Source organism: Fonsecaea monophora (assembly GCF_001642475.1).
Source record: "Fonsecaea monophora strain CBS 269.37 chromosome Unknown Scaff28, whole genome shotgun sequence".
NCBI lineage: Eukaryota > Fungi > Ascomycota > Eurotiomycetes > Chaetothyriales > Herpotrichiellaceae > Fonsecaea > Fonsecaea monophora.
In genome coordinates, this window is record NW_019173959.1 from 1 (window position 1) to 66,579 (window position 66,579).

The 66,579-nt window shown below is 52.0% G+C and overlaps 25 protein-coding genes across 25 annotated transcripts; 17 read left to right on the forward strand and 8 right to left on the reverse strand.

Moving 5' to 3' along the window:
- Positions 1–255: 255 nt before the first annotated feature.
- Positions 256–1,601, forward strand: AYO21_04747 (hypothetical protein; the record flags this gene model as incomplete). The annotated part of the gene is made up of 2 exons (XM_022654718.1): positions 256–1,500; positions 1,572–1,601. The coding sequence occupies 2 exons, from the start codon at positions 256–258 to the stop codon at positions 1,599–1,601; spliced, it is 1,275 nt and encodes a 424-aa protein (XP_022512857.1).
- A 1,049-nt stretch (positions 1,602–2,650) lies between these two features.
- Positions 2,651–4,267, forward strand: AYO21_04748 (hypothetical protein; the record flags this gene model as incomplete). The annotated part of the gene is made up of 2 exons (XM_022654719.1): positions 2,651–2,943; positions 3,016–4,267. 2 exons carry the CDS (start codon positions 2,651–2,653, stop codon positions 4,265–4,267), a joined length of 1,545 nt encoding a protein of 514 aa, XP_022512858.1.
- A 1,139-nt stretch (positions 4,268–5,406) lies between these two features.
- Positions 5,407–6,789, reverse strand: AYO21_04749 (hypothetical protein; the record flags this gene model as incomplete). Its single annotated transcript, XM_022654720.1, has 1 exon — positions 5,407–6,789. The coding sequence occupies one exon, from the start codon at positions 6,787–6,789 to the stop codon at positions 5,407–5,409; it is 1,383 nt and encodes a 460-aa protein (XP_022512859.1).
- An 801-nt stretch (positions 6,790–7,590) lies between these two features.
- AYO21_04750 (hypothetical protein) lies at positions 7,591–9,940 on the forward strand (the record flags this gene model as incomplete). Its single annotated transcript, XM_022654721.1, has 3 exons — positions 7,591–8,261; positions 8,317–9,027; positions 9,268–9,940. 3 exons carry the CDS (start codon positions 7,591–7,593, stop codon positions 9,938–9,940), a joined length of 2,055 nt encoding a protein of 684 aa, XP_022512860.1.
- Positions 9,941–10,541: 601 nt separating this feature from the next.
- On the reverse strand, positions 10,542–11,280 carry AYO21_04751 (hypothetical protein; the record flags this gene model as incomplete). The annotated part of the gene is made up of 2 exons (XM_022654722.1): positions 10,542–10,874; positions 10,948–11,280. The coding sequence occupies 2 exons, from the start codon at positions 11,278–11,280 to the stop codon at positions 10,542–10,544; spliced, it is 666 nt and encodes a 221-aa protein (XP_022512861.1).
- A 660-nt stretch (positions 11,281–11,940) lies between these two features.
- AYO21_04752 (hypothetical protein) lies at positions 11,941–13,604 on the forward strand (the record flags this gene model as incomplete). Its single annotated transcript, XM_022654723.1, has 3 exons — positions 11,941–12,043; positions 12,091–12,191; positions 12,246–13,604. The coding sequence occupies 3 exons, from the start codon at positions 11,941–11,943 to the stop codon at positions 13,602–13,604; spliced, it is 1,563 nt and encodes a 520-aa protein (XP_022512862.1).
- An 844-nt stretch (positions 13,605–14,448) lies between these two features.
- Positions 14,449–16,049, reverse strand: AYO21_04753 (hypothetical protein; the record flags this gene model as incomplete). The annotated part of the gene is made up of 2 exons (XM_022654724.1): positions 14,449–15,882; positions 15,951–16,049. The coding sequence occupies 2 exons, from the start codon at positions 16,047–16,049 to the stop codon at positions 14,449–14,451; spliced, it is 1,533 nt and encodes a 510-aa protein (XP_022512863.1).
- Positions 16,050–16,881: 832 nt separating this feature from the next.
- On the forward strand, positions 16,882–17,805 carry AYO21_04754 (hypothetical protein; the record flags this gene model as incomplete). Its single annotated transcript, XM_022654725.1, has 1 exon — positions 16,882–17,805. One exon carries the CDS (start codon positions 16,882–16,884, stop codon positions 17,803–17,805), a length of 924 nt encoding a protein of 307 aa, XP_022512864.1.
- A 560-nt stretch (positions 17,806–18,365) lies between these two features.
- Positions 18,366–19,457, reverse strand: AYO21_04755 (hypothetical protein; the record flags this gene model as incomplete). The annotated part of the gene is made up of 1 exon (XM_022654726.1): positions 18,366–19,457. One exon carries the CDS (start codon positions 19,455–19,457, stop codon positions 18,366–18,368), a length of 1,092 nt encoding a protein of 363 aa, XP_022512865.1.
- An 836-nt stretch (positions 19,458–20,293) lies between these two features.
- Positions 20,294–21,199, forward strand: AYO21_04756 (hypothetical protein; the record flags this gene model as incomplete). The annotated part of the gene is made up of 2 exons (XM_022654727.1): positions 20,294–20,732; positions 20,796–21,199. 2 exons carry the CDS (start codon positions 20,294–20,296, stop codon positions 21,197–21,199), a joined length of 843 nt encoding a protein of 280 aa, XP_022512866.1.
- A 238-nt stretch (positions 21,200–21,437) lies between these two features.
- On the forward strand, positions 21,438–23,001 carry AYO21_04757 (hypothetical protein; the record flags this gene model as incomplete). The annotated part of the gene is made up of 2 exons (XM_022654728.1): positions 21,438–21,503; positions 21,565–23,001. 2 exons carry the CDS (start codon positions 21,438–21,440, stop codon positions 22,999–23,001), a joined length of 1,503 nt encoding a protein of 500 aa, XP_022512867.1.
- Positions 23,002–23,487: 486 nt separating this feature from the next.
- Positions 23,488–24,652, forward strand: AYO21_04758 (hypothetical protein; the record flags this gene model as incomplete). Its single annotated transcript, XM_022654729.1, has 3 exons — positions 23,488–23,553; positions 23,677–23,740; positions 23,796–24,652. The coding sequence occupies 3 exons, from the start codon at positions 23,488–23,490 to the stop codon at positions 24,650–24,652; spliced, it is 987 nt and encodes a 328-aa protein (XP_022512868.1).
- Positions 24,653–25,651: 999 nt separating this feature from the next.
- On the forward strand, positions 25,652–26,362 carry AYO21_04759 (hypothetical protein; the record flags this gene model as incomplete). The annotated part of the gene is made up of 1 exon (XM_022654730.1): positions 25,652–26,362. The coding sequence occupies one exon, from the start codon at positions 25,652–25,654 to the stop codon at positions 26,360–26,362; it is 711 nt and encodes a 236-aa protein (XP_022512869.1).
- A 981-nt stretch (positions 26,363–27,343) lies between these two features.
- AYO21_04760 (hypothetical protein) lies at positions 27,344–28,225 on the reverse strand (the record flags this gene model as incomplete). Its single annotated transcript, XM_022654731.1, has 1 exon — positions 27,344–28,225. The coding sequence occupies one exon, from the start codon at positions 28,223–28,225 to the stop codon at positions 27,344–27,346; it is 882 nt and encodes a 293-aa protein (XP_022512870.1).
- Positions 28,226–28,989: 764 nt separating this feature from the next.
- On the reverse strand, positions 28,990–29,627 carry AYO21_04761 (hypothetical protein; the record flags this gene model as incomplete). Its single annotated transcript, XM_022654732.1, has 4 exons — positions 28,990–29,023; positions 29,077–29,196; positions 29,256–29,537; positions 29,602–29,627. The coding sequence occupies 4 exons, from the start codon at positions 29,625–29,627 to the stop codon at positions 28,990–28,992; spliced, it is 462 nt and encodes a 153-aa protein (XP_022512871.1).
- A 356-nt stretch (positions 29,628–29,983) lies between these two features.
- On the forward strand, positions 29,984–31,606 carry AYO21_04762 (hypothetical protein; the record flags this gene model as incomplete). Its single annotated transcript, XM_022654733.1, has 1 exon — positions 29,984–31,606. One exon carries the CDS (start codon positions 29,984–29,986, stop codon positions 31,604–31,606), a length of 1,623 nt encoding a protein of 540 aa, XP_022512872.1.
- Positions 31,607–33,872: 2,266 nt separating this feature from the next.
- Positions 33,873–39,360, forward strand: AYO21_04763 (hypothetical protein; the record flags this gene model as incomplete). The annotated part of the gene is made up of 6 exons (XM_022654734.1): positions 33,873–33,883; positions 33,940–34,223; positions 34,277–34,344; positions 36,593–36,638; positions 36,759–38,178; positions 38,739–39,360. The coding sequence occupies 6 exons, from the start codon at positions 33,873–33,875 to the stop codon at positions 39,358–39,360; spliced, it is 2,451 nt and encodes an 816-aa protein (XP_022512873.1).
- Positions 39,361–41,540: 2,180 nt separating this feature from the next.
- On the forward strand, positions 41,541–42,434 carry AYO21_04764 (hypothetical protein; the record flags this gene model as incomplete). The annotated part of the gene is made up of 1 exon (XM_022654735.1): positions 41,541–42,434. One exon carries the CDS (start codon positions 41,541–41,543, stop codon positions 42,432–42,434), a length of 894 nt encoding a protein of 297 aa, XP_022512874.1.
- A 1,382-nt stretch (positions 42,435–43,816) lies between these two features.
- AYO21_04765 (hypothetical protein) lies at positions 43,817–45,869 on the forward strand (the record flags this gene model as incomplete). Its single annotated transcript, XM_022654736.1, has 3 exons — positions 43,817–43,915; positions 43,975–44,103; positions 44,160–45,869. The coding sequence occupies 3 exons, from the start codon at positions 43,817–43,819 to the stop codon at positions 45,867–45,869; spliced, it is 1,938 nt and encodes a 645-aa protein (XP_022512875.1).
- Positions 45,870–48,852: 2,983 nt separating this feature from the next.
- Positions 48,853–50,490, forward strand: AYO21_04766 (hypothetical protein; the record flags this gene model as incomplete). The annotated part of the gene is made up of 1 exon (XM_022654737.1): positions 48,853–50,490. One exon carries the CDS (start codon positions 48,853–48,855, stop codon positions 50,488–50,490), a length of 1,638 nt encoding a protein of 545 aa, XP_022512876.1.
- A 1,632-nt stretch (positions 50,491–52,122) lies between these two features.
- AYO21_04767 (hypothetical protein) lies at positions 52,123–52,737 on the forward strand (the record flags this gene model as incomplete). Its single annotated transcript, XM_022654738.1, has 2 exons — positions 52,123–52,302; positions 52,393–52,737. 2 exons carry the CDS (start codon positions 52,123–52,125, stop codon positions 52,735–52,737), a joined length of 525 nt encoding a protein of 174 aa, XP_022512877.1.
- Positions 52,738–54,596: 1,859 nt separating this feature from the next.
- On the forward strand, positions 54,597–55,801 carry AYO21_04768 (hypothetical protein; the record flags this gene model as incomplete). The annotated part of the gene is made up of 2 exons (XM_022654739.1): positions 54,597–54,610; positions 54,658–55,801. The coding sequence occupies 2 exons, from the start codon at positions 54,597–54,599 to the stop codon at positions 55,799–55,801; spliced, it is 1,158 nt and encodes a 385-aa protein (XP_022512878.1).
- A 907-nt stretch (positions 55,802–56,708) lies between these two features.
- AYO21_04769 (hypothetical protein) lies at positions 56,709–57,573 on the forward strand (the record flags this gene model as incomplete). The annotated part of the gene is made up of 4 exons (XM_022654740.1): positions 56,709–56,723; positions 56,779–57,125; positions 57,187–57,447; positions 57,516–57,573. 4 exons carry the CDS (start codon positions 56,709–56,711, stop codon positions 57,571–57,573), a joined length of 681 nt encoding a protein of 226 aa, XP_022512879.1.
- Positions 57,574–60,137: 2,564 nt separating this feature from the next.
- AYO21_04770 (hypothetical protein) lies at positions 60,138–61,210 on the reverse strand (the record flags this gene model as incomplete). The annotated part of the gene is made up of 3 exons (XM_022654741.1): positions 60,138–61,038; positions 61,117–61,154; positions 61,208–61,210. The coding sequence occupies 3 exons, from the start codon at positions 61,208–61,210 to the stop codon at positions 60,138–60,140; spliced, it is 942 nt and encodes a 313-aa protein (XP_022512880.1).
- A 2,708-nt stretch (positions 61,211–63,918) lies between these two features.
- On the reverse strand, positions 63,919–64,443 carry AYO21_04771 (hypothetical protein; the record flags this gene model as incomplete). The annotated part of the gene is made up of 1 exon (XM_022654742.1): positions 63,919–64,443. The coding sequence occupies one exon, from the start codon at positions 64,441–64,443 to the stop codon at positions 63,919–63,921; it is 525 nt and encodes a 174-aa protein (XP_022512881.1).
- Positions 64,444–66,579: the final 2,136 nt, after the last annotated feature.

The following is a 66,579-nucleotide window of genomic DNA, read 5'->3' on the forward strand; positions in this document are numbered from 1 at the left end:
TCCTGGGGACCGTCTGACTATATACCTTCGAGTAATTTACAGGGCCCTACCGGCGCTAGTCCGAAGGCCTTCGGCCGAGGACTAGCGTGACGGTCATTACACGTCCTTGGCATTCCTGCCAGTCACATGTTGGGTGGCCGTGGCATCGGTGCCGTCTTTGTGTGAACCCTGGAGTTGTTGATGCATGCTTCAAGTTCCCCATTAGATCTTTGAGAAGTGGTCCCGGGCCCTTCTGAGGGCATTCGTATTACGACCATGGTCTCCCCAGATCTAGCTGCAGCCCTGCAGTCGATTGCGAACAGCCCTGCTGCGTCCAGAAACCACAAATACACTGACCTTCTTGCCCGACTGACGAGCGAGCATTCGACATCGCCTGAGCAATACGCTGCCGACTTGAATGCCTACTTCGACTCGTTGCTCTCTTCTTCCCTTGGGATTATCTCTATCCGCCCTCTCGTGGCTGGACTCATCGACCGGCTCGCCACTGCTCCATCTGAGGTCAAAATCAAAGTTGGGTCACATGTCACTGAAGCCTTGCAGCCTCAGTTGGCCTCGTACGAAGAGCAGGATGCAAGAGTCAGAGAGATACTAGCGGACGGATATGAGGCAGAAGAGGAATACACCGCGGCTGCAAAAGCACTACAAGGTGTCCATCTCGAAACCACTCAGCGTCAGGTTTCCGAGCGAGCCAAAGTCGAGATATGGATTCGCATCGTGCGATATTATTTGGAGGATGATGACACAGTATCGGCAGAAACGGCCTTGAACAAGATCAAGAACTCCGCCGCTACGGCTCACGTCTTGAAGGACGCTCCTGACCTGAGACTACACTACCAGCTATCCCAGGCTCGTATCTTGGATTCTCGACGAGACTTCCTCAATGCCTCGGCCGAGTATCTCAATGTGTCTTTCAACACAATGATAGACGACGAAGAAAAACGACGAGCTCTGTCTGCAGCAATTAAAACAGCTATTCTTGCGCCCGCCGGACCCCAGAGAAGCCGGACTCTTGCCAAGTTGTACAAGGATGAGCGGTCGCCAGAGACAGAGGAGTACGGCATCCTCGAGAACATGTTTTTAGATCGTCTCTTGTCAGCGACTGAAGTGGAGGCATTCGCAGCGACATTGTCACCTCACCAACTTGCTAAGACCGCAGACGGGAGCACGGTTCTGAGCAGGGCTGTCGTTGAGCACAATCTCCTTGCTACCAGCCGACTCTACATCAACATCACCACGGCAGCGCTTGCACAGTTACTCGGTCTCAAGGATGGCAAGGAAGAGACTGCCGCTGAAAAAGCCGAAGACTATGCCGCCAAAATGATGGAACAGGGTAGACTGAGGGGCGAAATCGATCAGATAGCTGGCATCATCCATTTTGAGTCAGTTCCTGGTGTTGCTCTGAGAGGTCCACTGCGTGATCTCCGAGAATGGGACCAGGGAGTGCAAGGTCTGGTCGAAGATGTGGAGCGTTGCGCTGCAGGTATCAGTGAGAGTTTCCCGGTAAGCCGATGCGAAGCATTTTGGGTAGGAGATTCACTTGCCGAGAGCAGCCGCTGACTCATATGATGCAGGATCTTGCAGCAGAACGTATGGTACATTGATACTGGAGGCTTAACACCTTACGTGCGTTGTTCTTTGTCAGATACACAACACCTTAAATGCACCTGACATAAGGACGCCTTGCAAGGCTCGACAGGGACAACAATAAGCCGTAGTGTCGAACATCGGCTCACCCGGGCTCGACGGGACTCAAGTGCCGAGGAGGTCGGTATGCTCGACAGGGTCCGTCAAAGACAGTCAAAGGATACGAAACACGGTATGCACTTATGGTGATCGAGGCAAGAGCGGGACATCCTTCTGAACGATACTGATGTCTCGCCCTCGCCCTCGCCCTCCTAATATCGCCGAATGAACCGTGGGGCGTCCGTCCAACATATTGGGGTAAAGATGGGCTGGTACAGAAGTAGCCTTTCCTGAAGTGGATGGACCGGGTGTTGTCATCGGATGAGGACTTTTAGGAGGGAACAACGGAATTGGGAAAGACGAATCGCCATAGCTTGCCGCTGTAGTGCATCTTTCTACGGCGCGAGATGGACAATACTTGGCGACCAACGAGGGTGAGGGGAATGGGCTTGACCACCCCCAGTTAGGTGACACAATGGCGGGGTACAGGCTGCTGGGGCCTCTGGGCACTGCTAGGCGTCGCAAGGATCCCTGGGTGCCGACCTGCTGAGAGCCTGCAAGGCCTGCTAAGCACTACCTAGTTTCTTTAGATGCGCCCTGCAGTTTCGTCCAATCAGTCGTCCGCAAATCTCAGCTCTCACTTCCCGACTTCAACTTCCGTTCTCTACACCTTCGACCCGTCTACCATCGCCGCTACCCAGGTTGGCCACCGACTCGCTACTTTGTGTGGGCACCAATACCCTCCCTTGATCTGACTGATTCTACTTGCAGTATGCATTTCGGCCCCGGGCATTGCCTCTAGACTCTTCGATCTCAACGGCACAACCTTGAGGTTATATAATCTTGTTCTCTCCTCTCTCTAGTCTACAGGATCAACATCAGTCACCCTTTGTCTTGTTTGAATCGGTATCTTTTCCCAGAACCCACACTCGGAACCGTTGTAAAACTGTCGGACAGCACCGCCAGAATGTTTGTGGCATCGCTCATCTCGCCTTGGGCCCTTCTTCTCCTACCAGTCCTATACTACATCCTTCCATATCTCCGAAACTGGGCTCTCTTAAAGGTCCCTGGCCCTCTCCCAGCCGCCCTCTCGAATCTATGGTTGATGTACCAATGTCGGCGAGGGCGAAGATATCAGGTTGTCGATGACCTGCACAAGAAATACGGCAAGGTCGTGCGTATCCAACCAAATCATGTCTCAATCGCCGACGACAGTGCCATTAATACCATTTACGGCCATGGTAATGGATTCCTTAAGAGGTAAGCTAAGAGCATCATCCTAAATGAACAGCCGCATTTGGTTTCAATACAGTCTAACATGACCAATTTAAGTGAATACTATGACGCTTTCGTATCCATTCGTCGTGGCCTGTTCAACACTCGCGACCGGGCAGAGCACACTCGCAAGCGCAAAGTCGTCTCTCACACCTTCTCTGCCAAGTCCATTGGCCAATTCGAACAGTACATCCACGCCAACATGGAGCTGTTTGTGCAAAAGTGGAAGAATCTTTCTAACAACAAGAAGAATCCGCAAACTGGCTATGCATCGATTGATTCTCTTCACTGGTTCAACTACCTCGCCTTTGACATTATTGGCGACCTTGCGTTTGGGCAGCCATTCGGCATGCTGGAGAAGGAGAAGGATATTGCAGAGATCCGCAAGTCCCCCGATGCTCCACCTACTACTGCCCCAGCAATCGAAGTCTTGAATCGTCGAGGTGAGGTGTCAGGCACACTGGGCTGCCTACCGCAATTGAAACCTTACGCCAAATACCTCCCTGACCCATTCTTCAGCCAAGGCGTCGAAGCGGTGGAAAATCTCGCAGGTATCGCCATTGCGCGAGTCAAGCAGCGACTGGAAAATCCCAATACTGATCGAGTGGACCTTCTCGCTCGTCTTATGGAAGGCAAGGACGCCAATGGCGAAAAGCTAGGACGCGAAGAACTGACCGCCGAGGCCCTGACGCAACTCATTGCGGGATCCGATACCACCTCCAATACCGCCTGTGCGATCTTGTACTATGTTGTACGCACCCCGGGTGTGCTCGAGAAATTGCAAAAAGAACTTGACGCAAACATTGGCCCGGGTGTCCCCCAGTACGAGCAAGTCAGGGACCTCGAGTATGTGCAATGGGTGATTAATGAGACCATGCGGATCCACTCCACCTCGTCGCTGGGTCTTCCACGTCTCACGCCCCTGCCGACACCTGACCACCCGAATCCCAAACCTGTCGAAATCCTAGGCTACACTTTCCCTCCCGGCACTGCTCTGTCCGTTCCCTCGTATACGATCCATCACTCCAAGGAAATCTGGGGTCCTGACGCCGACGAATTCGTCCCTGAGCGCTGGTCGGAAAAGCGACTAACGCCGCGACAAAAGGAGGCTTTTATCCCCTTCTCGGTCGGACCCAGGGCCTGTGTCGGCAGGAACGTCGCTGAAATGGAACTGAAATGCATGGTCGCAACAGTATTCAGGAACTTTGAGTTCCGAGACGAGCATGAGGGCCCGCTACAGACAAGGGAGGGCTTCCTCAGAAAACCTTTGGGATTTAACGTTGGCATTCGTGTGAGGGCTAATGCTTGAAGGAGTCCTGTCCAAGCTCTCCCTAATTGATGAGAAGGAAGGATGTCCCGTTGTGCGTGATATCACCTCGGATTCGAGTGTTTTCGGGGGTTGTATTCAATGGTTGACTTTTTTATGCATTGTCTCGGTGATTCCGGGGTCTTACATTACCTATTACTCTTTCACTGTGGAGAGTGGAGATTGCGAGTTGGTCGAGCTCGAGGGTGGAAATCTCAACACCACCCGCCCCTTGACTTGAAAAACGGATGTGATGACGACGATGACGACGAAGCATGAACCGGTACACGTCCTGGATTGAGATTGAGATTGATATTGAGACCCAAGTGGCAGGAATATCTACTACGATACGAGGTACATAACATATTGGCGATTGCGAAGCTGGGCTGCTGCATTTAGTTACGGCGGAAGTAAGCATCGCCTGGAACAAGGACGCATGGGCGCAGAGCAGCAACTGTTTTCGATACCTGCAATTGCTTTTGAATCTCGTTGAAAAAAAAAGCCTCAATCTTGGATATTGAACATTGACTGTTGTTTACCGAGTGCTTGTGGGAAAAATCAAAACAAACCTTTCTTTCCATTAACTCCCGTACATGTCATGTCATAAATGTCATACAAAATTGAGTATGTAGGTACATATGTGGGTATCATTCAATTTCTATCTCTAATCTTTTTTTAAAAAATAGAACATGAAAAAAATGTACATAACATATCAGATGCTGACTGGATCGTGCTCGCTTTCCTAATCCAAAACTCTGTATAACGACAAAAAAAGCGATGCCCGGATAAGATAAACTGCGCTGCTGGGCATATGACAGTTTTGAAACCCCCGTGGAGGGAAAAGAGACAAAGTTATAATATCGAAAGTGTTGTCCCAGTGCATTGCCTGTAGGAAAGGCCCTGGTCGTTGATATAGATTCATCGTCGTTGTCAGGTCAGGCCATCATGGGAAACGGGGGACAGTGGAGGTTGGCATGACTGTATTCGAGGGTCGGGCATAATCTCATGGTGGACGGGTAAGCTGGAACGTCTCCTGTCGACGGAGGAGAAGGAGAAGAGGAAGAAGACGGGGTGGAACAAGGTGATAAGTCGCTGAGGATCGAGCCTGTCAGAAAACAAGCCATTCGGGGAATTCGGACTCTTTATAGCTTGGCCTTCAGCTTCTGAGGATCTTCATTGACCTTGTTCTCGTCCACAGCCACAATGACCAAGACGGCAATGTCGTCCACCTTCCCGCCATGCCAGGGGTCGTAAGGAAACTGCTTCTGCATCTCCTTGGCAAACGGGCCATCTCGTTTAGCGTTAAGGCTGGCGTTCTTCGCTTCCCCGACAATCGCCGCGGCCAGCACGCTCTGCAAGGTGCCGGTCGCGAGAGGCAATTGTTGGACGGAACCGTCAACGGTATCCGAAATTCGAAGCTTATGCTTGTGGGGAGCGAGTTGCTGATCCACCAGCTCAGACAGGACGGGCGAGACCGTGTAGCCTTGGTCCCTGGTTCTCAGCCAGGCACCAGTAGTGCGCATGTGTAAGGAAACAATAGACAATATGTCTTGGGAGTTGAGATTGTCCCATACACCATCCGTCGCCAAAACAAGAACGTCACCGTGCCGAAGCATATGGTCCGCTAGGTCCGCGCGTTCCGGCTTGTCATTCAAAGGCAAGCCCCCAAAGATCATGGCTTGGGCCAAAATGTCGGGCGGAGTGAGGCTCATCTGATAAGGAGTATTGAAAGCATGAGTCTGTGGGATCGAATAATGTTGCACTGCCCCTAGCCGCAATTGCAGAAAGCCTGAGTCGCCCAGATTTGCGATTCGCATGCGGCCATCTCCTTCTGTCACCGCAACACAGGCTGTTGTCCCGCCAGCGTGGATTGTAGGATCCCTTATCGTTTTCTCATAGCCTATCTCGAGAAGTTGTTTAGGGCCAAGCCGCTCTTTTAATGACCAAGAGAGTGTGGTCTCCGCCATGTAGCTACACAAGCCGTGGGAGAAGTCAGCTGGGTCAATTCCGTGCTCGGACCAGCCACCGACGCCGTCCGCAATGGCGAATGCCGTCGTCGTGGGGTCTTTTCCAACACGAGCGACAAAGTATGCATCCTGCCCGCTGTCAGGCCGTCGGATCCTCTTCTCCTCGAGCGTGGAACCACGTTGAAGACCCAACCCATCATCGTCGCTCGGAATGTACTCGTATGTGCTCAGTTCTGGACGGAATTTTCTGCCTTTCCCGCTCGAAGACGCCGCGATGTGTAGTGAAATATGCGGGATGGCGGAATCAGCCATGCTGGGGGAGGTAGAAGGGACAGTGGCTGCACGGCGCGGCGATGAGTGCAGGTTCCTAGCGTTGAACCTGTAAGGATCGAGACTTCGACGGATATTTTGGTGGAGGTCTAAAAAGACACGGTAAGCAAGGGCTGGATCGTGGCGAGAGGATTTGCCCGCACGGTGACTTAGGTGTGAAGGAGTAAATATCAGAGACCGAGCAAGGAAGGTCGGTGCTGAGCGGATGGGACCAGCTGCAGTGGACATGATGCTTTGTTCGCAGGGTTATAGGAGCAGGCGAAGGATATCCCCGCGGGTTCGGGCATTCGAAATTGTAGACATGGGACGAATCTTCTGCTGGTATCGTGTAATATTCAAACGAAAGGAGTCTCAATCGATCAAAGAGCGGGATCAGAGTAGTGAGCGCGGGGTGGTTATCAAACTGTTCAAGATAAATTTCCTTTTTGATGTCGCGATGCATATCAAGCGGTTAAAGTTCGGAAATCGCGTCACAAAATATATTCCGACGTCCAATGGACCTCAGCAGGCACCATTAACCCAGTTCAAGCTGCTTCGCACTCCAGGATAGAGTGCCACAGATTGACACATGATAGCTGACCAAACGAGATCTTTGGTGACCTCGCCTCCGTATTTGTGTCTCCGGCAAGAATGGATCGGTTCAGGTTCCTCGTCGCTGCAGGCCGTGTGGGCGGCGTTGTGCGAGGTAGAAGTCGACGATTGAGAGCGCAGGCTGGGACTATGCACGGCTCATTTGACTGAGCAGTCAATCCAATGAAGGTGACTTGCTAAGAAGACCCAAGCATAGTCGTGATGTTTCCAGATGCGGACTGCCTCTATTGTTTGCTACGAAGAACGAATCGGCCAGGCAGAGTACTTGGCATTGCAGAGGTGAAAGCCACACGCGTTCTCTTGTGTAACCTTCCCAAATGCGCTTCTATTTATGCTATTTGGCTGCAGTTACTCTTTACTGAGATTCATCTACTCTCCACATGAACACAGTCAGCCAAGTCGGACTACGAAGACTGACTCCAGTCCTCATCAACCATCATGAACACTCACGATGTCTCAGATATTCCACAGTATTTCGAGTTCCTGCGTCGGCAGAGGCAGAGTCTCCAAGAGGCACAATCTCGTAAAGGACAACGCCCTCAAGAAAGACGATCCAGGGAAGAAATCATAATGAGATTCAGATTCATGGGGACGGCTGGACGGGGCTCCTACGACAAGTTCAACCTACGATCCGCATTCATCCCTCCAGCTTATCCTCCCTGCACCAGTGCCTTAGCCGAACTGAAGAAAACGATGATCAAAGATCTTCTCCTGGAAACTCACCACCGAGGCACTTATCTACTATTAAGGTCAATTACCCCGCCAGCCAAGTTGAATGCGGTTATGACCATTGTGGAAGACGAAAGCCAGGACGTTGTCATGTTGCAGCTGTACTATCAAGAGGGAGATAATGACAGCAAGATTGAGGACATCGCTGGAGAGGGCACGATCCTGATTGTGCGAGAACCATACTTCAAGTTGATGTCGGATGGAGAGTATGGACTCCGCGTTGACCATCTCTCGGATGTGACATATCTCCCAGCATATGATCAGAGAGTCCCAAATCATTGGCAGAAAGATATCATAGTGGGTAGCGCCTCGGTCGACGATTGGAAGATCAAGGGAAACGACTTCTACAAGGGTTCCAAGTATAGAGCTGCTATCGAATGGTAAATTTCCATCGGATCCTCTCCAGTGCTTCGGAATATGTTAACGTTTCAGCAGCTATACGAAAGCCCTCGATTGTTCTCCGACAGAAGACAAATCTCGCACCATCAAGATCAATCGAGCTCTCGCATACATCAAGACGAAGCAGTTCGAAGCCGCTCTCTTCGATCTGGAATACGATCCATCTCCTCAAAAGCCAAACGAGAAAGCTCTCTTCAGTAAAGCACTAGCATTGTACCACCTCCAGAGATATCGAGAATGTCGTGAGATTCTCAAAACTGTCCTTGTGAACTATCCTAGTAATGCACCGGCCAAAACAAAACTCACTCGAACCATACAACGGCTTGCAGAGCAAGAAGACGGAAAGTACAACCTCAAGGGTTTGCGCACGGAGGCCGCTAAACTGCGACCGCCGCAGCTAGACCATACTACATTTTCAGGTCCGGTTGCAATCAGAACGTCAAATGGTCGGGGGCGGGGTCTCTTTACCACAAGAGCAGTCAAGGCTGGCGAGCTTCTTTTGTGTGAGAAAGCATTCGCGTATGCCTTTGATGATTCTCAGAAGGCTACGGCCGGGGGCAATTCGACAATCTTGATCAACGCGGAAACTAACTCCATAACTATTGGGGCTCAGGCGGAACTCATCCAATTGATCGTCCAAAAGATGTATCGGAATCCGTCCTCGGCGACTACCATCACCAATCTTCATCACGGCTCGTATGAACCTGTCAAGGTTACCGAGGTCGATGGCACACCAGTGGTTGATACGTGAGAGAATCATCATTTTGTTATTGACTCACACGTGCTGACTTGCTATCCCAGATTCCTCGTTGCGCGCATCATAAGCCTGAATTGCTTCGGATGTTCACTCTCGTCTCGCGAGACCCATCTACATCTTTTGAAGGGCAAGGAAGGACAGAGCACTCATATCTATGACGATCGATTCCACTCTTGCGGGATTTGGGCGATGGCATCATACATAAATCACTGCTGCTACAGTAACTCCAGGCGGTCTTTTATCGGCGATATGATGCTGGTGCGTGCAACACAAGACCTTGCAGCTGACACAGAGATCACATTCTGGTACTACTCGCCTGGCGTCAATGACTACGACGAGCGACGGAAAAAGTTCCAACATTGGGGTTTCATGTGCGACTGCGCCATGTGCCAGGATGAAATGGCCACGAAGAAGAGCGTCTGGGCAAAAAGAACCAAGTTGAGGGCAGACGCTCTGAAGGTCTTCAAATCTGACAGCAAAGCGAATATAGCCCAGGTTGAGACCGTCCTCGTCGAGCTTGTTGCTACATATCCTCGACCAGCTTCTGATGTGCCTCGTCTCAGTGTGTGGGACGGCCAGCTGGCCCTAGCAAAGATGTGTCTCGCGCATCGGCAACCACTCAAAGCCGTCGAATGGGGGGTGAGCGCTCTGGAATCTCTCGGCTATGTGATAGAAGGAGGAAGACTGCCACGCACTATAGGCACGCCTCTGGTTGTCAAGAAATGGGGCTTGATGCAGGACCACCTTGTCGAGTGCTGGATGGTCCTCGCCAGGGCTTACAGCCTGGTGGCTCCCGATCTCGAGGTTCTAGCGATCGAGTACGCTAGGAATTCATACAAGATTTGCGTGGGCGAAGACGACAGTTTTGACGAGACATACGGCAGGATATTCAGGGGCGCCTAGCATCCGACAGAACTGGGTGGATGGCTCGCAACGATGCTGTCTGCTGATATGGAACTGATACTTGGAAAGAAAAACGTTCGAAGCAGTTGCTCGATAGTCGATGTGTAAGGAGTCACTTGGCTATCTCCTGTCAGAGTCAGTCAAGAATAAAGTCATGTTTTCAATAGAGTGTGATCTCCCAGGTAGTTCATCCTCGCTCTTTGAGAGCAACGCATCTCGCCAGAACTATTACATCCACCCTGACCACTCAGAAAGTTATCACATACACAGGCATCCTTGTTGATTGTTACACAGCGCGAAAAACGCTCCCGCTCAGCCAAAACGAAAACGCTGCATGTCCCAGCTTCAATATAGAAGTCGCCGCAAAATTTGGTGTTTCAATTTCATCTCCCATATTAACTCCCGTCCCACAAATCTTGATACAGTCTCGAGACAAATACCAGCCGTTGTTTCTTCGGGCCTTGCCTCTAGAATTACAGAACTCAGCTTTGTCGACTTTGTGGTCCCTTCTTCGGCGTCGGTGTGAGTCAAGATTTCCGGCAGACCAATCCGATCAAAATCGTCAAAAGTTCTTGCATCGTAAAAGGGCCGAAGTCCATCCCTAGATTCGCAACTTGATACTCTTTTCAATGTCGTGAAAGGTACTCATCGGCGGCTGATCGCATCCGTTGGTCGCCACGTGCTGGCACAGAGCACTCGCGAAGCGGAAGTCGGTTGCACAGTCGGGACACTGATATCGCTTGTCGTCGAGCCAGTGATTGACATAGGTGCCGCATCTCTCGTAAGTGTCGAAGATATAGTTGTCGACATCGTCCCTATCAATCCCACTCACACACTTGCCCGATTCCAGATGGATCATCATGGCAGCGAATTCCGAAAACATGCGGTCGCAGCCGAGGCACTCGATCTTCAAAGGGAGATGACTTCGCTTGTGCTATTCAATTGCATTTCGTGTCAGCTCATCCTCGACTAGGACAGCACACGCCGAAGGATCTCGGATAACAGACCTGTGTCAGATCATTGGGGTTGTTGAAGTATTTGCCACATTCCGCACACATGTTGTGGACTTCGACGTCGTGCGATCTGAGCAGTGCGGCGGTACCAAAGTCCAGGTCGCAAGGCACACAGACGTTATGCCGGTGGGAATTGTCCACATGATACTGGCATGCCTGAGGTGAGACGAATAACCACTTGCACCGCTCGCACCACTCTCCTCGGTGGGCATCGGCATTGCGGCAGTGATTCAGACCTCCATCGAGTGAAATGAACACCCGATCGCAGGGACGACAGTAACTGTCATTGTTTTCGGGTTTGGATACGAGCTGGTTTTCCCTAACCATGATGACGGCAACATTTACCAGGTGTCTCTTGAAGGAGAGTCGCTGTCCTTGATGAGAGTGAGGTCGGAGGAAGTGAAGCTCTCCCCTCTTCCAAAGGGGGTGGTGGCTCAGGCACACACTAGCTTGGAATGGTGGCTGCTGCAAACGCCGCAAACGCCGCAAACGAGGCTGGGCAGTTTTGTTGCTGTCTCGTCCTCCAACTCTCAGAGAGAGGAGTGGCCAAAGACCTTGAGAAGACAATGTTGTACTTTCTGGCGTATATTTCAGAAACTTATCATCTACGATTTAGAGCTAGGTTAAAAGTGGAGGTGTGTTATTGTATTGGACCAAACTCAAGTAATTCTGACTTTTTCAGCCTCGTTGCATGGAGTCGTAGCCTTGCGGGAGCTCGAGTGCGGGGAAATGCGCGTGGCTTACTTCATTCCTGGTCGCTTACTAGGCACACAGTCACCGCAGTCCACTGAGGGGCTCCCAAAGGAACGGAGGCTCCAGCTTTTTAGGTGCTCGGAACAACCTCAATCATCCACTCACTTCTCGAGCTATATCAAGCCTCAGAAAGACGTCATACGCGTTTTCAAAGTTTCCCTCACCACCCTCCCGACATAATAAACCTCTATACGTCCGATTTTGTCTGAGAGTAAACAGCTCCCATCTCCCACCATGGCCGCCCAAGTGCCAGCTGCGCTGAAGACAGCCGACATTACCCGCTTCGCCCACCGCGCAGCGCAGCTCGAGAAGCCCAAGCCTATCATGGCATACTGGTGTACGGCTCAGCCTTCAGGTCTCAAGCGAAGGTTAACCTGTTCATAGGCGAATACTGGATCGTCAACCAAATTTTGTCCAAAGGCCTACACAATGCGGACGAAGAGAGCCTAGTCTACACTACAACATTGATGGACAAGCTCGAAAAGGTGTGTGTCTTGCCCTGCCTTGATTGGGAACCCTTGCTTATACTGCTGCCGTAGTTCAAAGCTGAACATGTCCAAGAACCTGCGGTAACCGACGACGTTGTGGGAAAAACATACGTGGAACAGTTTGGACTGGAAACTTTCGAAAGAGCAGACAATGCGGTACGCGCAAACAAGGCCTCGAGGCAGACGGCAGACACCTTCCAAGCTTCGGCCACCTTTCTCGATCTGCTTCAGATTTGGGGACCTGTGGAACCCGAGATCGCCGCCAAAATCAAGTTCGCAAAGTACCATGCCTTGAGAATCGCGAAAGCTCTGAAAGCTGGAGAAGATCCAAATTTGTCCAACCCCAAACCACAAACTCCGAGTGAGGAGGCTCCCCCTGCGCTGGACCCGGACGATGCGGAAGTGAAGGCGATAGAAGGAGGTAGGGACGGCACCAGACCAAGACAGCCCTCTGTTGTTGAAATACCCGACGAGGCCGACAAGATTCAGAGAAGCTTGGCGCAGAAGTCGCTGCTCGATGAATCATTACATCCCTCCCGAGACACATCAATGCCACCTCCGGCCACCAAGCAACCGTCGATTACTGACGTTCCTGATGAGGCAGATCGAATACAAAGCGAGCTTGCTCGTCAATCGTCTATCGACCAGTCTCTGCACCCTTCGAGAGCACCTTCTGCTCCACTGGGAAGCGACGTGTCTCCTCTGCCAGAGCAAGATCCTGCTGCATTCTACACAAATCAGACCGATACGGCTGATATTTCGCCGCTAGAGCCGCCCTCTGAGCGAAAGCCTTCGATAGGAGGAAACTATTTCCCCGTGGTACCATCAGCTCCGGCAGAACCAGTGCTCCCGTCACCACCAACAACGGTAGGCGATGCTGCCCCAGACCTGCCCACCGCACCTTCAGGACTTGGAAAGGTCAACACCGATATTCCTCCAGCTCCGTCTGAGCCCTCTCTTACATCCGCACGAAGCGAGCTCGGCGCCGCTCTTAACCTGCCCGCCCGTCACCAATCTCCGCCCCTTCCGCCTCACCGCCACGGTACTCCTCTCCAACCAGCTCCAATCGACTCATCCCACCAGATTCCTCCCAATTTCCAACCACAAGTTCCTCCACCTCAACTTCCAGTCAATGCACCACAGATCCGACAAGCGCGTGGTCCCGTACCACCTATTCCCCATCAACAGCAAGCCCCAGCTTCCATAGCAGCGCCGTCGCCGATTCATCCTACCCGGATAGCGGCAGTCTCACCCCCACAGCCTCAACCGGTTAGCGTTGAGGTTGACGAGGAGGCGATCTTGAAGGCGCAGAAGCACGCCAGGTGGGCGATTTCTGCGTTGAACTTTGAGGATGTCCCAACTGCAATTCAGGAGTTGAGAGGAGCATTGGCCTCTCTGGGTGGTCTTTGATTTGCGGTGACGATGGAATCACTTTGTTATCATAAGCGGCATCCCGCCGCGAACGTCGGGGAAGTTGGAGGGCTGGAACATTTCTTTATACCCAGAGCACACAGCATGATGTATAAATAAGCGTCAAAGCGAGAGTGTCCTGTATCATGTATACCGTTGACACTGAAAAGGCATGAGAAATCACACCAACATTAAACCCGCGCCTACTTCCTTTCCTTTCCTTTCCTCCCTTTTATAGATGCACGCGACCACGAAATATACATGTACATGGTCCCACGCCGACCATGATAGGTGAACCAGAAAATTGAAAATAGACTTTTCAGAGGAAATGGTATTTTTTCGTAGTGAAGTAGGAAATGAGGAATATATCCTTGTCCCCCCCTCAGGGGATCTCTATCCCTTTCTCTATTTCGGGTCCTGTTCTACTTCTCCCTTCTATACTCTGTCCAATTTTTTGGTCTGTGGTTTAGTTTGGTTTGGTCCGGGTTGGTCAACTACGTAACTAACCTCTCTCCCAAAGCATTTTAGTGTTTTGTCTCGTCGTGATTTCGTTAAGAGGGTAGAAAAGTTCATACACAGGGGAAAGGGCGAAAAGATGTTGAAATGAATATGCCCGGATGAGAGAACCAGATTTCATGTCTGTTGCTCGATACTTGACCGATCTGATTGAGGTCATGTTTTCCACCCGTAGTGGGAGTAGATGTCAGCGCATTGCGAACGCTCCGGTTCGTGAGCGCAGTTGCAGGGCCTCGCGTCGCCCCTATGTGAAATTTCATATCCAGGTGGAAATAGGAAGGCTTGTGATGGTGATGGGATGGGACCCGAGCAACTCAACCACCAAAGCTCAGTCAAACAAATCTCCCGCTCGCCTTCTCACTCGCTTCTCCCTGACCGGTTCGTCGAAGAGCTCTTTTCCTTCGTTCCTCCCGCTGCTCCGATTGTACTGATTGGGGAATAATTCCTTCACTTCCAGAGCACGACCCTTGATACTCAGCCCTCCTGAGCCTTTGATACTGAACCCGCCTCCAGCACCTGAGCCCTCGGACGATCCCTTGATAGCGAGGCCGCTAGCATTCCCACCACTCGACGGGAATAATTCAACTCCTGCGTTTGAGGCCCCATTCCTCATTGATTTGGTGCTGTCGATCGAGATACTCTTTCTGGCAAATCTCTCGGCGAGATTCTCTTCATTTTTGGCGTCCATTGCGTGGCTCCTGCGGTGATTTGAGCGAGGGGAAGTTTGCGCGGCGGACAGAAGATCAGCCTTCAGGCGTTTCGCCGCGGCGGCATTGGCCCGATTTTGTGTGGCATCGATGGTCGGTCTAGGTGCTGCTGGAGCTGGATCGGTCGACATTGAGGTGTCTGCATCCGAAGTTTTGTTGGGAAACAGCTCGAGTTTATCGGATCGGAGACCACCACCCGTCTTGTTGTCTGAGGTGGATGCTCCGAATAGCTCTTTTCCTGCATTGGAGCGCACGCGGTCACCGCGATCACGATAGCCTCTCCGTCGAGTCCGTCCGTCATCATCCGAATCCGAGATTTCGATGTCGTCGCTGCCACGCATGCGCGTGCCTGGACTAGCGCTCCGTCGTCTCGCTTTCGTGGCGCGTGGAAAAAGGTCTCGACCTCTAGCTTTATTGATCTCTGTGTCCGTTGTAGGTGCATCGTCGTACATACTAGCCGAGAAACCTCCCGCATCATCACCATTTGCGCGGTCATTATCTCTCCTTCGCCTATAGAGTTCGCGATCGTCAAATTTTCTGCGCCGATAGTCTCCGCGACTATTCTCGAACTCTTTCCGCATTCGTTCCGTAGGATCTTGGTCCGGGTGCATGAGATAGTATCTGCTTGCATCTCTAGCACCTTTCTTCTTCCTGTCACCTTGCTGAGCGACGCGAACCACAAGCATACTTCCCGGCCTGCTGGCCAATTGTTTCGTGGCGCGCAATTCGAACGGGCTGTTCGTCAATTCTTCGACCGTGACCGAGTTCGCGACGAATGCCAGCTGCGCTCGTTTTGCGGTATCACTGTCATTGAAGCAAATGTTCGCAGAGGTATCGTCGATCCATTGGACATGTACGTTGTCGCCGACTTCACTAAAGTGGTCGTGTACAAAGGCAAGAATGTCACTTGTGTGCATTTCGTCAACACCGCGAATGTGGACTTTGTTCCATTGCGGTTCGAGGGCGGGGTCTTCGGTGTAGATGGCTGGGATGATATTCGAGGAGTCGGTGGCAGCGGGTGCGCCAGAGGGGACAAACGACGGTTCTTCGCCTTCCTGTATGGGTGATAAGTATGGGACCATGCATTCCAGCGTTGGTGAGGGAGATATGCGAATCATCGTACTTCAAGCTCAAACTCATCATCAAGAGGTGGGCCTTGATCATCCATATCCATGTCGATGTCGATGTCCATCAGATCGGCGTCCTGCGCCGACGTGGCCATTGTTGGTTGCATAGCCAAAGCCATGTCTCGAATGAAGGGCCTTCCGGGGGGGGGTTTGGAGGGTCAGAATCAGACGGTAGTCTGAGTAAATAGGGAGATTGATGTCTGAAGAAAGGCTTAAACGAGATCGAACATTCTTTATAGTGACGAAGCGAGGCTGTCGCATCCGAGAATCGTGAACAAGCTCCCAGCCGAATAAGTAGTGAAATCTGACCCGATGTGACTGTGGAAATGACGTAAATGGCGGAATCGGGATATGAGTGTCATATAATACAGATGGGAATCAAGGTCAGAGGAAGATGGCGGCAGGCGCAGAGACAGAGAGAGAAAAAGTGGTTGATATTACATGGTGGGAAAACGTGAGGCTCAGACCAGCTTCAAGGCTCAAAGTCACAGCGACATCATTTCTTGTCCCAACACCCGAGTTCGGTCGAATATGACGCTGCTTTAGTGGGTGTCTCCTCACTAGTATCACTCCGCATTTCCCTCCCCGCCGCCGAGCCGATGACCGGCGACTTGAGAGGAGCAAATGAGTTAGTCTGACACACATTTCTCGATTCACACGCAGCCAGTTCCCACGTTGTCACCTGTATTTATTTCCGTCAGACAGGTCGCCATATTCTCCATCAACGCCGTGTCTCGCTCTGAGCGCGCAAGGAGGATGGCGAACCTCGGGTGGTGTATCACTATATATATCTGGGCAAGATGGGTTTGCGACAAGGCTCTTCGAAGAAGATATCGCATGCCTGGTCGCACCTCAGGTAGGACTCGAACAATCCGCCTTTATCCAGATATCATCGCCCCAGCTTGCTTGCTTTGATCGTCTCGGACGATGAATGCCACTACAGCTTTGCGGCTGGTCCGCCCGTCTCGCCCTACTCTACGCAATGTCCTTCCTTCTTTTCTGAATGCACCAACCAAGAGAAACATCTCGATACAGCGAGTGGCCGGATCACTGGGCGCCGAGATCCACGACGTTGATCTCGCCAAACTCTCGGAAAACCCAGGTGTTGTCAAGGAGATCCGAGAGGCTCTTCTGGAACATCAAGTCATATTCTTTCGCAACCAGAACTTGGAACCCAAGGAATACCTCGATTTCACCGCTCACTTTGGCAAACCCGTCGAATATCCCTTTGTCCGCGGCATTGACGGCTACCCCGAAATCATCCAAGTCCTCAAACAAGAACACGAGGTCATCAACTTCGGAGGAATCTGGCATTCGGACACCTCCTACTTTGAAAACCCACCGATGGGGTCGGTGTTGATGGCGAAAGAAGTCCCCCCGTATGGTGGCGACACGTTGTTCGCGAATCAGTACGCTGCGTACGACTCTCTCTCGGAGGGACTCAAGCAGACGCTTTTGCCCTTGAAGGCCGTGAGCACCTCCGCCAAAGCCGACGCCAGCAAGACCCGCGAAGACCGCATCCGTGACTCGGGAAACGCAGCGGCAGCGTCCTCGCTGGAAGCACTTCACCCTGTCGTCCGAACACATCCCGAAACCGGCAGAAAGGCCCTCTACGTCAACGTCGCCCATACCTCCCATTTCGAGGGTTGGACAGAGGACGAGTCCGCGCCGCTCCTGCAGTTCCTGTTCCAACACCAGGTCAAGCCGGAGTTCACGTGCCGGTTCCGCTGGCAAGTGGGCAGCATAGCCTTTTGGGACAATCGATGCGCGCAGCATAACCCGATCAACGACTATCATGGATTCCGACGGAGGATGCTGAGGATCACTCTGGAGGGTGATCGACCTGTATAGGAGTGCAAAAAAGAGTTATTGCTGAGCGCTTTGAATTTTGCCAGAAGATACTTTGTTTCCCACCATTCCCAAGTGACCTCACATCTAATGAGTGCGCACAAGAAAGCCGCTGTTCGTGCATTAGATCGAGGTACATATATCCAAAGCATGTTCGTTAACCAAAGTATTCCGTTGCCCAATGATCCTGCAGAGCTTTCCAATGCAAACCGAGCCAACTGCAGCTGACGCCCACCAAACACGCCCAGTACGTAACTATTTGCGCCTATTCATTCCTTGAAACTCAAAGCCCACAATGTCTTTTCTCGCAGCTCAACATGCTGCCTTCTGATACCAATTGATACTTTTGTCGTTGGAATAAGAGATATGCAGCGCCAACTGGCCTTTCTCCAACTAATACAAACGTTGTGTGATGGCCTCACACCGCGGTCACGGTACCGGCTACCACAGAACCTGGCCTCCACTCATCATCACTGTCGTCTCGGCCTTTTCGTTTGCGCGGGGTACTTGAGTGAACCGGTCCCTCGTTGTCCCTGTCAAGGGTGTACTCCGATGCGTCTTCATCAGACTAGAAACTCTGGAGAGCGTCGACGTCTGGTGCTACGAGGTTTCTGGTGGGAAGAAGAGGCTCGAGTGGTCCTGCGGCGTTGTGACAGCAAGGAAGAAGACTCCGACTTGGATCTCCTGCCTTGCTTCGAAGTCGCCAATGGTGCTGACTTATTTCTCCGTTCGTCAAAGCTGGAGCGAGCACGGCCAACGCGATTCCAGAAGTTCTTAACAGCACTGTGACCAGTTCTCGTCACACCATCCTGGAGTTGCATACGACTCAAGGCCTCTCGAAATCGTGCTTCCCCTTTGAGTTGTCGCTCGCGGTGGATGTCGAGCATGTGGCGGATACACGCCTCCTCCTCCCACAAGGCCCAGGAACGGGTGGGTTGTTGAAGGCGAGAAGCAGCAACAAGATGTGCAGGAGCCGGATATGGCATCAGCCCCAGCTCCTGCCCCCCCTCACCGCCGTCATGATCGTCTTCACCTTCATCAGCGCTGTTGCTGGGGGCGGACGAAGCGGTGTTGATGTTGGAAGGCGTCACAGGACCAGCCTCTGACGACATCTCGTTGGAGGTGGTGGTGCCATTCTCCTCACTGTCGCTATCCTCGTTACTGCTGTCGTTGCCCTCATAACTAGGACCATCACCATCGCTGTCACTCTCCCAGTCACCGCCCTGCTCATCGTCATCTGCATCATACTCGTCCTCGTTTTCTTCTTCTCCGTCGTCGTCTTCTTCCTCATAGTCCAGGGACATAAACACATCGCCATCATCAGCAAGTGCCTGTCCAGCCACCACACCATGTCGCATTGCGTCATCTTGTATGGCGCCACTCGGTATTCCATTCACCACCTGTTCGTCTGCAAAAGGATCTGACACATCGCCAAAAGCAGGCCAGCCGCGGCTGTTTGCCTTGTCCGCGAGAATTGTGCTGAAGAATTCCGATATACCAAAGCGTTCCGCCAGGTATCTCGACAGGGCGTCTGGATGTGCATCGAGATAGTCGAACATCTCAGCGTCATTAAGAGGGAGTATTTGGACAATCGGCTGGCAGATGCTAGACACAGCATCCAGAAAGAAGGACTCGGTTGCATCGGTAAAGGACATTTTTACCAAATAACTGCTTGATAGACGAGAGAGATAAAGAACAATGAGGCAAAAGGGTGGATGAGAGATGAGGGCAAGGAGTAGAAAGAGAGCTCATGGCTTTATATAAATACATTTCGACAGCAAATCCTGAATGTATAGAGGCCATTTATATTGTACTTATTCGGACACAATATCATGCATTCAATGTTAGTGATGAGTTGAATTGACTGGAGTAGGCCGAGACACAATGGGCTTAATAGGAGCGATGTGACATGGACTTCGTCGAGCCGAGTATTCTCGACAATAGGAAATGAATGATAGGAGAGGATCAAAAATATGAGCGCTGTGCCTCACCCATCGGTCCATTCTCGAAGCATTCAATAGGACCCCGACATTGCGAAGGAGCAAGAATAGATGTCACCGAAGTCAATACCAATATTCACTGACCTCAAAACACTTTGCCCGTGTCAAAGGAAATGCTGCTCAGCCTTGCTGCCATTTGCCCCTTTACGACAAGGCTTTCATTTTCACTGGACGCGGACATGGCAGTAACACCTAGGGCGAGAGACGTGGGATGCGCATACAGAATGAGATCTTTGCGTCACAAGCGTGGAGATGTATGAAGAGGATATTCACTCCGTCGAATATCAAGACGACAATCGGCAGAAGGGATGTGTTGTCGGTTGGAAGACATCAGGATTAACGTCGTATAGTCCACCGTATATTTTTATCTCATGGCAATACGGAGGATCATACATTGGCCGTGGTCAACATCCTGCACATGCACTGCGCAACTGCTCAACTGATCTCATGCGCTTCGCTTTTGTTTATGCACAGAGTCAACCAAGCTAGCCATGCCATGGCCCAAGCTGTGGTCTTCTTCGACAAAGGATGAATCCGAACCCCAGAAGCCTCTCGCTGAGAAGGCCACAGATTCGTGGGGTTCAGGGCCTGCTGGGCACGATCAGCAACAACCTGCTACATCCATCCCTCCACAATTGAGAGCCTTCACTCAACCCGAAACTATCCTTGCCGCGGCTATACTGACGACAGTTTCCGTCGGCACGTACAAACTCTACAAGTCCTATCTGCGCAGGATCCCGCAGGCGATTAACATCAATCCGGGGTTCTTTCGGCGGAGAAGCATCGTAGGTCAAGTTACGAGCGTGGGAGATGGAGACAACTTCCGCATGTATCATACGCCGGGGGGCAGATTGGCTGGCTGGGGTTGGTTCCCGGGACGAAGAGTGCCAGTGAACAAAAAGGATCTGAAAGACCAGACGGTACATTGGTGTAGGTCACAAGCTCAAGGCCATGGGAACTAACGCGGCGAGTAGATACATGTCCGCCTCGCAGGGATCGACGCCCCCGAACTTGCTCATTTTGGACGGCCTGCACAACCTTACGCGCAAGAAGCGCTTGACTGGCTCACTGCCTACATCATGGGGAGGCGTGTTCGAACCTATGTCTACAAGGCAGACCAGTACAGCAGAGTGGTGGGCACCGTCTACGTCTGGAAGGGCCTCGTGCGTCGCGACGTCAGCCTTCAAATGCTTCGGGCAGGGCTTGCTACGATCTACGAAGCGAAGTCGGGTGTTGAGTTTGGGAGGGCCAAAGAAGAGAGGTACAGACGCGCGGAATGGTGGGCGAAGACCAGGAGAAAAGGCATGTGGGCGGCGAACAGGAAAGACTTTGAGAGTCCGCGAGAGTACAAGACCCGTCATGGGGTTGGAAGTCCCCAGGATGGAACGAAGCAATGATGTAAGGCCAAACCCGTACCAGCTTTCGGGCGAGGCATTGTGGGAGCTGGATGCGCATCCAAATGGTTCAGAAACAATTGATGGCATTCAACCTGGCCTTTGCTTTGCTTTGCTCCCCTCATATTCACGTTTACTGGAAGCCCGAAGCGGATCACGTGATCGTATGTGGTTGAATCTCGGGCTTAACCTCATGAACCTCAATCTTGGTTTCCTTCTGTTATCGAGACTTGTCCCAGAAATGCCCGCCACAGACTCGCCCGCAGTCATTGTAGCCCGCTTTCTGAAAGCAAACCATTACAACAAGGTTGGTCATGACCGCGGACTGCTTTGAGTCCGAACGTGGCGCTCTGAACTGATGACTGTAGACTCTCGAAGCATTCCTCATCGAAGCAGGACTCTCCGAGGACGTAGCGATCACTAATCCGGGTGACTGGACGATTGAAAAGATCATCGAGGAGAAGAAACAGTTCGATGCCAGTCTCGCCTTCGAAAAGGTCGGCGGCGATGCTGATGTCGGGTGGATAACGCCTGCTCCCTCGAAAGCGGTTGAGCCGGAGGGTGTCCCTACCACGTCAAATGTCCTCTGCGTCAGCGGATTGAGCAGCAAAGAGAACAACGACGCGGTAATCTTCGTCACCGCCGCCGACCGCTCATGGTGTAATGTCTCGGCTACACCGCCATTCACTCTGACAGGCTCGATCGAAAATGCTCACGGAAGTCCGGTTCTATCCCTCAGCTCTCTGGACGGAGGCTATGTCTTCTCGACATCCATGTCAGGACAGCTGATGCTACATGACTCGCAGGGTCGACTGATTGATAAAGTACGCGATCATCTCAAATACGCCGTGCAGGTGGTCTCAGGATATACTCGTCAGGGACGATGGATCGTAGCGACGGCCGGGTGGGATCAGAAAGTCCATATCTATGCTCCTGAGCATGAACTCGCAGGGAACTTCCAGCCCAGCACGGAGTCGGAGACAGCTGGCGATGAGCCCTTCATTCAGGGTCTACTTCGCGACCCGATCCACACCATTACACTGCCCACGAACCCAGAGTCCATGGTTCTCGTCCAAAACCCAGATACTCATGATCTCTACCTTGTCCTGTCTCGACGCGACTCTACCTTCCTTTACTACTACTGCATCACACCCACATCTGACGAGTCGTCTTCATCTCGGAGCAGCGAAGTTACATACTCGGTTCAAGAGACGGGGCGGCAGAATCTCGCACCTCACTCCAATGCTTGGGTCGCATTTACCCCTTCCTGTCTTGCTGTGTGTCCGACGGACCCTTCCCTCTTGGCCGTTGCAACGTCTCACCTTCCACACATGAAGCTCCTTATCGTCCGACTCCTCTTCCCCACGGCGACCTACAACTCGACCAACTCCATCGCCCTAGACAACGGGTCAGAACCGCAAAACCAAGTCTCGCAAGCCCGCGCGGCCCTAGCACTGCAAGACCGCGAAGATGCCGCCATAAAACTGCACGTGACGACCATGGCCCCTCAAACTCCTTACTCTACGCCGCAGGTCGTTTGGCGACCAGGTGGGAAGGGGGTGTTTGTGAATGCAGATGACGGGGTCATCCGTGGTTTGGACACGCATAGTGGCAAGGTCGTAGCCACCCTCAAGGGACATGAGGTCGGAAGTAAAGTGCGGACATTGTGGGCCGGCTGGGAAACCGCTGAGTCTGGCAGTCACGGGCATGGAAAGGAGAGAAAGGAGATTCTTGTCAGTGGTGGGTTTGATAAGAAGGTGCTTTTCTGGCGGGTTCACGCGGGAGAGATGGGCGTTTCTGACTGAGAGCGAGACATAGGTGAGACGGCGGCGTTGGGGTAAACCCCATCGATCATTTGAAGAAGGGATTTTGATACCTCGTACATGGTAGACAATATTGTAGCCGGCTTCAGGCCATATCTCATCCTTATCGCGCAACCTCGATAGTATTGTCCCCCTTGTACGAGGCTCTTGTACCTTGTGGAAGATTTCACATGGCCTTTTATGTGTTGACGCGCGTCGTTGTCGGAATCTGACCTTCCGATCTGGCTCACATAGGTGTCATTTGTGTCATTGCACGTCATTTGAAACCGGATCCAATTTTCTCCGACATCCTCGGCCATTTGCAAAGGGGGCGAGACGCGGTCCAGGCGCATGGCATGATCATCGACCCAACGCTCAGTGGGTGTAGACCACCATTCTTCATTTCTTTTCCATTGCCCGCAAGTTCCTGAGGCGTGGCATCGTGGTTGTCTGCACATCCTTTCCTGAATGCCCCTTAGCAACCCGATAATGGACACTGTCGAGGGCGAATTCACCACCAAGGATGGCACAAAGCTATATACCAAAACATGGAAGGTACGGACCCGGCCGGAAGCATCTCTCGCTACCACAGGCCAACCAGCACATCGCGATGCGTTGTTGATGAATCTCTGCACAGTCTCTCTCTCTCTCTGACGATTTGTCTTCTCTCAAATCTAGCCCCGAAGCGATGCAGTGCAGGCCGTCTTGATCTTCCTTCATGGGTTCTCTGACCACATTAATGGTATATTGACCCCCGGCAAGTGCATGCAGCTTACTGAGAGACTTACATCTTCTAGCCTACTACGATCTCTTCCCCACTCTGAGCTCGTCCCCGTTCAACATTGCCGTCTACGGATTCGATCAAAGGGGTTGGGGCCGATCATGCCGCAAGCCAGCAGACAATGGCAATACAGGCCCCACGGCACTGGTCCTATCCGATCTTCATGATTTTGTTCTCCATGTGGCATCGTTGCCCGAGACTCAGGGCAAGCCACTGTTCCTGATGGGCCACAGTATGGGTGGAGGTGAGGCTCTGTGCTACATGCTCTCCACATCTACGGAGTATTCCAATCGACCTACGATCTGTGGTCTGCTCCTCGAAGCGCCTTATGTGGAGATACATGCGTCCAATCAGCCATCCTACTTGAAAGTTCAGGCGGGCAAGTTGGCCGCCGCGCTTCTGCCCCGTACACAGCTCAAACAAAAGCTGAGTGCAACGTACATGTCCCGTTCGCAGACGGTCTGTCAAGACTGGATTGACGACCCACTGTGCCACGATACTGGCACGCTAGAAGGACTCAAGGGACTCTTGCAAAGAGAGGCAGAACTTTCGCATCTCTCCCATGGCCGCACCATACCTGGCTATACAACAAAAGCCCCGTGTCCCCTGTGGTTCTCCTTTGGTACCGGCGACCGGATCTTGTCGTACATCGCCGCGCAGCAACTATTCAATGTCTTGGAAGCGCCCAACAAAGACAAAACATTCAAGTCGTATCCCGACGCCTATCACAAGCTCCATGCTGAGCCCGACGGAGTAGGCGAACAGTTTGCAAAAGATGTGGGAGAATGGATCCTGGCACATGTTGAGAAGCAGGCAGATGTCGCTCAGGTTGGTCACTCGCCGTCCGATCAAAAGACAGACGGTGACTTATAGATCACAGAAGGCCAAGTTATGATAGAGGCCGCACACCAAGAAGATATCCATGCGACGACACAGACTCCGGATGACTGTTCCTGGAACCCTCAATCCCGCCCTGCTGCCTCGTAAAACTCACAAGGCTCGTTCCTGCAGCTGACATGGCCACATGGAACCAATGGGCGCATGATTCGCAGCATTGACCGGGCATGACGACACTGTCATTACATAATAATGCCGCCTTTCCATATTTGCACTAGCGTCGTTTGGTATCAACTTTGTTGTCTTCTGCAAGATTCCAGCTTCTCAATCGTTCCGTCTGCATGTATCCAAACAAATCCTCATTGTCCATGTCTTTCTTGCCCGGGACTGTCTGGTATTTTTCCGCTTTGTCTTTGTCTGCTGGCTTTCAGTTTCGGGACATTGCATTGCAAATATGCACATCTCAAAGAAAGCCCCGCGACACACCCAGCCAGCCTTGCCTGGCTTGCTTGTTACACCGGCCACCTGACTCCATCGCCGGTCCGGTGAGACTTCTAAGCACACAGCCATGATGTCCTGAGACCTTGACAAAGAACATGTCGGATGTCGTGAGTACATCACAATGCCCATCTAGAATACCCATACACTTAGTGCAGGATGACCCTTCCCAACAGGTAAGTGGACAAAGTAAATGCAGCGGTCCTGGGAACGCTGGCCGTTTGCCGTGTCTCAAAAGTTTCTTTATCCCCTCTGCTCGACGGGCCCAGATCTTGCAAACTGTAGGTGTTTGTGCTTGGCCTCTCTCCAGTCAGAATCTCCAGCCTATTTTAGAGCGAATGCGCATTGTCAAACGACATGACCTCCCACCATGATCGTCATTGCCATCGTTGTTCCACCGACCCCAGCAAACGCACCGACAGAGAGCAGCCACAGTCTTGTTCAGAGGAGCAAACGGTCAGAATCCTCAAATTCTCCTCCAGGGACGCTTTCCCTTTCATCAAAGTCTTTGAAGCCCCCATCCGGCTCGCGCACAAGATGGCCCAGACTGTGAATCCCTTCCCCATCCGCTTTGAGAAGCATGTGGTCGCTCCGCCGTACGAGAGAGGATGGAGTTACATCGAGCGCAAAAACGGGCAGCTCTGCCTCGTGAGGAACAGGAAGGACGTGTTCCGTCTCCATCGGCCGTCGAAGAAGAGAGCAGCGCCGCCGAGAGACAGGGACAGAGACCCTGAGAGAGAGGTGATCATCGTGCGTGAGGAGGACATAGACGTCATCGGTCGCCATCATCGAGTCCATCCGCACGGAGACAGACTCTTCGTGGAGGTATGTCAAGAAAGAAGCGAGCTAGGTGATGCGTCTCCTCGACCACGACCGCCGAGGATTGAGGTCCGACGACCTCTCAACGTCACACCACAATGTTCTCCTGTTTTTGAAGAAACGCCTCACCACCGCAGGGAGTCGTTCCCGTTTCGCCTCGTCCAAAAGATCCCCGTCGAGCGAGCCCGTCTTCGTCGCGTCAGACATGCTAGAGTGCCAGAAGACCCTCTACACTGTTCTTCCCCTCGACCACCACTGCCCCAAGTCGTCGACGACTGTTACGAAGACGAAGTCTTCTTTGACCCCATGAGCGACCTAAACGCTCGGGAACCTCGGCCCTACCACATCCCCGAACCCGAGAACGCCGTGTGGGATGAGGACATGAACGCCTGGGTTGTGCGACGCTCGCCGAAAGTGCGGTTTTGCTGAGACTGCCAGCCAACGGATGGATCGATTGACCGCCATTTTGGACGTTTGGAATGGAACCGCATGCATGCAAGTCCTCGACTGATTCCCATCCCCAAACCCCACCTGCCTTTCCGGACAGAGCTCAACATCCTACACTATCATCCTGTGGATAGTATCATACGAACCGACCACCTGTTCAGACCCAGACCCAGACCCAGACCAAGGACACGTCTCCCAGTGATCCTGCTCTGTATGGATACGTAGGGATGTCCAGTCCACGTATGCGAGGATGGGTGAGATGGCAACAGTGATGCAAGAGACCCTGTTCGAGGTTTATGGAACCTTCAAGACGAAACGAGAGTACAGGGTAGAGAGTAGAGAGGAGAGAGGAAACGAGCTAGTTATTCAGCCTTTTGTTTCGACCATGATACACCGGTCCATCCGACACTGGTTGCCGGACATACGATACTTACATAGGTGGGATGGGAAAGGCACAAGTTACTACCCTCCTGACTCATACACACAGTACGCGTTACGACCGCGGAGTTCAGGGGGTGAAAACCATGTTCGTCTGCAAAGTCCTGGTTCTGTGCGGAGTTTGATTGGTTGGTTGGTTGGCACTGGCGCAGTGGGTTTCCCTAGATGGGAAAGTTCCCCTCGGCTTGACCCGGTTTCAGTTTTTCAGTTTTGGGATCTGGGATTTCTTACATATGCAGAGAGAGCATGGGATAATCAGGGAATGGGAGAGAACCGGAAGCGAATTTAGGTCTTGATTGCGTCCTGCATTGTCCCGTTTTGTTTTGTCTATGTACTTGTACTTGTAGTTGCTCGCTCGCCACCATCTTCTTCACCATAGTACCAGTGTCGGTTGGCACGCCGAGGGTTTCAGTTTCACACCACACCACACCGTCTTTATCATTTTGTTCTCACTTGCTTATGCCACCCCCCATCTTGCTCCATCTCGTTGAGTTGGGCCACACTGGGTCCGGACGATTGCATCTTCTAATTGCTTAGGAAGCCGTCCACTGCCCTCCAGAACTGCTCGGGCTGCTCGACCCACGACATGTGCCCGCAAGATTCCAAGATGGCCAATTTGCTGCCCTTGATGCCGTCGGCGATGGCGGTGCTGACCTCCGGTGCAGCGACGCGGTCCTGCCTCCCCGTGAGCACCAGCGTCGGGGCGGTGACGTTGTGCAGCTCGGCCGCTTCGTTCCATTTGGCGTTGCCGTCTGCTGGGGCGCCTTCGCCGGGCGCAGCGGCAGAATCGGCACTGTAATACGAGCCGTAGGCCCACAGGCTGGGTGCGCCGGTCCATTGCTTCTCGAACTCGGCTGGACCGCCCAGCTCAGGATGGGCAAAGTACCGCGGAATGATTTTCAGGAGAAACTGCCTGAAGTCGGCGTCGTTCGTGGGCATGTTCTCGAAGAAAACTTTGAAGACTTCCTCGAAGAAGGACCGGTCCTGGCGGGCGTAGCCCAAGAGGTCCGAGTTGACGAGGACGAGCTTTTCCACCCGTGACGGATACACGATCGCGTAGCCTAGTGCGACGGCGCCGCCGGCTGAATGTCCCATGACATTGATCTTCTCTAGACCAAGGTGTGCCCGCAGAGCCTCCACGTCTTCAACGTGGTGGCGCGTGGACATCTCTTGTGGGTTGGCAGGACTTTGCGAATCATCATTGCCACGTGGAGACGGGACGATTAGTGTGAATCTTGAGGAGAGACGGGAGAAGGCCTTGATATACAGATCTGCGCCGATTCCCCATGGAGCAGGACAGACGATCAGAGGCGGGAGGCCAGGTGAGTCGGCAATGACATGGTAGTGGATTGTCAGGTTATTGAGTGTTGTAGTATGCTTGCCTGGGGTGAGCGGCGAGGCCGACATGGTCTTTGATGAACGAAAGCCTTGTGGATTGGTGACGAGGCAACAAATTGTAGGAGTGCTAACACTTGGGCAGCGCAGAGAGGAACGGAGGGTTGCAGAAGCTGTTCGATACAAGCAGAGAACCAAGGAGGTCTAGAGGAGCTGGAAGGTAGTTATACAAGAAGACTTTGGTAGCATTTCCGTCAGGCATAAGCAGCCTGGGCGGGATCAATGATCTTTTGTGGAGTGCTCGAGAATTTGCCGTTCGCCATTGGAGTGTCCCTATGCCGCCAATCAGAATACGGAGGAGGATTATGGATCATACTCGTACACAGCCGCCCCCAGGCCCACAACAGTGTCAGCACGCTCGTGAGATAGCCTCGCATTTTGCTTTATAGTGTTGAGTTTGGGTAAAGCTTGAGCGAATTATGATGCGCAGGATTGCAAGACCAAGGCATGCAGGGACGATGGGGTGAAACCGAAACACAGTACGGATTCGAAGTGTTGTTTCTCGACCAATAACCCAGGCCGTTGTAGCATTGGAGCATCTGCCGTGGCTCGGTGACTTTGGGGGCCTGGAGTACTGCGGTGTAGTAAGGGGCTAGGGTGTTCCAGCCTTTTGATGCAGTTACCATGCATGAACAATCCAGGAGTGGCTGAAGACAAGATCCTGTCGTGTCAGATCTGCGTGTTGCATGATGTGTTCATCCATGGATAATGGCTGAATAATGGCGGCATTCCTTCATTGATGTTGGGGCCAGTCGACAGAAGCAAAGACTGAGACTTCACAACAGTTCTTCGCACGTCCAATCCTCATACCTGTCGAAGAGTCAGAGTCGTATTTCCTGACGGTGCTGTTCTGACAAACTCACCATCCATCGGGCAAATAACGGCGAACAATGAGAGGAATCTTTTTCTGGTTCAGTTCCTTGATCGCAATTTGCAGTGGATCCGTCTCGCCTTCCAAGTCAACGAGAACCGGCGCATTCATACTATCTGGCAGTCAGTCTCCGCAGTTGACGAAGGCCTAACGTATGTTGAGGGCATGTACCTGATTTGCAGCGCCCGAGTACCAAGCACTCTTGCGCGCTCATATTTGGTCATGTAAGGCGTAGTAGTTCTCTTGTCGTCAGGAATTTTCTTGTCGGCGTCGCTTGAAGGCTTCTGGACATTCTGATTTGGATCGGCCGACACGACGGTCCTCTCATCGCCCTCTTCCTCTCTAGCCCGCGCCTCGATGGCTTCTTCATCGACTTCGGCATCCGGCGGCAGTTCGTCGTCGACATTGTCCTCAGGTTCATAGAAGGTATCGTCAGGCTCGTCTCGGCCGTAGCTGGATGGAGAACAAATGCGTTAGAGGTCATGAAAAGAAACTTGCGCATAAAAAGGTCACCTACCCGCCCTCATCACCATAGTCCGACATCCTCAGTAGTCACAGCGCAGAGACACAATAATACAGACCAGCTGAACAATAACCGAATTTGAAGAAGAAATATGGCTGGCGCAAGACTGTTGTTCTGCATTCCACTCTGCCCGCAAGAAACAAAAAGTTTTTGGTTGTCGCAGCCTCGCCTTGTCGCGGTCCCACGTGATTGTCCTTGGCGGTCCCACAATAACTTCAGCCTCGCCGACAAAGATTTCCGCGGTTGGCGACCCCACACTCTCCCATTCGTTACCGGCATTGTCTCAAGCCCCTCGTAATTTTCAGTCGCAGCCACGTATTTTCCAAGATTTTGACGAAAGGCAACCAGGGCGCGGGCGCGCAGAGCCGTCGCTAAGATGCGGGTCGAGTCCGACGACGACAATTTCGACATGGACTATGATATGCTCGACTCGGACAGTGACGACGACTTTGAAGAGCAGGGTGATGACACTCCAGCTTCAACTCCTCCTTCAGGAACGCTTCCTCGCTGTCGCCAAAAAACGCTAAAATGTCCTTACGACAATTGCGACAAAGCTTTCGATCGCAAAGTGCGGCTCGAAGAGCACATCAGGTCCCACACAAACGAGCGCCCTTTCCAATGTCCGCACCCTCCCTGCACAAAAGCTTTCTTCCGTGACAGCCACCTGAAACACCATGTCAAAAGTCAACATAGCAACATTAGGGATTACAAGTGCACTTGGGAAGGATGTGACTCAAGTTTCACAACAGGAACAAGACTCCGGCGCCATCTCGAGACACATGAAGCAAAAGAGCGGTTCAGATGTCGCGGGTATCCTGGATGTGATCAGACTTTCCGCAAACAAGATACTCTAGATCGGCACATTCTGTCTGTTCATCACAACATCAAACCATTTCCTTGCAAAGAGTTGGATTCAGTGACTGGTGCCCCGTGCAAGAAGGCCTACGATACAGCGGAGAACTTGCGCTGCCATATGCGAGCCAAGCATGATACCTCGCGCTTTTCTTGCTCGGACTGTATGGCCCAGAATGCTGCCATTCTTGCTAACCCCGATGATGAGAGGGAAGTGATTCGGGCGTCCTTTGCAACCTATGGAGAACTCCAGGCTCACCTCACCATTGTCCACCCTCCAACTTGTCAATATTGCCCGACCTCTTTCACCACCAACAAGGAATTGACCCGGCATCTTGAAATCCAACATGGAATTCTACCAGAGAAGAAATCAGAAGACTCGGCCGTCTTCACATGCACTGTCCAAGGATGCGGCAAGAAGTTCACCAAAAAGGGGAATCTGAACGTCCACATCAAAACCGTCCATGAGAACAAGCGTGACTTTGTGTGCGGCAAGACCGAAATTGCACTCCCCGAAGAAGTCGCAGACCAGGAAGATGTGGCCATCTATGGCTGCAATCGCAGCTTTACCAGCAAAGCCAGCCTTGAAGAGCACGTTCGTACTGCGCATCTAGGCCTAGAATCAAAGCGAATGCTTCGTGAGAAGAAGCGTAAGGCCGACCGCCGCAGTGATGACGAATACGCTGATGACACCGGTTCTGGAGGGGTGCAGCTTAAGAAGCAGCGAAGACCCCGCTCGGACAAGGGTGTCAAGCGGACGTCTGCCATGGTTGGCCTTACTGGTGTCGCTGATCTGCCGCAGCCAGAGCAGCATCATGATGACTGCCTGGATAATCATCTAGGGACGATGGACGAAGTTGGAGAGACCTCTAACAAGGACACTCTTCTCTCCGGCTCTATGGTCATTTGTGACGACCATATCTGGCACAACGGCACTCCCTACCACTACCCATCGGGGGAGTATCCGACCCTTTCGGAAGATTTCGCACGGGCAAGTGTGCAAGACAATGGGCCGCTCGACGGCTTTGTTCATAACGAGGGCGTGAATGCGGAAGGAGCCTATGACGAAAATGACCTACACTTCTTTGGACAGTTTGAGCCAGAGACAGAATTTGTGCAGCGCGGGTTTGAGTATCCTGCGCTCTGAGACTTGTACATGCACATGCACATGCACATTCACACGCACACGTACATGGATGGAAACCACAGCATCGGCGTTTTCTAGGGTGATTGAGCGAGCTGAAATTAGCACTGGATTCAATCGACAAGACCACCCAAAAAGTTCTTGAACGAGCATGGCGTTGGGGGCGCGACAGACGATAAAAAAGCCCAGGCGGCAAAAGGCACGGAAAATTGAGCGTAACATGAAACGAAATGAAAGTCAGTAAAACCGGAATGCAAATATCTGATAGACGACGGTGAAGACCTCCCTGCGGTTGATTTTGTATTTGACCCTACTGTCTGTTTCTCACGGTTTGTCTGCGTGAGTATGCGTGGCATAGCATGCAAGTATGTTCTGCATCCTACCTTGTATTTCCAATGAGGCAGGCTCACTCAGCCTTGATGTGCGCGCATTGGGCAGAGCTGTAAGTGCTAAGTAGGGTCGACCTGACCCCTGTGGTGTGTCTATACGTAGGATGCCCTGCCAGCCGAGTCTCTACGAGTACTCGGTAGATCGAGGTGCAATGGTAGAGACGAAGCTCTTGGGAAGGCAAGGCTACAAGGCTACAAAGCTATGAGACAGGGCTGGGGACCAAAGGGGGTGTGGTGATCCAGCAGCCTAGTCTCGCTATCCCATATATATATAACATAGGTATATACTAGGTAGGTTGTCGGTCCACAACGGGAGCTAAGATTTATTTCTAATATGCACCATATCCATACAGAAAAGGCCTGCATGCTCGCCGCAGGCCGAAACTACTGTGCTTTTGAGCACATGGGCGTGGCTCGCGAAAGATTCAAATGAAAAGAAACGTCAATGACTCTTTGGTAGGATACACCAGATTCGCAAGTATGCAGCCGCAGTGATCGAGCAGGGTGATCTCTCGCAGCGATGCCCGGCTGGTAACCGGCCTCTGTTGGTCGGGAGTTTGCTGAAACAAGACCTTACATTCCTCCACACACAGGTGCGTACGGGGGTGTCCAGCATTTCGGAGTGTATATGTCTTTGTTCATTGAACCCTGCTAGTTGGCCAAGGGCCAAGGTCTCCCATAGCAGATATAGCCGCTGTGTGAGAACTACGAAGCGCCTGTCGCTACTTTGCACTTTGGCATCGTGCGAAGAGCAAGAACAGGCAAGCACGGTCGACCAGCCCCGCCGTGCACTTTGTACAAGGAGATAGGTAGCATCTGCCCTTGCATAAACAACGGGGATTGGCTTGTCTGTAGCAGATTGTAAGTACACTCGCACGAAAAGAGGTTGATGTGCATGGCCTCCCGCAGCATGTCCGCCATTGTAGAAGTGCAGATCATCGGCCGCTGATCTGAGACATTGGGGACGCTCCTGGCTCCGGGTTCAAGATGTGAATCTACCCGATGCAGTCTTTGATAGCCAGGGTGATGCTCCAGAGTGGCATTCTCACGATGGTGGTTGGCTTCAGTAATATCGAAGTCCGTTTCAAGGAGCACTTCGGGATTCGCACAGTGTCGTGACGTTGATGACATGGAGAAGCTCCCTGCCTTCTGATCTGACACCTGTGGCGCTTACCGGAGATGCAAGCCCCGTGGAAGGTGACGAGGGGAACCGCAAGGGGAAGCAGGTTGACGCATTGAGAGTAAACTAGGTGGAATTCTCCCCACTTCAGAATATATAGAACTTGTGCTCACTCGCGTTCGCGTCCACAGTAATGTGCGGAACTAGCGTCGCTCGAAAGTGCACATAAATACTGAAATGATAGGTGGATCTAGTCTTTAGCACTACAAGCTTTACCAGAAATAGTTTGGAAAGAGATGGGTAAGCTATCCAATTAGCTTGAGTCTAAGAATACATGTAAATTGTGTCATTTTCTGTACGCATATACACTAGCCGTCATTAGATCAAATTATTCACCCCCAAGCCAAGACTAGCATTTAATACGTGACTATGGCTTTTCATCTGCGACTTTCCATGGAGGTCAGCATTCTGATGGGGAAACTGCGCCCATGATGACGCTGACTTCAGGACATTTTGCAGTGGCTGTCACTTTCACCACTACGCAGGCATGAATGATATTACAGAATTGTTGGCAAGCACTATGCCAACGACGATTTCAAAGCTGTCTACAAGTTGCTCAAGACTTGCGATCATCTTCTCTTTTTCCGCACCATCCGCGATACTAACTTAGGACATCACTTAGGATCAGAGCATTTGGTGGGACGCTTGAACGAAGTCGAAGAGGCGGCTTCAGTGCAATTAAGAGAATGGCTACGCTCTCATGGCAACAACGTGAGCATATTTCAATGTTCCAACCCTTCGGCTGATTAATATAAAGGCAAGCCTAGAGATCCCATCCCGTCCATTTCCATAACACCCGATCCTCTACGTGCTCTTAAGAGGGCTGCTTATCTCGAATCTACTAGTGGCAAAAATATTGAAGTGATCCTGATCGATGGATGGAATCTACACAAGGCTAATGTTGTCCGCTACAATAAGTTACGCGAGGTTTCGGGGCCATCGTCGGAACACCTGTTTGACACCGAGTATCCACAGCAACTGATTCGCGGCTACAACGAGCGTCGTTTACAAGCTCGTCGAGTTCATCTTGTTTGGCAAGTCCGGGACATCAGTGAGCCCCTGTATCCGTAGACGCTATCCCTTGACAGGCACTGATGAATACAGATATTACTCTTGCGGCCGAGACGCTACTCAATGGCGCACTAGACGAGGATACCCTAGACGATGGCTGGGTAAGGATAATAATCTGCAAATACCCTTACAATCATTAACGGAATATAGATTATCGATATCTCGATTTACTGCGAACGGGACGAGATCCCTCGACATCTTTTGGTAAACGCGCGCATATCTATCCAGGACCGGCATCATCAGAAGATATATTCAAAGCCGAAATTGCCGGGGAGACGATGCAGATGAAGCCAGTGCGACAAGTGGACTGGGTTACTCAGAGAGTCGTTGGTGGGAGCACAATCGAACCCGGAAGTGTACCAGTCGGCCACGATACGAGTTGATCACTGGTATGTGGACGGGCTCCAGCCCTATGGCCACGCTAACTGTTGACCAGTCTCTACCTACGATGATACATGGGATGATCTGCGAAACGTGGTACGGGGTCATCTAAGTGACAAGGTGAGATTCCTTGCATTCGATTATCAACCCTCACAAAATCTGGTGAAGAGGATGGCCACTGTGGTCTCGGACGGTTCAGATAGATTCACCCTTCTGATAACCGTAGATTTCGGATACAGAACAAAGCGCTGGCCACGCGAGCAGTAATTTTCTAGCTAGGTCTGGACCATTCTATTGATCATTGGCCTCCTGACCGTCAACCTCGGACTATATCCATTTCGACTGTCGCCAATGACCTGGCACCGGGCATAGGTGACAGATGTTCTGGGCTTGTTCCACAGGCTAGGAGTGAAATCCTGGCCCGAAATAACTCCAGGCTGCTATGACTTAGGGTGCCTCTTCAGCCAGGACTTTCACAGTCATAGGGGCGATCATTCCATAGCAGACTTAGTCCATGAACCAGGTATAACGATGTACGTGATGCAAGCAATGCCAGTCCCCTGATAGACTAGGCCTGAGTAGGACGCAGGTATCGATCGATCAATTTGTAAATTAAGCTGTCTCATTTGGAGTATAGGATATGGAACGAGCGTTCCTTCCACTCGTTCAAATGTGTTTTGAGGCCGGGAATGGTCCCACGGAAGAGCTGAGACAGTCTGCGACAGAGTCCTTTCTCATTTTTCAGATGCAGGTATAGATTCTACGAACTTTTGGACAAGTTCCACGAATTCGTCCGGTTTGGAAGAAAAGACAACATGGCCGGTGTCAAACAACTCCAACCTCGACCCCTTGATATATCACTGGGTCGCCTCACCAACCTTTGTCGGAGTAATCGGGTCTCGTGTTCCCCATATCAAGAGAACAGGTATGTTGATGTCTCCTGCTCGGGACCGGAGATCGTGCTCCGGATTTAGGAAGCTACGCCAGATTCGCGCGGCGACAAAAGAGCCCTCCTCTGTGCCAGCTCTTTTGGCGACTCTAGCTGTGATCTCCTCGTCCGCCCTACTTTGGGGACTCATATATTTCCGCACAAGCCAGGGCATGGCAAAGCGCGAAAAAGCTGAAGAGCCTAACCACTTGACACCGGCACGCGAGAAAGTCGTCCAATCTACAAATCCACCCGTATTCTCTAGGATGAGTCCTCGGACCCGGCCTCGGTGTGTGATGGCGAGCCTGGCTGCGGCGAAACCCCCTACAGAGTTGCCGACGAATACTGCTGCTTGTAATTGCAATCCTTCAACAACGTCCTCGAGGACGTCTGCAAGGCCCGCGGCGCTTAAGTTTTCATACTTCGATATGCCTTTCGAATCTCCGTGCCAAGGCCAGTCGATGGCGATTGTTCGGTGATTTTTCGCCAGAGGTCCAATGATAGGATCATAATCATGAAGGTTATGAAGGGTTGGCATGCAACAGAACTATCAGCGGCCCAGATCCCTGGACTTTGTATGAAACTTCTCCAGCTCTGGTTTGAATGAACGGCATAATCACGAAGAAATGGGAGAGAGAGCTCGAGACGATCTATTGTTTCGATTCATCTCTCCGGGCTTCTAGCGAAAATAAATACTTTCGAGCCACCAAATCTCTTGACTCAAATATAGCTGGGAGAGGTTATTGTAAGACAAGAGCTCGGTTCTTTTGATACGAGCTGGCCATTCACAAATTCTGCCAGTGGATTGTCGGGCCGACGTCGATCTAGAAAGATCCCTACTATTGTTGGGTATGTAGTTTATGGAATACGCACTGCCAGAACTGTACCGTCCTTCCCATATCATCTCAACAGTACAGTATCAGTCACTCGGAAGCTCGGCGCCGAAATCTCTAACTTTATCCGTGTCCGCCGGTCAATGCTGCCTATTCTCCGCTCGAATCCCTGCCATTGGTGCCGTACAAGTACTAACCTCTGTAGAGGAGTCTACCTTCAATTTGCCAGATGAACGGAACCCTGTCACCTTCGGTGAGTCACACCTGCGACTCACGTCAAATATCAATCACCTGACACTAACGTGTGTTGTTATAGGTACATACCCGTGCCGCAGAACCACCAGAAAGTCGTTCATGTTAACCTTGCGTGCAGTCATCCGCAACTTCAAAAGCCCCTACTACAGGACACTGATCCGTGCAGACAACGAGTCACCGCGCGAGGCAAAGCTGATGGAAGAGCAAAAAGAAGATAATAAACATCTCGGAGGCCCTTTTGGCCGTTCGTCAAAGTGGTATCAAAGCCTGCCGCCAGAAGAGTGCAACTACGGCACGACGGCGGTACGCATCCCCGTAGCAGACGATGTGTCGTTATCAGGTGACCTTTATTTCCCCAAAGGGCTACCGGAGGATCGGGAGCCAAAGGGTTTCGTCCTCATTCTAGGTTGTTACGGACGTGGATCTACCTCAACAATGCTCAATGCCGTGGTGTTTGCAAGCCGCGGCTACCAGGCCCTACTTGTCAGCTCTCGCGGAACCTTTGGATCTGAAGGTGTTTTCGTTCCTGGCATGAGTGAACAAGCTGATAGCCAAGCTATTGTAAAGTGGCTACGCACGCAACCGTGGTACCCTGGAAGGTTCGCGACCTTTGGCGCCAGTTATTTGGGCTATACTCAGTGGGCACTGCTCCATGACCCGCCTCTTGATCTTGCGGCATCAATCATCCTTTCTGGGCCCCACGATCAAGCAGTCCACACTTGGGACAAGGGTGTCTTCCGCATGGATCGTATCTCATGGAACTACACTGTCGCCACTTTGGAAGGTCCGAAAATCGATTCAGGTACGGGAAACAGGATTCTCTCATCCAAAACTGAGGACCTACGGGCTGTGTATGAAGCGGTACCCCTTCAGCCTGCCGTCAAACGCTGTTTGAAAGGAGCGGCCCCTTGGCTCCAAAACTTTATGTCCACGTCGGACATTGACGATAAATTTTGGACACCAGTCAGGCATGGTGTGGCCCTGGATCGTGTCAACATACCTGTCATGCTAGGAAGTGGATGGTATGATACTTTCGCCTACCAGAGCATGGAGCAATACGAGCGTTTGAGAGATCGTGGCTGCAAAGTGAACCTCACCGTTGGCCCATGGACGCACATGGATGCTTGTGGGTTACATTCAATGCCGGAGGTCTTGGATTTTCTTGATGAGCACCTCGCTGGAGCTCACAATTGCCCCCGGCCACTTCCGGTGAAGGCCTTTGTCTCTGGTACAAACGAGTGGCGGTGGCTACCTGTCTGGCCACCGTTTTCCAGCAAGCGAACCTTTTATCTTTGTGGTGACTGCACCCTGGCAACAAAGCCTCCAAGGTCCGACTCGCCTTCGACGACGTTCAAATTTGACCCTGCTTGTCCAACTCCGACCCTTGGTGGGCCTCTCCTCACGGGTGGTGGTCGAGTCGATGATAGTGCCTATTCCCGAATGTCTGATATCAACGTCTACACCAGCACTCCGTTGAGGGAGCATATTGAGGTCATGGGCAAGCCCGTTGTAGAGCTTGCACACTCGACGGACATCCCGTATGCTGACATTTTTGTTCGCCTAAGTGAAGTCGATCACAACGGAGTTTCGCATAATATCTCGGAGGTCTATGAGGGCTTAGATCCTCAGAGAGAGAAAGGTTCTGTGTTACTCACACTCCATGATTGCGCACATGTATTCCGAAAGGGTACTTGCATCAGACTGGTCGTGGCTGGTGGTTCGTTTCCCCTCATGGCAAGAAATCTTGGTTGCGCAGGTAATCGGACAATGATGCAAGAAATGAATCCCGTTAAGCATACTACAGAGCATGCGGATGGTGTGTCGAGAATGACACTGCCTTGTTCGTACAGTTAGCCGAGGTCAAGTGTCCAACCCTCGCTTGGGGCGCTTCGTGGCCTTCTCGGAATGACGACAAGTCTGCTAAGCGACACTCATTTAAGCAGCTTTGAGATGGCAGTGGTCCCTGGTGAAGAATCCTAACATCTGTTCTAATTCAAAGTCCGAACTGAGATTCAAGTGATAATTTGTTGTTGGAGATACTCCCTCATATCCTAGCATCAGTGACTGCCTGCAGACAGATAACACGTGATCATGAAAGTCAACCGAAGAAGAGGTCTGGGACAGCGAGAGCGGCGAACGACGCCGAGGCACACCTGCTCCCAGTGACGCAACTGCTCGAGCAAACAGCTTTTACCGTCAGTTTAGAGATCCGCACCACGCCACTCCACACGGACATGAAGCTCTATAGGAACGAGCAAGCACCGAGCCCTCTCGATCGTTTTTCAAGCCTTCTGGAACGCAAGTACGACGTCCGACTCGATCGGCTCGAGAAACGTCGGCCGCATGTTGTGCTCCCATGGTGGACTCCGCCAATCACCCGGATCGCCGAGGGTGCTGTCAAGGAGCACGATAAAACAGATCCAGCAACGGTGTGCGTGTACACTGACGGAAGTGGCATTGACGGTCACGTCGGTGCAGCGGCGGTGGCACCAGCGCTGGAGATCCAAGGCATCCAGTCGAAGAGAGCGGGATATATGGGCACATCGACCACCGCCACCGTGTACGCTGCGGAGCTGAGGGGAATGGAAGTCGCATTCCAGATCGTACTCGACGTCCACGCAAAGACCAACACTCCCGGCAACTGCATCATCTTCACTGACAATCAAGCTGCCATTCAAGCGATGGCCAACCCTAATGCCCCTCGGGACAGTATATCCTGATCGAGGCGATGCGAGCACTGGACAAGCTTCGCGACCAAGGGTGGATTCCCGCACATATCGGAGAGCCGGGCAACAGTTGTTGAAGAAGGAAAGAAGAAGAAGAAGCTCGGCAAGCTCTACAGTCTAGAGTCTCGGCCGTTACAGGTTAGGGAACAGCTTCGGCCAGGACTTCTGCAGTCACGGGAGCGGTCATTCCATGGGGACAGAAGAGCTTTTATGAACAGTGTAAAGTGATGTACGAAAACTCTGCTGTCAAAGTTGCCGCAGCCAAGACCCGGCAAGGACGGAAGTCGCACATGATCATGTGATGGCGCGTGTTAAAATTTCTTAGCTAATGAACTCCGTTCAAATGACATACACCTTTTCTCCGGCACAGATCAGACTTTCCAGTTAATAAACTACAGTAAAATATGATCAGTACAGTTCAGACAATAGTAGATACTTCCTAACTTATTTATATGGTTCTATATTACTAAAGCTGACGCTAGTTCCGCACATTACTGTAATGCATGACTGTGTCAGAGCAGTGTCGTCTGGCTCTTCAACAATCGTCTCGAGTTGATTAATGTGAGAAGAACACTCCTGTTGCTCGTGGTAAGTCAGGTTACAACTCTAGCGTGCCAAGTCTCTCTCATCAAGAGAGGTGGTCCGAGCTTGAATAAATTGCCTCATATGGCGATGGTCGTAACGTCTCTATTTGCCATTAGTGTCAATTAATCACGACCCATACCAACCAATCTTTCAAGCATACGGTTACCTGCCGTTGTCGGCGTCCAAAATCACTCTTGCTCTTTTAGTTCTCTCAACCAACGCCTTTCCTTGGCCCATATTCCGGCGCTAAGTCACCCTCCTAGTCGTCATAGTGCATGCATGGATTCGGTATCAAGACCTTGAAGAAGAGCTGCAGTGAGCTGCCATGTCCAAGTCTGTCGTTGCACTTGCCAGGATTTGCTTGGCCATGCGGAAAATAGAGCCACGCCACCACCACGACCACATTCGATCCTGCGTGTGGTCTGTTCCTGTCCTGTACAAGGAGGTACTCGCGGGAATCAGGGCACATGCTACAACATCAGGTCCCGACACACCTTTCCCCCTGCAGCCCTTGCTTGCTTGGTGTCACTGTACCCATATTGATTACGAGCACCTGCGACTTGAGCGTCGTCATGATGAATACTTATCTCCACATCCCCCTTCCCCCCTGCACCTTCCCACGTTATTTCTTGCTGCTTGTACGCGTTTCTGGGTCCATCGGGTCTTGGCAATAGACTTCCGTCTGACTCGGCTGCCTTTACGAGAAACTCCACCTCCTTTGGGCCACGTCGCTGTCTGACTGGCTCATCCACCGGAACTCTGTTTGCCCCAAATATCTTTTTGGCGAGGAGGCGTCGTAAGTGGCGCTCTTGGCAGAACCCACAGGTCTTTTGAAAGATAATTCCCAGTTGGCTACGCTTTGTTAGTTGCATGGCCCACACGTCCTCCACCTGGCTTTTTGGTGGATCCACTACACGGCCTCCAACCCTGGCACCTGGCGACCTCTGATCGCCCCAAAATCCCAGAAGGCGAAAGATTGTCCAAAAAATGGGCTGCATGGGATACTTGATCTCATTTGAGAGATTCCATTGAGACGAGTAGACCGAGTACTTCGTTCGCCAGAGGGTGAAATGAGCGGCAGGCAAATTGCCTCCCTTCCTCCCCCCGGTTGAAGTACTCTTGTCTACGGGAGGAAAGGAGGTATTGTCGCAGTCCTCTTGGATTGCTCTTCTGCCCTTCGCTTTCGTGTCTCTACCCGGACACATCCCCAATAGGCTAAGATCCCAGACTCGTGTTGCATCTCCACTGGGAAGTTTACTCGTACTGACAAGACTCAGCAGGGCTATGAACTTTGGCCCCTCTTGAACAAGAGCCTCCCAAGATTTTGCTTCCCCAGAGCAATCATATCTTTTCTCAATCCTCCATTCTTTTCCCACCACCGTTACCACTTCTTTTCAGAGTGCAACGACTGTGTCAGACCGCGACATATATCCTCCTAGGTTCTTCTGCCATTTATCATAACTTAGCGCTTGCTGAATACGAGCTCCATCGCGCAAGTTCGTGCTTGCCCACTCAGGACATCTGCGCATTGACTCCACTCTTATAACCCTCTGGGAACAACCCTCTTCTCTCGTTCAACCACTTCCACAATGGCGTCAGGAATCCCATATACCCCCAAGCCTGCTACCGACATATTTACCCCATATCAAACCGACATCGACCGACGACAATGCAAACGAATCGTGCCGATGAGAGTGCTGGCACTCGGCCTGGGAAGGACGGGTACAGCCTCGTTAAGGGCAGCCCTGAAAGAGCTGGGTTACACAGACACCTACCACATGATGTCCGCTAGTGTTGAGAATCCACCTGATTGTCTCTGCTGGATGGACGCTTTTGCTGCAAAGTATGAGGGCAAGGGAAAGTTTGGCCGTGAGGAGTGGGATGCGCTCCTGGGTCATTGTCAGGCAGTCTGCGACTGGCCTGCAGTTGCCTTTGCCAAAGAGTTGATCGAGGCGTACCCAGACGCCAAAGTCATCATTACAACGAGAGACGTGGATTCGTGGCATAACTCGGTCATGAAAACGGTCAATTGGCGCGCAAACGACCCTGAACTCAAGGCTGTGGCCAACTTTGACTGGGCGGCCGGGCTGTACCACCCCATGCTACGCAAATTCTGGAAGTATTTCTTTTACGACGACTTTGAAAACCAGGGGAAGCAAAGATTCCACGACTACTATAGGGAGATCCGAGAACTGGTGCCACCGGGCAAATTGCTCGAGTACCGTGTCAGTTCTGGCTGGCGACCCTTGTGCGAGTATCTCGGCGAGCCCATCCCCGATAAGCCATTCCCAAGATCCAATGACGCGGAGAACTTCGTGCAACGATGCAGAACACAGAACCGCAAGCAGATGATGAATGTTATCTTCCGGGCCCTTGTTGTTGGAGTACCTGTGGTTGCCACGGCTCTGTCGGCGACCTTTGCCTGCACCCACTACCTACCCAAGTTTACCGCGAACACACCACTTTGGACGGCTGCCTCTTGATTCCCTCACGACGACGAGCATTCTATGTTTACCCCAAACGCGGCACCAGATCTGTACATAGCCTGGGTGTTTGGCGTGTTTTTGTTCGATTTCTGGTTCTGATCTTTGCGATTGGCGCCGCGCGTAACTGTTCACTTCTAGACATGACGGGACTGGCATGGGTTGCGACCAAAAAAGTGGTTGGCGAGCTTGGTTACATTTTGAGGTGGCTGCATGCACTGATAGAGGATGTCGGCCGCTGCCGATAACAGGGACGAGTCGGATCGAGCAGTATTAAAGATTTAATCATGGCTATCGGCCGTTCTCCGATGATTGCATGAAGGTATGGACACAGCTAATACAACACTTGCATTCTACTTGTACTGCGTACACTACCGTACAAAGAGTCACCACTCCCTACTTTGACAAATGGCTCCCTACCTCTCATAAGCTTGACTTGACGGGAAAAGGGATGCTGTACGAGTCCTCGGTAGATATGATGATATAATGTTGGATAAGGTGGGAATGAGTCCGGGATTCGACCTCTACCTAGCATCCCATTGTAACCGTGGGCGCTAGACGATACTCGTAATCCCAAAGATCAACAGTGACCTTCCTATCATTGACATTAAAGATAGCGGGGAATCAATCCGCTTGTGGCCAACAGACTAGTCGCGTTACCTCACTCTGTCCTCATTCCGAGGCTTGACTAGTAGTTCTCGGCATGGTGGGAACTGTCATTTCAAAAACGTCCGTCTCGTATTAATACCCGTCCCCTCCGTGATACCTAACAAGGCATGGTAGCGGAGGTGATAGTTCGATTCTTTTGACCGGGGGCGGGAGGCCAAAGGGAGCCACCTTCAGGGCTCTCGTATCCACCTCAGCCAGTGTCAGTCAAGTGGCTAAACGAACTTTCCCATGATTATCACTCACTGCTAACTACGAGTACCGAGTATCTCGTCCTACCAAGTGATTTGTCCCTCGTGTCATATTTTCCCTTGAACTTGACAGAGTGACCCTGACCAACCGGCCCCCTTTCCCACCGCCCGAAATTGCAATATTCGAACCCTTTGGGCTGCCCAACCGCCTGGGCGTAAGATACAAGGAAGGCCTGAAAAGTTGAAACTCGGATCCTTGTCCGCCACATCGGATATTTGCTGGACCAGAAGAGAATCGCGTGCCTCTTGGCAGACACGCCTCCGGCTCTCGTCCCTGGTGCAGATCTGGCAATAAGCAGAGCCTGAGGCTGGGGGGCGAAGCGGCGGAGGTCAGCCTTTTGGACACTTACTACCTCGTACTTTTCGGGGAGTTGTTAACCTCTGGGACCTCATATCAGAATCGTTGGTACTGGTTTCTTGGTTCTTTGCTGAATCGAGACGAGACCGGCGACGGGTTTACATGCCATGAGGCTCTCGTTATCATTGCAGTGTTGGCTCATATGCCTGTTCGCGTGGAGAATAGCCGCCGACAACAAGTCACAACCTATTTCCATCTTTCGATCAGTAAGTCTACAACTTTTTACGGCTCGGATGTGCTGGATTGACTGACCGATAAATGACAGAGACCTGATTTGTTTGCGCCCATCCTCAGCGTCTTTCAGAGACAGCCTGAGAAACTCGCACCCGGTTATTACTTTGTCGCCCCGTATCAAGCAGCCCAGGAAGGCATCCACATATACGACAATGATGCGGTAAGTCTGATGCTATCTCTCGCACCACCCTGGCATGCTAACGTCCTTTCCTTCAGAATTTAATATATTCCGGTTTTGGCAGTGCTGGACCCGGTGTCTCCCATGCGCCGCAGACATGCATGTACAAAGGCGAGGTCCATCTGTGCTTCTACCAAGGCGTGCAAATGCTCGGGTGGGGCCACGGTCATGGTCTTATCATGGACAAACATTATCGCATCGTCAGGTCCATTGAGCCGGGCAGTTACCAGGCCTCGTCCGACATGCACGAATTCCGGCTCATCAATGATGGGAAGCAGGCGCTCATGACCCAGTACCTCCGCAGCGTCTACGACATGTGTCCCTGGAATCTCTGCGACGGTCTCGGTTACATCCAACAGGGGGCGTTTCAGGAAGTCGATGTCGACACGGGAGAAGTCCTGTTCGAATGGCACAGTCTGGACCATGTTGACCCCAGCGAAAGCTGGGTGGAACCGAGTACCACCGAGATCAGCGGCACGGGCGAACACCCCAACAGTCCCTGGGATTATTTCCATATCAACTCGATCGACAAGAACCAGGACGGCGACTACCTCATCTCGGCCCGCCACACCTCGGCAGTGTATAAGTTGTCAGGAGTCGACGGCCACGTCATCTGGCGGCTGAACGGAGCCAAATCGGATTACGCACTCGACAAGTTTCAGTTCTCGTCTCAGCATGACGCGCGGTTTATTTCCGACAATGAGACGCACACGGTAATCTCCTTGTTCGACAACGGCTCCAACGGCTTCAACCAGACCCAGCCGCACTCGACGGGCCAGATCATTGTCCTGGACCACCAAACCAAGGTGGCGACGTGTATCTTGAACCTCGACCCGCCGTTCGTCGACGGACATGCCCACATCTCCAAGTCACAGGGCAACATGCAGATTCTCCCCAATGGTGGCATCTTGATGGGCTGGGGCAACGACGCCTTCTGGACCGAGTACGCGCCCGAGTCGTACGAGATCATCTTCTACGGGGCCCTGGCGTGGACCAACACGATGAACTACCGCGTGCACAAATTCGACAACTGGGTGGGCATGCCGCTGACCAAGCCAGCCCTGTGGACGTACTCGAAGGAAGGGCGGGAAATGATGCTCTACGCCTCGTGGAACGGCGCGACCGAGGCGAAGTCGTGGCGGTTCTACGGCGGCGAAAACAAGCAAGGGCCGTGGGAGGAAATCACCAACGTCCCCAAGAACGGATTCGAAACCATCTACCGGCACGACGAGGTGTACTCGTACTCGTACGCCGAGGCGCTCGACGTGCGCGGCCAGGTGCTGGGCACGTCGGCCGTGCAAGCCATCTTCACGCCCAACGAGCAACTGCGCGAGTACTGCGACGACGTGGCGTGCCGGTTCATGCCGTCGCCGGAGCAGCGCAAGAAAGAGCAGGCAGCGAAGCACGAGCAGGAAGACGAGGAGGACAAGCTCCGGCAAGACCAAGAGGAGCAGGAGAAGCTCGAGACCCAGCGCCAGCGGGCGGAGCGGATCAAGAACGCCGAGGTGTTTGGCGCCACGTTTGGCGGGCTGGCCATCTTCATCATCTTGGTGATTGTGCTCGCGACGAGGAACTTTGTCTCCCGTCCCGTCCACGTCCTGGCCCACAATGTGTACCGGGCCGTGAAGAGAAAAGGGGGAAGAGGCAGAGACGTGGGCGCCGGAGCCGGATACAAGGCTCTGTCGCTAGAGGAGCAGGACGTGGACAGGGACGGGGACAGGACGCCGATGATTACAGACCCGTCATGACGTTTTGGAGCCAGCTCTGCCTAGCTCAGCTGAGCTCTGCAGTGCTGGGAAATGGGATGATTAGAGATTTAATGACATGGGAGTATTTATCGGGCATGCACGGGATATGAATCTATCTATGCTTATCCATCTACTCAGTGCGAGATGAGGTGAGGTGTGTGTATATCCACAGATAGTTGTATAGCTGTCGAACGGTGGTGATGATGGCGGTAGACCTTAATGAATGATGTCACGACCAACCGAATCCGAGCTCGGAGCCTCATACCACACTAGACTCAACTACTCGAAGAAAGCAAGAAGAAGAAAAAAAAATTCGAGTGGTCGCGTGCGCTGGATCTGGGACTTTGCCTTCATACCTCCATCGATAGCTACCTGGTAGCTACATAGATAGCGTTGCCGCCGGCTGGAGGGAGACTTTCCCACTACAAGTACCTACTGTACCCAAGCAAGAAAAAAACAAACTTTTTTCCCTTTGGCAGAAACGGCTCTCGGGGATCAAGACTCTTTGGAGAGGATGAAGCCGGAATGAAGCTGTTGTGAGTCGTTTCAACGTCAAGTATGTGAGAAGGCGTGGGGGTCAAGTCTTGATTGCTTCTTTCGAGTACGTACCTACATAGGTAGATAGGTACGACGAGTATTACTCGCTCAGTAAGCACTTGCTTTACTTACTCACTCTGCTCTACCATACTCGGTACTAATGTCCGTGATCGTAGGGTCGACCGAGTTCCGAGTCCCAAGACCCAAAGCGCAAAGTATATTTTTCTTGGGTGGCGGGAACAGCGGCTGGTTTTGGCGCCGTCTCTTCAAAAAGTCTTGACTTTTTGCTGCTGGTGTGTCTTTACAACTTGATTCCATCCCCATGGTATTATATTACAATCGGGGTTTTTGCCAGCCAGGAATGGGATGCATGCATGATGGGTGATGATGGTGGTGGTGGGTGGTGGGGACGAGATTTCAATGCCGATTAGCCGTGCTGGGTGGCTCTGGTATCCAAGTTTTTTGGGCAGCACACAATTTGTATCAAGTACTTGTACTTGTAATAGAACTCCGTAGGTGGTTACGAGGTACATACAGACAGAATGTCTTGTAGGTGTGCACATACGTACCAGTTACTCGTAACCCCATCCCTGGTACCCTCGGTGCATGTCTGGAGATATTGAGATTGAGGTGCCACAACCGAGATGCCGTCGGCCGCATGTTTAGGGGTGGTGGAACTTACGGTGATGGACAGGTACGCAACAGAGGACCCGAGTACTCGTACCTGCAGTTCAGGCCACGAGGTCTCTGAGAGACACTTGTATGACGATGACTTGGGTAACAAAGAGGCTGGCGGGGAGATGAAACAGGTTACGCGCACGCACACGCACATGCACACGTACGAGGTACACGTACATTGCATCGACCCCTCTACGAGCAGGTACGGCCTCGTCCACGCCTGCCACGTACCTCAAAGAGACTCGGGAGACGCCCGGAGCCCGCCCATGATTTACGACGAATATTACCCCCGTGCCGGATCCAGCATTTGATCTACGTGCAGAAGTATCCTCTTCTCGAGGTGGCAAAATTTCCACGTGTACAAGTACTCGTAGTACGTGGTAAATGGAGTGAGTGGTGGTGGTGGTGGAGGTACGGAGTATGTATCTCGTATGAGAAAATAGCTTTGAATGCTTGATTTTCAGCCTCATGATCAAACGAGGCTCGCTTCCGTCAAAGCTAAACAAGGTGGAAATAAGGAGAGAACAGAAATCATGGAAAGGGGAGGCCTGTCCTTTGATCCCTGATTGTACTTGTTCTTGTAGCCATTTGGCTGGAGTGACAGGATCGGGTTAATCTTTGAGATGTGATTGCGGAGGCCTTGGAATGCACAACCGCCGAAACATCCTTATTGAAGCTTCAGCTCTGCTCGAAGTCGTCATTCTCCTCGTTCTGAGGGGAGGGGTAGTTGTTCTACTTGTACGTATGTATGTGTCGATAGCAAAAAATATCAAAAACCTAGCAGTGGGAGAGCAACACCCGTAAATTTCTCCAATCAATCATTCATCTCTCACTTCTTCTCTTACATACATCTCGTCTCAATCCCAGTCAAGATTGCCAGGCTAGATACATACGAGTAACATGTACCGAGTACCAAGTTTAAGGTGGAAACTACCTTCCAAGGTTTGGGGCGAGCCAAAGGCGCCACCTTCGCCTAAATATCAACGCCAATGGTGCCTAGGGCCAGCAAGGGCCAGCTAGGCAAGCTGCAGCTACTAAACAAAGAGGGGGGCGGACGAGCAGGTGGCAAGGAACCCCCCGACTTCCGGCCCCGACTGACGAACGAAATGCTTTGGGGGGTGCTTGGCTCGGCTGAGCCCATACCGATGCTGCAGGCTTTTGTAGGTAAAAACGCTGCCGCTACGCTTCTCCTAGGGAGGCCCTAGAGGCCCCAAATGGTACTTGTGCGTCCCGGGGCTACGTACCTACCTACTACTCGGGTGCGTGCGTAGTATTTCCGTCCCATCTACAAGGACAATTCGCACAGTAGCGCTGTAGGTTGACGTCTTCCCGTCCTCTCCCTCCCATCGGCCCATCGCCAGCAACGTCTTTCTCATATCTCACCTCCCCCGACTTCGGATATCCTTTATCTGGTGTTCATCTTGGCCTATCTCTTGGTCCGGTGACGGTACCTACGTGCACTCGTATACTGCCGCATCCAGCTTCTCGTTCGAGAGAGCATCTGCTGGATCTTGCACATACTACAGAGATTCCACAATACGAGCACTTGACTGTCGCTTGTATCCCGTCGAAAAGCACGGTTGCTAACTCGTACAGCCGACAACTTCCCACGAGGTATCCTGCGAGCCCGAGAGCCCGAAAACGCACCTCCGCATTTGAAACGTACATCTCTCAACCGAGGATGCCATGCTTGTATATATGAAAACATACGAGAACACACCTCGGTGACGCATATACGCCTTCGCATACTCATTCACCCTCTCTAACCATGCGACACGACGTCGAAACCCGACCGGGCAAACCACCGCCACCGCCGTCATGGGCCTCGATACCGAACAAGTTCCAACTCTTCATAATATGCTCCGTGCGAGTGGTCGATTTCTTCCAGCAGGCTGCCCTGCAGGCCTACATGTTTTACCAACTCAAGTCCTTCTCCCCTTCGGCGCCGGACAGCCAGATATCCTTCGAGGCCGGTGTGTTGCAGGGGGTGTTCACGGCCGCCCAGGTGTTCACAGGCATATTGTGGGGGCGGGTGGCTGATTCCCCGTCATTTGGGAGAAAGACCGTCCTCCTGATCGGGCTGACGGGACAAGCATTGAGCTGTATAGGCGTGGCATTTTCAAGAAGTTTCCCTGCAGCCGTGGTTTGGAGATGTCTGGGTGGTGCCGTCAATGCAACCGTGGGAGGAGCAAGGACGGCATTGGCAGAAAGTACCGAGAAGAAATACCACTCGCGAACGTTCCTGCTACTGCCTCTGGCGTGGAATATCGCCAACATCTTTGGCCCGCTGTTTGGTGGGATGCTCTCCGATCCCGTGCACAACTATCCAGGTCTGTTTGGAGAGAACTCGACCTTTGGCGGAGCTCATGGGGTCTCATGGCTGACGACGTTTCCCTACGCCGCACCCAACCTGTTTTGCGCCCTTGTGCTCTTTGCAGATGCACTGCTCGTGTGGATGGGTCTGCGAGAAACGCTGAGTTCCCGGAAATACACCCGTGACCGCGGCATCGAGCTCGCCGAAAACATCACCTACCGCATCCGTACCATGGTCTTCCAGCGATTCGGGTATAGCCAGCTTGGCCAAGTAGATGTCGCTCCCGGACCAGATACGGTGGACGACGAGAACATGCCCTCGAGCACGCCGCTGGAACCACTGCCACCCAAGGAAGACGAGGGCGCGAATCCCTCTGCAACCTCATCAAAGACACCTCCCAGGCCGTCTGAAGCCCCTAAGTCGGCGCCCCCATTCTACCATGCCATCACTTCCAATGTCCTCCTTGTACTGGCAACTGTCGCCATTATGGACTTCCAGATGGGTGGCTTCGCTTCCCTCTGGACGATTTTCCTTTCCTCGGCCCGAGCCACCGACGAGGAGAAGAACACTGTTCATCTCCCTTTCGTCTTCACGGGTGGATTACAATTTAGCCTGCCCACCATTGGTCTGGCAATGTCGATTCTGGGGTTCGTCGGAATCATCCTACAATTGACGTTATATCCGAGTATCAATGCGCGATTCGGCCTTCTCCGCTCAACGCGCTGGTCTCTGTTCGTGTTCCCTGTGGCCTATGCCCTGGCGCCATACCTGTCGCTCCTCATCTCTCACCCGTTCGTGCTCTGGATGGGCATCGTCGTTGTCGTGGTGCTCCAGGTCGCCGCGCGGACGTTTGCGATCCCGGGCTCTGTCCTGCTCATCAACAACTCCAGCCCCAGTCCCGCCATGCTGGGCACCATCCACGGCATGGGTGCCGCGACATCCAGCGCGTTCCGGACGATTGGACCCATTGTCGCGGGTCATTGGTATGGCCAAGGCCTGGAGAAGGGTGTCGTCGGCTGGGCGTGGTGGTGGTTGGCGCTGGTGAGCCTTTTCGGTGTGGTGCCCAGTTTCTGGGCCAAAGATGGGAAGTAGTTGGAAGTGCCGTGGTTATTTCCTGGCCCAAACGCAAAAGTTGCCTTGTTGGGCATTATCACAATAGAATAATTCATGACGGAATGGCCATTCTCTGGGAATGTTGGTGATATTATATACGAGTACATAGTATTGAGGTTGTGATCATATTAGGGGTGGACTGTGAATGTACTGTAGATACCTACCAACCTACTTACATATGTGAGAGTGTGTATGTATGTAATCAGTTCACAGCAAACTTCGTTCACTTGTGCATGCAGATATGTGTCAGAAGAAGTAGCTGGATGAATTCCAGGGAGGTAGGGGGCATCTTCTTATACATACAAAATTACTTAGCTGCTAGATGCTAAGTAAATAGACCGTCACTCCTATTCCTCCCTCCCTTCCATTCTTCCTTCGCTCCTCGTCTTGCTCCAGGTACCGACTACTCGGCACGAGGTACATGGGATGCCCTTCCTCGCTTGCGAAGCGAAGCGAGGAGGAGAAATCGCAGACACTGACACTGATCCTGATCCTGACTCTGACGCTGAAATGGAGATGGGGATGGGGATGGGGATGGCTAAGTTTGATACGTCAAGTGCCTCACAATATACAGCGCCAGCGCTGCACCAGCATAAATGTCTACGATCTACACTCTACGCTCTACGCGAGGGAAAACAGTCGATCACTCAAGAATAAGTCAGTCAGGGCCATAAAAACCGCTCGGTACATATTATGGCTGGCTTGCCTCGCTTCCTCTGGGGAAGGGGAAGGGGGACGGGAAGGGAAACCCGCTGGTTTAAGAAAACAGAAAACCATATTCCACCCATGCAACAAAACTACCTGAGACAGATATCCTTGCCGGCCATGATGCCCATGGTCCTGGAGACAAACATTATTATACCTTCCTCACGAGCATCCGGGAGAATATTATGCACAAGCACCAACAAAGGAACAAAGGGAAATTGGATACGGTGATGGAAAATGTGGAGGTCGGTTCGGTTATCGAGTCTCAGTGTCGTCTCAGTCTCGGCGCCAGGACCAGGACCAGGGGGCACTACCACCATCATCACTTCAAGCGAGGCTCTCTCTCTCTCTCTCGGTCTCTCTCTACCTCTTCCAGGTTGTCCCCAACAACGACATGACTTGTTCTCAAACCAACCACGGTATAAGCGAGTGCCACCATCACAGCACGATTCCCACGTGGGAACGTGTGAGAACAAAGGTGCGACAATCCAATTATCCCTCGGCCCTTTTATTAGCCCTTTTTGCTTTCTCAATCACCCAACGACACAGCGGCGCCATTGTTCCAAGTACCGACTAGGTACAGTGAAGCGTCGGTCTGTATGTGATAGAGTCAATGTCAGGCGCCAAAAAGGTAAACCTACTGTGCTGTGCATATATATAAAGTCGAGCTGGGCTGCTTGTCCTGACGGGATCTGTAAGCTGGTCTTATTTTGCCATCTCAAGCATTCACTTTTCAATCTCTTCCCTATTGTCAATCGAACAGCTGGTCTGTTTTTATATTCTCTCCAAAACTCTTTGGGACTGTCTTTCTCAACTCTCTCGTTCTTGGGGAACCCTGTGACCAGCAGCAATTCATACACACACATACTCTCTCTGTTGTTGGAAGAAGAAGAAGAACAAGCCAAAATGTACATCTCACCCGCCACCATCCTCTTGGGCATCGTGGCTCTCTCCGCGGCTGCTCCGACTGGGATCGGTGCGAAGACCAAGCGAGCCAACGTCCTCACCGTCCAGCCGTACAGTCAGTTCCAAGTCTCTGACGGAGTCGCCGGGAATGCATTGGCGGAAGTGAATGCAAAGTTCCCTGTAAGTGCATCGTATTGTTCATTTTCATTCCAACTACAAAAGAATCGCGGTCCCACGACAGACAATTTTGGCTGACTCGGACTCGAACAGATTGACACGTCCGACCTCGCCTCCGTGTCAGCCGCGGATCTCCAAATCATCAAGGACGCGCGGGAGACGGCCGAGGACGCTGAAACCGGCGACGGCGGGTTCAACGACGAGATCGCCGCCGCTGGTGACGACGACACCGCCACGGCCCTCCAGAACGGCAAGATCAAGAACAAAGTGCTGAAGCTGCAGCTCGAGGTGTTGGCGCTGCAGATCGAGGCCGCCCAGGGGGACGCGGACCAGGACAAGATCGACGAGGAGACGACAAAGCTGAACAAGAACGTCGCTCTGGACGAGGCCGCCGCGGGCCAGAAGAGTCTCGGCGTCACCGACACTTTTAGCGGGTGATTTTTCCGAGGAAAGTATCCATGGTCTCATTGTGTCAAGAGGTCTTTGACCTGGTCTTTGAGATGGGGACGTGTCAGCAACCGTATTGTTGCATTTCATGTGTGTGTGCGCGTACACACGGCGCTTCATAGTCCTCTACTACTGTTGTAACCTCGACAACAAAAAGAGCGGCAATGCCTGTCTCATTCTGAGTGGGATCTCCGAGGGAATTTCCTACCAGAGAGACAGGCATCAACGGAGATGGAGAGGGAGGACATACCCATCTCCCCGCCACTACCAACACAGAAAAACAGGAGATTTGAGCAGAGAATATATTGACAAAATAAAGAGATTAAAGAGCCCTGGATGAATGTATTCCATCCATCCATCCAGCAAAGCGGAACTTTCTCGAGTAAGGAAGATGTGGTACGATTTGTACGTACATAAGATATTGCCAGGATCAATGGCGGCTCGGGGGTATATACAGTACGTCCCGAGTAAGTTGGGTGGTATACTCGATATGTGCATGTATATCAACATAAAGAGAGATTTGTTCCCAGGAACCGGACGATCTCTGACCTTGCCGTAGGGAAATGGACCGTAGGAGGACAAGAACCAACCATATCGGATCAACTTCTCTCCGACACAAGGCTGCCAACCCCTTTCTGCTGCATAGCTATACGAGTCCCCCATCCATTAGGTCCTTCACAGCTCTCCGTGCGTTTCAATGATGGACGAGGAATTCGAACTAGTATACGTGATCCGACATGGTTCTGAGGCGTTTCACGACCTCACGGGAGTGGTGAACATAGAGCGACTGTGCGCGAGTAGCACGCAGGGGCCATGCAAGACTGCTGCCTTCTTAACCTTGGAATTGATGTGTAGATCGAGCATTGTATTAGCACATACCATGATCAGAGTTGGGTGCGAAACTTGTTATTGTCAGGGAGCAGATATGGCGGACGAGACTAAGCCTAGCTGTCGCTCAAGCTGGCATATTCGTGAACAAAGGAACAGGAGCAGACCTCGCTGGTTTTCCGCCGGACATGTTTGCCACCCAAGGGCAATGTGGTCATTAGGATGCAGATGGGAACAAGCAATTTCTCTGAATATATGAGAGGTGACGAGGGAGACGCGAGACGCTGCCACTCATTTATCGAGTCGAGAAACGGTCGACATACCTGTTGCTGGATTGACGGCGTTGATTGTGACCCTGTCAATCTTGCAAGAGCGGCAGATCAGTTGCTCATCTCCACTGGCTTACTTTAAAACCCGTTATCAAATCGAACGTGGATGTGAGGGATTCAGTCGAGATATCCGGCTGCCCAAGGATACGAGACTTCGAAAAAAAAAAGAGGTCCTCCATAGCAGTGAAATTTGAAGTCTTGAGCTCGCACACAGGCATTGGCGCTTGAAACACTTTGCTCTTATTGTCTCCCTTTCCCTGCTGCGAGCTGCTGGTCTTTGACGACCAATTCGTTTTTTTGGTGCCTCCAGTTACCTATCTCACTTCCACGAGAGAGAAGGGCGTACCGGGTCAATCGGCAAAGATAGGGCAGCATGTGGGTCAGAGATGGAGTAGCCTTGAGACGTCGAGCCGGGAATTTCTTGTAGTTCAAGTTCTCGAAGAGACTAGCAATAGACATCGTTTGGTGTTGCCGAGGGCAAACGCGGCGAGGCGGTAATGGGAATGTGGCGCAATAGGCTCTATACTCCACCGTTCCTTATCGATAAGGATTTTCACCTGCGGCCTGGAAATTTTTGTGCCTCTCAAAACTTGTGCGAAAGCGGTCAGTCCAGATTGTAGGGTCCTTCGTCTCGTCTCCCGGGTATCTGTTGGCTGCGCTTTCTCTCTTCCAAGTCAGGTAGCAATATTCGCGATGCTGCGCGAAATGTAAGTTCCTCGACCACTGTTTATGCAAAGGAGACTGACATTTGCAGAAAACCTCGAAATGCTCGGACTGCCCGCATCGTCAAAGCACGCGAGCCTCAGCAGGTGGAATCGAGAAAACGGGTGCTCCTCCTCCATGGCACGAAATGCCCGCAGCCGGTCAGCACCGTGCTGAAAACCGTCCACACTCTCACCAAGCCGGACTCTGTGATGCTCACCAAGAAGAACGACAACATCCACCCTTTCGAGAACTCCGAGTCGTTGGAATTTCTGGCCGGGAAAAACGAGTGTGGCGTGGTGGTCTTTGGTACTCATTCTAAGAAAAGACCCAATAATATCACCGTCCTGCGAATATACGATGGGAAGCTGCTGGACATGGTCGAGCTGCTCCTCCTGGTGCCCCCGAACGAGCAACAGTCGGAAGCGAAATTGCAGATCGGGATTGGGATGAAGCCTTTGATTCTGTTCGCAGGGTCTCAGTGGGATGACACTTCATCGTCGGCGCAAGCTACGCTCTATCAGTCGCTCAGATCGATAATGCTGGATCTGTTTCAAGGCGAAGAGATATCTTCGATTGACGTCGCAGGCCTACAATATATATTGATGATTGCCGCGGGTGAGAGCGCCAGTCCTTCGGGAGATCTGAACGATCCAGTGAACAAACCTGTCCTTCATCTCAGGTGGTATCGGATACGGACTATGAGATCCAACAGCCCCAAAATTCCTCGAGTTGAGCTTGACCCCATCGGACCCAGTTTTGACTTCCGGGTCGGGCGATTCCATGAGGCGGATGCGGCGGTGATGAGGGATGCTTTGAAACATGGCCGTCGGCCAAACGAAGTACGGACAAAGAAGAACATCGAGACAGACCTGGTGGGTGACAAGATTGGCCGGGTGCACCTTGGCAAGCAGGATCTTTCAACGCTGCAGACACGGAAGATGAAAGGACTCAAGAGAAACCGTGACGACGTTGAGGACGAAACAGAGACGAGAGACGTGGATGGCGAGGAAGACATGATCAGTCAAGACGAAGACATGGAAAACGGCGGCATGGACGTTGACGATTTCTCGGAAGAAGGAAGCAGCGGTCTAGGCAGCGGAGATGACATTAGCATCGGCGAAGATGACGACGAGGAAATGAACGATGCAAGTGACGACGACAATGATAAGCCGAAACGACAGCGGACCTCCTGAGGTAGGCGAGACTCGAGGTTTTCAAAGGCTCAAAAATACGCAGAGAAGACATGACATCCCACTACGACTGATTCTGCAATGCAGTCACAGTCTGGACACTCGTCTCGTCGCAGCCCCTCATACATGTTTGGGGGATGGCCTGGCGTGCCCAAGCCAGTAGCTATGACGTTCAGGACTTCGCCGTCAAGCCTCGAGAGGCCGTTATTTACGCAATGTGCATTTGCCGAGGAAACGGAGTATGAATGCCCTGTGGCACGCGATAGACCCATGACTTTAGAAGTCTCTGGTGCGCAGGCAGGTTCTGGTGTTCGCAGGTTTCCGACAAGGCGATATGGCTATGAATATGGACATGGACCTAGGGGAGTATCTTATCAAGGACGAGTCTACCGTATCGGCAGACGAGGTTTAGCATCATGTATAGGTAGTATCGGATAATGAACAGCGGGAAGCGCAGGTGGCACTGGGGAACACCAAAACAGCCGAGGCTCAGCGCGGCGGTTGAACAAAATCATCGGACTGTGGGGAAGGCAAAAAATGCCCACAACTTGGCCCTCGCTGACCCGCCCGCGGTTCACATGCACCGACAAACCAGGTCAAAGATGATGTAGTCGGTATTCCTCGTTCGCCGAGGAGTCTTTTCTCTGTCTCTTATTGCTCTCTGCACTCTGCAACTCTCCATCTGGCATCCAATTGCTCTGCTGCCTCGACGTAAAACCCAAATTAACACATGCCAATTGCTCATTCCAGCCACGCACGCAGCTCAATGCCCATGACGTTGGCTGCCATCACTGCGCCCTTTGCCTCGTAACTCTCCGGTGACCTTGCTTTTCCCTTGGTCTCTGCGCTCCTGGGATATTGAGGAGTCTTTCGTCCTCCACAATACAATATCTGCCGTCAAGTAGGCGAAATGGATGTGTTAAAGGTCAGTCGGCGATGCGCGCCCTCTGCACTGTTGAGCTCCTCACTGACTTCACTAGGAAACCGTCGAGTCCATCATCCTCAACCCCGACCTCGCTCCTCTCCTCGCCATCCTCAAAGCCGCCCGTAATGGCGCCGTCTACGGTGCCAAAGTACGATTTCCTCATGCCCTGGTGATGGTCTTCATGTTCCGGTCGGGGTCGATCCGAGAAAAGATACGCCTTGTTTTGAAAGCTACCAGACAACATGCGCGGAACCTCGCATTCTTTGCAACAGTGTACAAGTCTTCGATGTTAATATTGAGGCTATTGAATCCCAGACACCCCGGGAAGGAGGGGCCGTACGACACCTTTTTCGCCGGCCTGTTGGGCGGGTATGTTGTCTTTGGGCGAGGGAAGCATGGCGGGTAAGGCTCAATTGTACCTGCTGTAAACTGGCTCTTGTGAGACTAAACTATTTTCCTTTAGTATCGAGCAGCAAATCGTCATCTACGTCTTTGCCCGAGTAATGCTCGCGCTGGCGAAGCTCAGCATTGAACCGCCGAGCGCCACGAGGTCGACGCCAACTCCGACGTTATGGACCCAAAGGTTATCGCCCGAGGTCAAGGCAAAGATCGAGAACAATGCGTGGCCCGTTTTCGCCAGTTTGAGCTGGGCGTTTGTCATGTACATCTTCCGATGGCAACCCGAGAGCATTCAGCCCAGTCTGAGGAGCAGCATGAAGTACATGTACGTTCATTTCCGGAATGTCTTTTTGCATCGACGAGATATGCTAACCTACGTGTTTTACCCCCCAGATACGTCGATTCCGACTACTGGGACAGTTTCCGAAACTTTCTAATTCACAACATCTAGAGGGGAAAAGAAAGGGCCCCCGTCGGATTTTGTGTGTCTTGCATTGGAGACGGGCGTTTTGGGGTTTACCATTGGTTTTTTTTCGGGGGGCGCCTCATGGGGTCTACGCCATATACGAAGTTTCAAAGTGTGATATTAGAGGTTGTTTCTCAGCGCTCTACGACTCGGAAACGGCCGGCTCTGGTCTGGTTTGGGGTGGAAGACGATGGAGCTGCTTAGCATATGCATGAAGGGGGTCAGGTAGGCAGGTAGGGATTTTACATGGAGAGTGAGTAGGCATTTCAGAAGGGAGCCTCTTGACAAGACAAGCTCCTGTGAAAGAATATCTTATTAGAGATGGGCCATGGCATCAACCAACGGTGGGAGGATGCCCTACCCACATACAGATTTACAGTTCCTCACAATCTACCTACCACCTTTTCAACAGATCAGAGTCTTGCATTTTTCAAGGTCCGCCGTGAACACCAACCAACACCCCATGACACCTAGGTAGATTCAACTCTCCAACCAACCAGCTACTGGCCTTTTTCTACCAGTAGAGTCTACTTCTCCCCCCTTTTCTCCAGCGGACAAGAAAAACGGCGGCCGCGTCCTCTCGATCTCGAATCTGGATAAATAATCTACCGGCACCAATCTCCCCAGGCAAAGGCATACGAGCACGCGTGAATACAAGGCATTTTACCATGTAAGGGTGGCCAGCTGAGCTGAGCTGAGCTGAGCTCATGGTTCTTTTTGTTTGGTGACACCGTCGCCCACCGGGGATTGGACGGGGATGGAAGAGTGCAAGAGCGGAAGAAGCCTATAAGACTTGCCCATGATTGATTGACTGATTGAGTGAGTGAGTGAGTGGAGGAACTTCAACCTCTTGAAAGAATCTGGATATGGGCTCCAATGCACAACCACAGGTCCACGGGTACAGGCACGGGTACGGGTACGGGTACAGTATACAGCGCAGATACTTAGGTATGATATAGATGGTGGTAGAGCAAATACGGTTCTCTGCTCGATGATCCCTCTTGAGGGCATTTTAGTCGAGCTTCTCCCCCCCTCACAAACACAAGACGAGACAAATAGATAAGATAGACAGATATATAAGCACCCCTCCAAAAGCCCATCCATCTATCCATCCATTAAAGACCGAGTTTGTCTGTCTACTTGTGTATGTATCTGCCCTACCCTACCCTACCTTACCTTACCTTACCAGCCAGCCAGCCAGTTACAGAGAAAAGGGTTTATGTAATACAAACACAACAGTGCTCAGTAGAGGTATCTATCCATCTTGCTATCGTTGTCCACCCACGCCCTCACTGTATAGCCAAGTGTCCTCGAGGAGTTCCCCGGCCGTGCTGCGCTCACTCGGTTCCCACACCGGACCATTTTCCGGAAAAAGTCGATGAACGAGATCTTCTCCTCGCCGGTGACGCTGGAGATGGTCGTCTCGAAGGTGAAAATCTCGGGGATCAGGTCGGGATTGTGGAGGTGGCCTATAACTTTGTTAAAACTATTTAGTTCGGGTCGAATCAATATCCCCATGCCGCCCATATTTTGTTATGGATATGAAAAGAAAAAACATACCGGTGTGAATAACTTGACATTCCGAGTGTATATAATCAAGTCCATGCAGCACCATCTGGAGAATGATTTTGACAATCTCCATCCGGTATCACGTCTCCCACGTAACGGCTTTGGTAAAGCCATATAGTGGCTCCCGCAGGGGGGCTCAAATACGAGACACGTGTGCGTCCCACGTTGCCCCGGTATCGTGAACGTGTCAAGAAGTCCGTCGGACAAATGCCCACCCCCTCATAAAGAGGGTTCTTTCGTGTAATGTGCCTCAGTATGTTTACCTCACCCATGTGCCGCCTCGTGTGCGAGACTGGATGTGTTTGCTTTGATCTTGATTGCCACGTAGCGGTCTCTGAGCCATTTCCACCTATCGACTAATCAGAAGGAACGTAGCACAGACTGTCTCAGATCTCGCGCAAGCCAGACCGTGGAACTGCTTCCACGGCCAAGTTTCGTCGCCAACTGATACCGCTCGTTGAGAAGAGCTCCAGTGCGAGCGGGGTGGAAATATCGTGGGTCACAGTAGGGCGAGTTCTCTTCCTCGATCAGTTGGGATGGGTCTAATCGAGCGGCAACCACTGATGAACGAGGCCAAGGTCTGTGTCGGAGAGCACGCAGGGACGATATAATGTAGTTCATCGCATGCTGCAGGGTCGCAAGAGACCTGAGACCTGCTAGAGACATGTTTCTTGACAGTCGAAGAGAGAGTTGACAGAGCGCCTTTCTCGACGGCAGATTCAAGGGGCTTGACGCTGCTTTCATCTACCAATACATCCGATCTTGATGTCCAAGTGAGAGACATCCTCGAGCAACCAAAAGAGGATTAGTCGGCTCGACACGTCTTGGCAGATCTGGACCCTGCATACTTGTATACGCATGATACATAGATAAGAGGCACTTATGTAGATCCGTATACTTTAGTGCGAGATGGAACAGTCACCAAGTATTATATTATTTGTTGTTGGCCACAAAAACTCCTGCATTCGATGATTCCAGTTCTAGACATAAACTCCCGTGTCCCAAGGCACATACTCGATACCGCCTGGACCTACCAATCCATTATCCCATCCATACATGGACACTCCCGCGCCTAGAGTCGCATCGAAGAAACACTCATTGCTGTAGGCTTCCGTGCCGCTCAGGTGCGGAGATGTGAATGACGGGGGCAGCGTGTACGAATTCTGATGGACTTGTGGTGGAGTTTGGCCGAGCGGCTGAGGTTGCGGAACAGGTTCGATCTGGTGGCCCGGCCGTTGTTGTGCTGGCTGGACATCTGCCCCGGGTGTAAGTATCGGCGTGCCAAACAAGTCATCGCCAAACTCATCCATTGGCGAGTCCCATGATATCGACGACATGCTGAGCCTGTTGAGTGAGCTTCGAGCGTTCGACGGTGGTGTCCGTGGTGAGGAGAGGTGTTGTGCGAAAAATGTCATGTGTTCTGGTAGTTCATTTCCATCGAATGGGGAAGATTGCGGTCCATACACCGTCGACGTCCGGCTCATGGTCGTTGCTGTGGCTGATTTTGGCGATTGGCCGACGGTAATCCGCCGTTCAAGAACTGCAGTACCAGGTGTATGGCAGACCGGGTCTCTATGAGTTGTTGCTTGAACCTGCACTTTTGGTTTCGGTGCAATAGCTGGAGGAACAGATTTCGCAAGGCTCACGGGTGAGACAGGTTCCGACTTGGTGTGCGTCGAGGATGAGTCGAAATTGCTGGGAATTGCATCTTCGTCGCGGTCAAGCACTCCTAGTCGTTCAAGGATACCGTGTACGCTGGGGTTGCCATTGACTTCTTCGACTAGAGCACCGTCCCATTTCTGACCTCCGGCGAGCCGCCTGTACAGTTCCACCAAGCCCGCTGTCAGGGCTTCCTGATGTTGAATAAGGAGACTGTTGTATCTTTGGGACCGTTAGCGAGAGGACACAAAGTCACTCAGGGAGCCATTGAGCGCAGGGTAGTACGATCTCACTACTTACCTTTGGTTTGTGCTCGCGCACTCGGTCTTCCTCCGGATCTTGTACGAACAAGGTGCTTGGTCCAGATTACACCTCCTGCACGGCTTCTCACCATCGCACTATTCAAAGACGATGGTCAGTCTCTCTGAATGCTGTTGATTTTCTTTCGAGCAACCATAATGGCACCAGAAGACGAATCGACTTACTTTGGCCTTTTTGACACGGCATCGTTCACAAGCCCGCGAAACGCGCGGACGCGACCGTATAGTCTGTTGGTCCGTATTCATTCTGATGCGGGGATGAAAGTCTCACAATGAGAAAGAAGAAATACGCGGTGGTTTTTGTATGATTGAACGTCTGATCGAGTATTGAGGTGTGTACTTGAGATATGAACATCAACTCTTGGACAGTTGCGCGAGATGGTATAAATTCCAACCGGACCATCAGCAATGCCGACCGGTTTTGTGACAGTCACGTACCATAGGTGTCGCCAGATACTCCGTCATAGCCATTGATAAATCATGTGAAAATGGAGCGATAACTTCGAAGCAATGACCAAGTTGATAGTGTGGCATGCTGGACTCGGCGATTGGTAGGTTAGCGAATAGTTGGCTCAGAATATTGGTGCCGTGGGACCCGAGTTGCAAATCATTATTGAGTATATGTAGGGTTTGTGGGCTACGGGCTGATTCCCCACCGTGGATCTGCTGTGCTTGGAATAGTTGAAAGTTTGTGTTGGCTGATGTCCAGTCGCAGTAGAGGAAGAAGGGATCGTCTGATGTTTTATTGTCCGATGTAGCAATTGGATGCTGAGGCTGGGAGCAATAGAAAGAAGCTTTGACTGAACTCAAATGCGCTTTTGCGCATCAATAATTGCCCAATGAACTCTTGTATTCTTGTTCTTTGGAGAACCAAGACTCTTCGGGGACTATTTGCACTTGTATGCCCAGCAAAGGCCCACAAGAATGTTCAGGCAATGGTTGATATGGTTTCGCGGGGGAAGTTCCTGGCAGGTCAGCGAACCAAGGCGCATGCAAGTGTGGACTGATCAGCACACAAAGATACCTGATTGATCAATGACCACATACTAGTAGGGGTATATGGTGATGCAGATATGTATAGATCATGGCATTGGGGGACTCACAGCTGCGTCGTCGGTCCAATTCTTCGCCATCTCACCCCAGCCATTCACAATCAGCCCAAATATTCGACGTCATATTATTGGCTGTTCACTCGAATGACAGCGATCCTTCTCATTATCTGCATATTATTGTGCACATGAGTAGGCGCTAGCTGGATAACGAATGCCTTCGGTGATCGACGATCTGGACGGTGGCCGAAAGGTATCACGATTTCTGCTGAATATTGTAGACCACCAGATACGCGAGGCAGACCAGTGATTCGAAGGGTATAGCTCAATGTAAGACATTCAGGGACCAAAGTTAGATGAGGAGAACAAAGAGAGGTCATAGAGAAAGAAGGTGTGATGAAAGAGTGACAACAAAGCAAGGGTTACGTGGAGGGGTTGAAGAGGGGACCTGATTTGGTCTGACAAAGAAATATTGGCGCAACGTTCCCGAGTGACACTGCAAGCTCGTCTGTCAGACAGAACGATTCTTGAAGCCAAGCACCCAAGGTCGAGCACGTCAAAGGCTGAGAATTTTGCTCGTCTCTTTCTCTCACTGTAATTCTCGTCACCCTCCAATGCAACCAGAGGCATCATTCATGACGACGCATTCACACCCTCTGAGAGTGGAGTGCACTGCGACTGTAGCACGACTTTGAACCCTGTGTCTGGTATTTTCTCAGACGCAGCCTTTGGTAAGCTAAGATCGGCATGTGAATCACCGTTGATGTCGGATGTCGTCCGTCATGCGATTTATAGCTCTTCGTGAGCCTTACTTCATCCCAGTCAGGTCTCACCGGTGGTTCTGACAGAATCGATGACGTCTTCCTTCTGAATTCCCCGACTGTCCACGTCAACGGAAATGCCCAGTCGGTGCTTATCTAACCCAGATGCCAGCTGACAAACGGGGCTCCTACTTGTATGCTTGCAGCAGTGTCACTTCCTGAAGCGGATGATGGAGCTGTGTGAAACATCACAGAGAACATCCGGACGGTACGGACCATGCCAGACCTTTCCGAGCATATTCCCGCATGCTGAATGCAATGCCATTGAAGATGCTCTCGACGGGCTGGCAGAAAGGATACATGCTCGGCGACCCAGGTTGATACCATGAACTACGCCACTCCACCGACCTACGTGCCCATACACGAGAATTAGTGCTTCGATCTGATGGTCTTCTGACTAAGGTGAATGATATCATGTCCTCTTGATCATACTCGTGGGGCTTCATTGTGGTCAGCCTCGGGGCCCCAGGTCCAGCCAACAATTCCGATGCACTGGTTGTCGCCACTTCCGGCATCATTTCAATTCAGTGCGGGAGAATCCGGGTACAAGCCCGGGAGACTGTGCCCGTACAGCGGTGAGAAATCTGCTTCCCAGTGGACGGCGAGCGAGAATTCGGGGATGCTGCAAGTGTACTGGCTACACCTCAAATTGCTCAGTTCAACGGATGACGCTGTTGGCATTTTGGTGCTATTCAATATCGCGCTACACGCAATATGCAGGCCAGTTACCTGGCGTGTTGGGTATTCGATCATTCTCATCACAGAATCGTGTCATAGTGAACGCTGTAAGTTATCCAAGCAACTCCGGCACACCCAACGCCAAAACCGGCTGCCAAGATGTCTGGAATCCGATCCAGACAGCTGCCACGCAAGACAACAGATACCAAAGACCCAGCTTTCGGTACTCATCCCTCATATACCCTCCAATTTCAATTCCTTTGCAATGATGTCTGCCCACTCGTCAATCTCGCCCCAGTCGCGGTGATCTCCCCACCGCCCACCGATGCAGCTCCAGAGACATCGAACAGGCGCCGGGGTCTCTGCACCGTCATCCTTTCCCGCGAACAGACGGTGCTCTCGGACCTTGGGCAGCTTTCGGAGGACAACCTCTTCGATCTGGCGGGACTCGCGGCGCACGGCTCGGTCTCGGACCCATTTCGATCCGACGGCCGGGGCCATGCCGACGCTGAAGGTCCAGGTGGGCTTCGTCTGGAGACCCATGGCCTCGACGTCGAGGAACTTTTGTGCGTCCAGCAGCCACTTTTGATTGTGCACGGCGCTGCCCAAGATGACAGCGCTGTAGTTCTCCACGCTGAATACATGGTCGACGGACCGGCAGTCGACGGCAAAGCCATCGGCGTGGAGGCGCGAGGCGATGCGTTCTGCTACCTCTCTCGTCGAGCCGTGAGAGGTCGCATAGGCGATTAAGATAGGCATTGGTGTGGGTGAGGGGAGAGAGGCCGGCGATGGATGGTCTCGGTCCTGGTGATCAACCTCGAGTCGAGACGTGGTTGGCGATTTGTAAGTGATAGTTTAGGTGTTGGTCTTTAAGTTCCCTTTTTTCTTTGGGTACAATATTTGTTAGATGTTTGCAAGAAGGCGTTATGGGGTGAGAGTATATATGTAGGCCACGGGCTAACAAGATGCCGTAGGTGGGTCTATTCTTGTAGTGTGCCTCGGAGAGCGGATTAAGAAGAATTATGTCGGGGTAAGGCTGAGGGGGGTTCGGATAGATCTGGCTTGCTGACTTGGACAAAGTCGGATAACGGATTGATTATTACGTTACCTTGGTATATTTGGTGCCAATGCTGGAGAACAGAAAGCGGGATATGGCAAGATGATGGGGGGGAATGTGGGATTACATGTACATGTACATATACAAATAACAGAGATCTTGTTCTTTTCCCTTCTCTGCCTCTCTATTTACCCAGCTCGAAATCAAACTTCTCGGCACGCGAAACAACAACTACGAGGGTGATTATGATGTTATGATGAATATTTTGACTCGCCGTCTCGTCTCCACAGACTCATTACCACACAAGGACAAGGACAAGTACTACCCAGTCAAGAGCGTGGCAGACGACCTACCTGGACAAGGACAAGGACGAGTCCGAGTACGAGTCCGAGTTAAACATCACCGACATGTGGTGTGGTGGTCAGAACCCGAGTGAGATTTGACGGGCGAGGGACCAACTGATCAACCCGCGTCTTTTTCACCCTCGTCCCCCTCGTCCAACCGAATTCCTACTTTACGCACTTTGACTCTAACGAAACTAACCAACCGGCCGGCCGGACGCAAATGGAAGGCCTCGCTCATGTCCATGCCGTGACGGCCGTGACCCCGGATCGTGAGCGTGAGCGTCATTTGACAAGAAGGAAAAGACCCAGGGCCAGCCAGGTGCCAGGCCAACAAGACCGAGAACTTGAAAAGCAAGAAATGCTTACCAGAAACGAAAAAGTTTACTCGATAAAGCCGCAAGTTGCAACAGCACGACCGCATCTGGGCGTTTTACCCTTTCTTGCCTTACTCCCTACTATTACCTCCCTGTGTGAGGGTGAATCCTTTTGTCGCTTCGCTTGTCTTGACCCCTGTAGACGCCCCCCTCCACCTGCCTCGCCTCGCCTCGCCTCTCGGCGGGTTTTTTTTTTCCATCTTTTCGGGATCCGACCACTGAAGAAAGTCCCGAGCGCCTTCTACGGGCCATTGGGGGGCATCTTCGCTAGAAAAAGAGAATCCCTTTCCGCAAAATCCGGAGGCACCTACTACTACTACTAACTTCTAACTACGTCTAGGACAAAAGGTCTACCAAGTAGGTAGGTAGTGTGGTCGGGCAACTTCTCTCGGACTTGTTTAAAGGTCGAGCTGCGAGTAAAAATTCACCGAGCTCCGATTACCTAGAGGCGGCGAGTGAGCGTACACACGAGAAAATGTATGATAACTAACTAGGTAGGTAAATGGTAATGATGCGCCTGTCCGTGAGAACCCTACCTTGGAGGGGCCGTGAAGAGGGGCAGACGATGTTAACTCTACTCTCACTCTTTCGACGGATTCCATACCTACCTACCTACCACCGCCTACACTACCGAATACACGCACAGGCACCGGAGTCCAGGTACTGATGAACGACCATGTGTGTGGGCGGTGGTAAAGCAACTAGACTGATGATTCGGTGGGCACGGTAGCGCGGTGGCAGGGGTGGCAAGGCTGGCCTGATAGATGCCGGCTGCGTCCGGGATGATGTAGCCCCACGAGTGCTGCCACAGCCGTGTACCTCGTATTATGTAAGTACATGCCTCTAGACGCCACAAACACCGCAGACACGTGCAGGTACAAGTAGAACAAGTACAAGTACGAGACCGAGCGACCGGGAGACCGGGAGACCGGGGGACCGAGGAACCGAGTAAAGTATTTATCCATTTGACAAAACACGTGCAAATACATACTTTTTACAAGTAGGTCGCGCCCATTCGCAAAGTACGAGGACAAGACAAATATGATTTAGATGGAAGAAATGGAATGGAATGAAATGAAACACCGCAAGGCCCGCACGCTGAGTGAGGTGAGTCAGTTGA